The 72,089-nt window shown below is 40.1% G+C and overlaps 2 protein-coding genes across 5 annotated transcripts; one reads left to right on the top strand and one right to left on the bottom strand.

The window, feature by feature from the left end:
• The first annotated feature begins 22,327 nt into the window (after positions 1–22,327).
• On the top strand, positions 22,328–28,632 carry LOC107808267 (LRR receptor-like serine/threonine-protein kinase ERL1). Of its 2 annotated transcripts, none has more exons than XM_016632775.2 (27): positions 22,328–22,729; positions 23,102–23,240; positions 23,385–23,456; positions 23,556–23,627; positions 23,727–23,798; positions 23,905–23,976; positions 24,060–24,131; positions 24,211–24,282; positions 24,381–24,452; positions 24,547–24,615; positions 24,722–24,793; positions 24,894–24,965; positions 25,042–25,113; positions 25,187–25,258; positions 25,339–25,410; positions 25,491–25,562; positions 25,650–25,721; positions 25,794–25,865; positions 25,948–26,019; positions 26,118–26,189; positions 26,298–26,369; positions 26,451–26,522; positions 26,604–26,677; positions 26,767–26,886; positions 26,989–27,324; positions 27,488–27,858; positions 27,950–28,632. In XM_016632775.2, the coding sequence occupies exons 1-27, from the start codon at positions 22,654–22,656 to the stop codon at positions 28,289–28,291; spliced, it is 2,895 nt and encodes a 964-aa protein (XP_016488261.1). In that variant the 5' UTR covers positions 22,328–22,653; the 3' UTR covers positions 28,292–28,632. The 2 variants fall into 2 exon arrangements, with proteins under 2 accessions (XP_016488261.1, XP_016488260.1); XM_016632774.2 differs by having other exon boundaries at positions 22,331–22,729; positions 26,767–26,895.
• Positions 28,633–29,163: 531 nt separating this feature from the next.
• Positions 29,164–47,024, bottom strand: LOC107808268 (uncharacterized). Of its 3 annotated transcripts, XM_075255263.1 has the most exons (17): positions 46,876–47,024; positions 46,587–46,763; positions 45,975–46,124; positions 39,387–39,507; positions 38,992–39,100; positions 38,091–38,141; positions 37,887–37,984; positions 37,506–37,590; positions 37,343–37,405; positions 36,687–36,745; positions 36,334–36,409; positions 36,178–36,243; positions 36,004–36,066; positions 35,779–35,844; positions 35,655–35,699; positions 35,501–35,577; positions 29,164–29,570 (listed from the first exon to the last, which is right to left on the bottom strand). In XM_075255263.1, the coding sequence occupies exons 2-17, from the start codon at positions 46,756–46,758 to the stop codon at positions 29,552–29,554; spliced, it is 1,320 nt and encodes a 439-aa protein (XP_075111364.1). In that variant the 5' UTR covers positions 46,759–46,763; positions 46,876–47,024; the 3' UTR covers positions 29,164–29,551. The 3 variants fall into 3 exon arrangements, with proteins under 3 accessions (XP_075111364.1, XP_016488262.1, XP_016488263.1); XM_016632776.2 differs by having other exon boundaries at positions 46,587–47,024; XM_016632777.2 differs by having other exon boundaries at positions 37,506–37,584; positions 46,587–47,024.
• Between the last annotated feature and the right edge of the window lie 25,065 nt (positions 47,025–72,089).

The following is a 72,089-nucleotide window of genomic DNA, read 5'->3' as shown; positions in this document are numbered from 1 at the left end:
GAAACTAAACCCCAAAAAATGTGCCTTCGGCGTAAACTTGAGCAAATTTCTCAGTTTCATGGTATCACAAAGAGGCATCGAAGTCAATCCCGATCAAATCAAAGCCATTGAAAGGATACCCGAGGTGTTAACCAGCAAGAAACAGTTGCAAAAATTGACCGACCGTATAGCCATCCTGTCAAGATTCATCTCGCGATCATTCGATAGATGCCACAAATTCTTCAATGTGCTGAAAAAAGACAACGGGCTCCAGTGGAACTCAGAATGCATCGATGCCTTAAGGGAACTAAAGGCGTACTTATCCTCGCCCCCATTACTTTCCAAAGCAAAGCCCGACGAACGCCTCCTAGTGTATTTGGCCGTCTCAAAAGTCACAGTAAGTGTAGTGCTGGTCCGCGGGAACAAAGGTACGCAATCTCCAATTTACTATATTAGCAAAACCCTGGTCGACGCCGAAACGAGGTACCCCCACCTCGAGAAATTGGCCTTAGTGTTGGTTATAGCTTCACGAAAGCTTAGACCCTATTTTCAGTGCCACCCCATATAGGTGGTGACGACCTTCCCTCTATGGAGCATCCTACATAAATCCGAATTGTCGGGAAGACTGACTAAATGCGCCATAGAACTAAGCGAGCATGATATAACATATCAGAACAGCGATAAAATCACTAGTACTCGCCGACTTCATCGTTGATTTCAGTGCCAAAATAATGCCCGAGGTCGAGTAGGAAGCTTCTCATGCCTCCCCTAGGCAACCCGACCTCTGGGTCCTTTACACCGACGGCGCATCCAACGCATCGGGATCTGGAATAGGACTCGTACTTGAGGTCCCAATAGGGGAAGTTATCCGCCAGCCCATACGGTGCCCCGATATGACTAATAATGAGGTCGAGTATGAGGCCGTGATTGCAAAGTTAAAGCTAGCTCTCAGATATGGAGCACTAGGAGTCGTCCTCATATGCGACTCATAACTCGTCATCAACCAAGTTACAGGGACTTTCCAAATCAAATAGCAAAGGCTGCAAAAGTACCAGGTAGAAATTTACAAACTACTGCCAGAATTTGATGAATACCGACTCGACCAGATACCTCGAGCTCAAAACATCTAGGCGGATGGTCTTGCCAAACTAGCAGCAGCTACCAAAAATATCACTAAAGAAAATGTGGTCACCCTCCTCCACTCATCAATAGACCAACTCAAGGTACATTCCATAAATTTGACTTGGGACTGGCGCAACCCTATCGTGACATACTTGTAGGAGGGAATACTCCCACAAGACAAAAAAGGAAGCGAAAAAGCTTCAAATGCAGGCGACCAGATACAACATCATAAATCACGACCTGTACAAGAGAATATTCGGGGGGCCCTTGGCGAAATGCCTAGGGCTGAGCCAAACAAGACGTGTGCTCAAAGAAGTAGACGAATGTCATTGTGGTGCCCATAAAGGCAACTGAGCCCCTCGCCCGATGTCTCATTCGGGCAAAATATTACTGGCCCACTATGAAAAAGAAAACCGTAGATTATGTTAAGAGATGCGAGCAATGCCAAAAGTATGTGCCAATGTTACACCAAGCGGGTGAACACATCCACTCTGTCACTTCGCCATGGTCGTTCATCAAATGGGGAATAGACATCGTCGGACCCCTCCTAGCGGGGCGAGGTAAGATACGTTTTCTGTTGGTTTTAACTGACTACTTTTCCAAATGGGTGAAAGCAGGTGCGTTTACCCAAATACGCGAACAGGAAGTCATCACATTCATATGGAGGAACATCATATGCCGCTTCGGCATCCCCAAAGAAATTACCTGCGATAATGGGCCCCAATTCACAGGGAAAAAGACAACCGAGTTCTTCAAAAAATGGCACAACAAGCAAATACTCTCCACGCCATATCATCCCTTCGGCAACGGTCAAGTCGAATCCTCCAACAAAACAATATTGAATATCTTAAAGAAAAAACTCGAGGACGCCAAAGGGCTATGGCCGGAGTTGCTACCAAAGGTACTATGGGCCTACCGCACCATGCCAAAAATGAGTACAGGCAAAATGCCATATTCACTAGTCTACGGGACTGACACCATGATACCCGTCGAGGTCGGAGAGCCTAGCCTGAGATACTCCAATGAAAGCGGACAAAACAATGACGAGAACAGAAAACAAGACCTCAACGAGGTAGAAGAACGAAGAGATATGGCTTATGTAAGGATGGTAGCCCAAAAACAACAAGCAGAAAGGTACTACGACAAAAAAGGCCAAAATACGGCCACTCAAATTCGGAGACTATGTTCTCAAGGACAAAACACAAGCGAGCAAATACCCGAAAGAAGGCAAACTAGGAATCAATTGGGACGGGCCATACAAAATCACAGTGGCAGCAAGCAAAGGAGCATTCCAACTAGAGACAATGGAAGGAAAACTACTACAAAACAATTGGAACGTCACCTACCTCAAATATTTCAACTTCTAAAAAAGGATGCCCCTCATGTCGTACTCTTTTTCCCTCACCCGGGTTTTGTCCCAAGTGGGTTTTCTTGGGGAGGTTTTTAACGAGGCGACGGAGGGGACTTCTCGAAGTTCAAAGTATAATTTATCGCCCCGCATGCCGATTACCTTCCAGGCCGAACGATGAAGAGACTAGATACATGGAAACTTCTCCAATATATGTATGAAATAGGCATTTATAGTACTCCAGTGAATAAATAAAGCAACATTTTGTACTCTCCACCAAGATATTCTCCAATGAGTAAAATAAAGTAACATTTTACTCTCCAATCATTTTTTACATCTAATGTTCGACCTCACTCGAATTACAACGGGTTAGCATTTCGACCCTAGCTCGAAATAACACCCCTATGGCCAAAGGCCATCGCCAAAAGAAAATTTTCGACCTCGCTCGAATCACTTAACATTCGACCTTGCTCGAATTACAAGGGGTTAACATTTCAACCCCAGTTCGAAATAACACCCCTACGGCAAAAGGCCATCGCTAAAAGAAAAAATTCCACCTCGCTTGAATCACTTAACATTCGACCCCGCTCGAATAACAATGGGTTAGCATTTCAACCTTAGCTCGAAATAACACCCCTACGGCCAAAGGCCATTGCCAAAAGAAAAAATTCGACCTAGCTCGAATCACTTAACTTTCGAACCCGCTCGAATTACTTAACATTTGACCTCGCTAGAATTACTCAACATTCGACCTTGCTCGAATCACTCAACATTCAACCTCGCTCGAATCACTCAGCATTTGACCTCGCTCGAATCACTTAACATTCGACCTCGCTCGAATTACTTAACATTCTACCTCGCTCGAATCACTTAACATTCGACCTCGCTCGAATTACTTAACATTCAACCTCGCTCGAATCACTCAACATTCGACCTCGCTCGAATCACTTAACATTTGACCTCGCTCGAATCACTCAACATTCAACCTTGCTCGAATCACTTAACACTCGATCTTGCTGGTGTTACTAAGATCTACGATTGACTACGCCAAAAACATTACATATAGGTGATCGAAAATCCAGGAACCCCCTCACAGCAAACAAAAATAACAATTCGTAGGTACACAACAAAAGGTAATCAATCCATTACAACTATTATATTACAAAAAAATTTACAAAGGGCCCGAATACGCCTAGCAAGGCAAAAAAAATACAACGACCCTACGCCGTGTCATCTCCCACAACATACTCCTCGTTATACCAAGAATCTTAGGCGAGCCTGTCTTCATCATCATCGACATCGTCCCCGTCAGGCGTACCGAGATCATAACTACAGGCTTCACGGGCTGCACGCGCTTTGACACGAACACCCTCGAGTTCTGCCTCAGAAACCTTCCCGTTAGCCTTCAGAGACTTCTACACATCAAGTTGAGACTCGGCATGAACCCACATCTCATACAACTGCCACAGCACGATGGTATCAACATAAGTATGAGACGTGGATAGCTATGACTGTCGTCGCTCTTCCTCTGCCTTCAAAGCAACAACCTATTCGTTCAATCCGGACAACTCCGTTTCTAGATCTTGGATCCTATCCTCTAACCTTGCTACCTGAAGCGCCAACGTCTCCACCTCATTATACCTCTCAGACCTACAAACACGGAGGGCATCATCCAGGGTTGCTACATCAGTTACGGTGGTCATCTTGCCCTTTTCAGCACTAGCCAGTTCATCAACCTTAACGATCAACTCACCCCTCAGATCGACAACCTCTGCTTCCCTTCACCCAAGCTCAACAGTTAAGGTGGCCATCTGTGCCTGAAGATCGGCGTTCTCGGCCATCACCCCCTTGTCACCTTGAGCTCATCATCCTTGTCCTTAAAAGCTGCCTCAAGTTCACTGCATCGACCTATGGCCTTCATCAGCTCATCATCCCGCTCTTTCAGCTCTTCGACTTTCTACACCAACTCTTCCTCCTTCTACTTAAGCCCGTCATGAAATAGCTGAAAATTGCTATCTTGAGTGAAGACATCGGTCAATGCACGATGCTTGATGCAATACTTCTTGTACTTGGAGGCTACTTTCTTAAAAGCAATCGTCTTTCGTTTCGTTCATCCCTCCGATCGCGCTCGATCTCCATTATGAGAGTCTGACATGCAAAGGAAAGAAAGTCAGCATAAGTAGATTACGCATGCAAAACAAATCCTAAACAGGAAAAGAAATGCTCACTCGCAAAGCCATACTGGAAATACTCCGCGATAGTTCTGTGTCACTCATCTCCTGAAGCACCGCATTCTTAGTAGCGACGCACAAGGGGACGAAGGCCGGCGTTGCCTGCTCAGAGTTTGCCAAAAGATAGTAACCCACAGGAATGACTACGTGTCAGTTAGGACCTTCCATCCTCACCTCCACGCGGGTGTTTCTCTCCAAAAAGGCCCGCACCTCTTCGGGATCGACGTCCGAACCTGAACCATCACCCTTTGAGAGCACAGATCCATCCCCTCCGGCGGCCGAAGACGCTCCACCTTTAGCAGTACGCATAGGTTCCCCACCTTGGTATATCCCCTCGACCCTGGGGGATCTCCCCGCTATGATAGCATCCTCCATAAAAACGGCCCCTGCGTCTAACATAAGCGAGGACGCCCTTCTCGAAGCAACGACCGTCTTCTTTTCAACACTGGTGGCAACGACTTTCCCAAGCTCCACCCTCATCCTCTTCCTCGACGACGACTCTTCCCCGTTAGAGGACTCATCTACGAGGTGGTAGACAGGCCGGGAAAAAATCTCGTCCCGTACAGCGACATCCTGATGAGGAGGGTCTCTTTTTGATAAAGCTTGAGTACGACCCACGCGGGCGGACTCAACCAAAGTAAATTGCATCCCTACTGATGCAATGACCTGGCGAAACGCCAGCGCTGGAGCTTTTTTCTTAGAAGCCTGTCGACCTATCACCACAAAGAGGTCGTATAAATAAATGACGGCAGACAGTTGAAGATCAAAACAAAAGTAACACTTACTAGATAGAACTTTCGGTCCAAAGCGTTTGTAGAAAACCACCCAATCTCGGATCCCCACCATATGAGGTAATACGCAAGCAACCAGTCCTCAATACTGACAACGGGAAAGGGTGCACGCCTCTCAGCTACACAGAAAAATCACAGATAAATAAAAATCATAAAGGATGAAAGAACATAACAAGCGTATGTCATCGGCACCTACGATTATGATTCCACTACTCAGGAAATCTAGCAGGGTCCGACGCTAAGCGCTCCATTTTGATAAAAAAGTACTTGTGCCAAAACTTCCAGCTCGCCCTGTTGTCCATTCCAACTATCAGCCTTTTGGTCCCGTAATGTCGCAGCTATATCATGGTGCCTCTATGAATGCTTGGTGAAAACAAATGTAATAAGTGGCGGATGTTGACATCACAAACAGCCAACTTCGCATACTTTGTCAACATCAGAAAAGCTTTATACAAGTACAGAAACAACTATGCCGGGCAGACATTGTAAAACCGATAGAATTCCTCCGCCAATGGAAGAAGAGGAAGAAGAGTATAACAAATTACGAAAGGATAAACATAAAAAGCACAGTATCCAGGTCTATGGACCTCCACGATGTCGGCCCCAGCTGGAACCATCTCAACATGGGATGGGATATGGTATGTGGATCGGAGTTCATTTATATAAGATGGCCCGGGTTTAGAGATCACCGGAACGGGAGAAGAAGCGGGTTCTTTGTGGAAATTGTTTCTCGATAGGGGGTTCCTGGGAAGTATCTCCTCTACGGTAGGAAAACTCTCACCCTCCTCAGCCACGAAATCCTCACCACCGTAAGGAGGGGCCACCGACAACGGAGTGGCGTTCGTGAACTTCGTCATGTAAGGGAAGGGTTCGGGACATCTCGGCAACAAAAGGTGTGCTACTAAACCTAAAGAAAGAGGTGACGACTAAACTGGAAGGCGAGAAACGAAATCGCAGAAACAAAACAGAAAATAAGAACTGATGAAGAAGATCGGAGGAAGATGATACACATGCAAGTAGAGAAATGGCAGAAATTTCTGAAAAAATGAAACCCTCATCTACTTATAGGCTGGATGGCGTGAGAATCGAAGCGAAAGATCGTCAATGGCACTAAAACCAAAGCGACAAGCACACAAACGCCGTCTCGGGAAGATGCGTAATGATGACGCGCGTGCAGTGACATCACATCATGGTAACCAAGTCAATCGTGACTTCTTGCTTTTCTACGTCGACGTTAGAGGGAAAAGAACATCCCAATCATATAATCATTGGGTGATAATTCCCTTTCCATTACGTTTCTTGTCATTTCTTGCATTTATTATACATTTATGATATTACATGTTTTACCAATTATAGCATATTAAGCTCATCATTTAATGTTCCTAAACTCTACTCGTCATACAAGAGTCTTGTTTTATTCTGTCTAGAAGTTATTAAGTTCAATTGAGATTTACCCTGTTAACTTATCATAAATTGGCTCAGCATTTATTTGCTCAAACAGATCTGATATTATCTTTTTGAGTTAAGCACTCAATATTTTTGTAAATGAGTGGTGGGAAAGACTCGAAAAGGGTAATTTTACTGTTCTGACCCCAAGTAAAAATTTGTGAATCCATGTACACGCATCATATTGTCATATATTTGTTTATTTCTAGCAGGTCTGTCCGCATTCGATCGACGATCAGTCTAAGGTTTAAGGTTTACGCACGTATAGCAAAATTATGTATCATGGTGATGAGTTACGAATAATTGATTAAACAATATTTTTCCGTATCACGTGACAATGTACATGGCTAAAGAAGAGGACAAGTTCGAAATCTCATACGGATTACGGTCAAGAGCAATCCCAAGAGGATTACAAATGTACTACTCCTTTTACTTATGCATCCAATGCAATCTGCTTTTAGACCATAATTGGAAACCGTGATTAACTTAAAATAGGTTATAATTAGTGGAACATGGTACGGTCTTTTCCAAGCTAGCTGAAGAAAGCAAAAGCTTTAGCTTTGAAAGCGATATTACATTGTCACTATCTTTTTCAAGCACACAAAATCATCTCGTAACTCGTATTAATCACGAAAAAAAGTGATAAGTATTTTTTAATCCTTAATCAAAAATTTTAAATTCGAATTCTTGGTAATAGTTTTTGTTAATAAGCATTTTTCTCTTAATGTAAATTTTTTCGGCACGAACGCAAATTTAATTAGAGAATTGAATATCGAATACCATATAAAACTCATATTTAATTGGTTGTCTCCCCATCCCCTCTTTGAACCGGGGTCCCGCCTATACCTCTATCGGGTACGGGCCACTTTAATTGAGTCCGAAACTTTTTTGATGCTTTTTTGGACAAAAAATACGTTTCTAATGCTAAAAAAAATTACATAACTAGGTAAAACGCATTACTATATTGCGTTTTACTTTAACGGAAAGTTAGCCGTTAAAGTAAAACGTAGTATAGTACTGCGTATTATTTAAAAATTATTTTTTTAACTAATTCGCAGTACTATACTGCGTTTTACTTAAACGCGGTACAATACTGCGTTTCACTTATTAATTTGGGCCCAGCTATATTTTATTAAAGCAATTCGCAGTACTATACTGCGTTTAACTAAAACGCAGTATAGTACTGCGAATTGCTTTAATAAAATAAAGCCCCTTCTTTCTTGGACAACGACAGAATCGAGACTCCCCCATTAAAAAAATTTCGAGCACTGCTGGTCCCCCCCCTCCCCGCGTCAAAGTTAAAAAAAGAAAATTTTGGGCCCCACCCGTCACCTAAAGAGCAAGGAGTGTAGGTCTCACACACAAGACAAACTTTGGATTCCTTCTTTCGGGTGCAAAAATTCGATTTCAATCAAATTCAAAAAACTTAAATCGAGGTATTTCGATGTTGTTTATGTCGAAACTCGTATAGTACATGCATATTTGTATTGTTTAATATGTTTCCATGTTAATTTGTGTTTAAATTTGTATCTTATTTATACCCGGATTGATTTATTAGCTTTAGTGCAAACAATTGTTAAAATTTGATAAATTATTTGTTGTATTGTTAATGTTATGTTTTTATTTGGTTAAATAAAAAATTAATATTATTTATTTTGTTTGTTGTTCATATTTGTATTTTATGTTAGTTGTTTTTATATGTAATAGTGACCTTTTAGCGTAGTAAAATAAATAGCCTTTTAGCGTAGTAAAATATAGAGCCTTTTAGCATAGTAAAATATAGAGCCTTTTAGCGTAGTAAAATATAGAGTTTTTTAGCGTAGTAAAATGTAGAACCTTTTAGCGTAGAGTCTATGTAGTTTAAGTATGTAGTAGCTGCAAACTCTATCCAATTACACTTTACAAAATTAATTATTTAATTTATAACAATAAACTTACAAAATTAACAAATTAATATATGTTGTAAAATTAACTCCAATATCGAGCCTGGAACTCATACATAATTATTCAGTCCAATTCAATAATTTTTAATTTAATTCCTTAAACTAACAAAATTCTAAAAATGTTAAAATTGAAACACATAATAATTAAGGATAACTCGGTGCTACTGGGCATCAAAAATCAAGCCTGGAACCCATACATAATTATTTAGTCCAATTTTAAACATAATTAATTATTTAATTTATTAAGCTAACAAAATTCTAAAAATGGTGAAATTGACAAGCATAATAATTAAGGATAACTTGGTGCCACCGGGCCTCAAATATCGAGCCTGGAACCCATACATAATTATTCAGTCCAATATTAAACATAATTAATTATTTAATCTATTAAGCTAACAAAATTCTAAAAATGTTGAAATTGACACACATAATAATTAAGGATAACTTGGTGCTACCGGGCCTCAAATATCGAGTATAGAACCCATACATAATTATTCAGTCCAATTCAATAATTTTTAATTTAATTCCTTAAACTAACAAAACTCTAAAAATGTTGCAATTGACACGCATAATAATTAAAGATAACTCGGTCCTACCGGGCCTCAAAATCAAGCCTGGAACCCATACATAATTATTCAGTCCAATTTTAAACATAATTAATTATTTAATTTATTAAGCTAACAAAATTCTAAAAATGTTGAAATTGACACGCAAAATAATTAAGGATAACTTGATACCACCGGGCCTCAAATATCAAGCCTGAAACCCATACATAATTATTCGGTCCAATATTAAACATAATTAATTATTTAATTCCTTAAACTAACACACACAATTAATTTTGTTTAAATTATAGTAGACGACATGGACTTTCCTCCGCCTGCGCATCCTGGACCTGCTGAGGATCAGTTACTAGTGTTGCAGGGCGACCATAGGTCCTCCTTTGTATGGGAGGGACATCTATCGATGTAGGCTCTCCGCCCTAGGAGACCTGACGATTTTTGGTAGTTCATCGTGGAGCATCTTTTCCATGCCCGCGTAGTCGCGCACCTACAGGCTACGGGCTTCTATACGATTTTTGAGCTTGGATGGATGTAACTTGATTGGTCTCTCATCACGGCCTTGGTAGAGCGGTGGCGACCGGAGACGCACACTTTTCACTTGCCCACTGGAGAGGCCACCATCATGCTAGAGGATGTTCAGGTTTTGTACGGATTGCGCGTAGATAGACGGGCCGTGGCACTGCCCTAGTACATTAGATCCATGACACGTGCACAGTTTTTGTATATGATGGGAAAGTTTACTGGTTATAGACCTCAGGGTGACGCCGGGGGCAGTCGCGTTGCTTTGTCAGCCATCAGCGATCATATGGCTGTTTTGCACCCAGACATTACCGGTGAGACGGAAGATCTCCATATTGAGAGGTACACGCGGTTGGCGCTGATCCTATTTTTCAGGTGTGTCTTGTTCCCGAACACTTCGGGGAGTCTCGTGAGTATGCGCTTTCTCCATCATCTTCAGCAGCTGGATGATTTACCCCAGTACAGTTGGGGTGCTGCTGTTCTCGCATACCTGTATAGGAGCATGTGCCGGTCGAGCATGGGCCCATCGGTGGACATATGTGATTTTCTGCCCCTCCTACAGGTGACAACATTTTCGAATACTCTGTTCATTACTCCGAATTCTCTATGGTCGAAATGACTCATAAATTTTACATCAACCTTTTATCTTAGGTTTGGGCCTGGCAGCGGATCATGCCGTTGCAGCCACCTCTACCACCACTTGCACCGGTGAGGCTTATCCGTATCTCCCTCTAGCTTCTAGGTGGATTCTCCGGCGTGGGAACTACCGAGGGACCGATGCTCATCATAATCTCCCCCTTGTTAGGGATGTGCTAGATATGCTGGTGGACGGACAGGTAAATATGTACCTACACTTACTTGTTTTAAAATGAGTTGTATTGCGCATACTCACTTTTATGTTATACAGCGACGCTAGCTCAGCTGCCCGCTTATTACTCAGTCGATCGACTGCTTTGGAGCTCCTCCATCCCGATGATCTTCTTCGATATGGTTGAGTATCATGCCACAGAGCGTGTGCTTCGCTAGTTTCACCATCCCCAGCCTATACCGGGGGAGCCTGGATGGGTGGCTACACACTATCAGTGGGATGACCATGCTAGGCTAGACGATATATATATGGGATGGCTAGAGCAGCAAGTCCATATTTGGGAGGAGCGATCTGACCGTATTTCGCCAGCACCTACATTTACCCAGGAGGCCACTATTCATCTGTATGCATCATGGTACCGCCATCACACCCAACTTATTATCGGGAACCCCATTCATGTACTTGGCAAGCGCTACAGACCATACGCCGGGAGGCACGAGGCACTGGTATGTTTTTGGCTTATTAATATCGTATAATTGTGATATAGCATTATTTAATTAATATTTTAAATGTTTCACAGGCTATTGGGAATCATCACCTCTGACAGTGGGACAGGAGATGCAGCAGCATACCGACATCCCTGCAGTCGTTGACTATGGTCGGCGGGTGGCACAATTGGCTCGTTGGACCCTGTTTCAGGCGAGAGATGCTGCGAGGTTGGACCACGAGGCTCAGTATAGGGGTAGGGGTATCCCATGAGGCAGGGGTGCCCCACGGGGACGCGGGGGACGGCGAGGAGGGGGTCCCCAGCAAGGGGGCGTTGAGGCACCTGTCGACCCGCCTGTCGAGGGACATGATGAGGACTTTGGAGTTGAGGCGCTTGGAGTTGATCAGCCGGGTTATATACCTCGGGTAGATGAGCCTTCCAGCAGCATGCCTTTGTATAACCTTCAGCTATCTCTGTCAGCATCGCAGGTCACCCCGTCAGGAGCATTGTCGATCCCAGGTACATTCAACGGGTATGTAGACCAGTACTTTGCATGCCCATCTACCGCAGCTGAGGATCGGCCCACCCGGGACGTGGATGGCGGGCGCAGGTTGAGTTATGCCTCATCCCCGGTGGTTGATGCGGATCTACCACTGGCGCAGGTATGTTTGTATTACTTTAAAATTTCAATTTGTTTTCTTTTCCTTAATGAGCTGACATTAATTAATTTTTAACTTTCTTATGTAGGTTTTGTCCCAGCCCATCTTTGAGGCCACTACATGCTCTGATGAAGACACCACATATGCATATACTCAGGCGGCCGACGAGACCACGGTGAGAAAATGTTTTTTGACTCAACACGTACAATACAAATATACTTTTTCACATGCTAAGATTACTACTTGTTTTGTAGGTTGCTGACGGCCCGACGACATATTCTTCCGATCCTGCCAGCTGTGGTGTCGATGCTGCTGCACATCCTCACATAAAGAGGCGGCTTGATGACAATGATCCAGATAGTGTACCCGGGCGGCAGAGGATGCGACTTAGGCCAGCAGCAGCACTGAAGCACACAGGCTGCGGGACTCACTCATTTACTTATGTTTTTACTTTTTGTAAATAGTGCATTATATAAATAATGGTAACAATTATCTTTTAACAACATTTTTATTTTAATTGCGTTTGAACAGTAATTTTACTTAAACAGTACACAAGAAACACAAACATTACAAACCTAACACAAAAACAAACAGTAGAACTAAAACCATCTAAGAGTTTCATCATCCTCGATGTTAAACTCAGAATAATAAGCAAACCCCTGCGGAGTCACTGAATACGGAAATCTACCGGTTACTTTAAGGTTAACCGAACGCCTCCTATCACTCATTTTGTTTACGTAACAACGACACCAATTTATCGTACTCCATAGTAAGCGGCAATTTATCATGACATTGTGGAGGTGAGCTATACCGCAAGAGTTATTCGCCAGCACAACCTCACCCTCCCTCCCATATAGTGAAAGCCTTATTTTTGGCACTTCAGACATTGTAAAAAAATGATTGATAAGAAAAAGAGAGAAGTATGAACGTATGTTTGAAGTAAAGTATTGAATGGATTTTCATAAAATTGAAACGCCTTTAAATAAGGCAAGTCCGAGCTTGGGGTGTAGAATTTTTCTATGTAAAACGCAGTACAATATTACGTTTTATGTATTTAAATTATTGTTATGTCAGTTAATTATTGGTGGGGCCAAAAATCATAGTAAAACGCAGTATAATAGTACGTTTCAGTGTAAAACGCAGTATTATACTGCGTTTTACAAAAAAAAAACAAATGTTCTCTGCATTCCTTCAGAACTGGGCATTAATAAGTGAAACGCAGTACTGTACTACGTTTAAGTAAAACGCAGTATAGTACTGTGAATTAGTTAAAAAAAATAATTTTTAAATAATACTCCCTCTGTTCCAGTTTATGTGAACCTATTTCCTTTTTTGTCTGTTTTAAAAATAATGAACTCTTTCTAAATTTGATAACAATTTAGCTTAAAGTTACAACTCTACCCTTGATGAGAAGCTTTTATAACCACACAAATACTCTGAGCCCCATTTGGACTTGTTTAGGATCATAAATTCCAAAAGTCTTCATTTTTTTCTTAAACTCCGTGCCCAATCAAACAGGTTCACATAAATTGAAATGGAGGGAGTATGCAGTACTATACTGCATTTTACTTTAACGACTAATGGAGGGAGTATGCAGTACTATACTGCGTTTTACCTGATTATATAACCTTTTTTTTGTATCATTAAAATCGTGCTTTTTGCCAAAAGCATCAAAAAAGTTTCGACACCACTTTAATTTCTATCACGCCTACAAAGGCTGACGACGGCGGAGGGTTAGCGGCGGATATGCCGCTGCGACGGTCCTTATTGGCTGCTTAAAAGCTGCCAATGGTACTGCCTAAGCAGGTCAGCTGTACATTGGTCTTAGTTTAGGGGTTGGGTTCTTTTTCCTGTTGAAGGGTACGGTTTTTTTGGGATAACGATACGTGTGCGGAGACTTATTTATGAATCTGTCCTGATTATTTTCATGCAAATGGCTGGGGCAAATCTCTGTAAAAGTGGATTCTTCCTTTCATATTTGGGTTGTTTCAAAAGTACTTCCAAAAGTTTGATTTAAAGATTTTGTTGATTTCCAAAGAGTAGGAAGGTAAAAATTTGAAGAGGGTGGAATTTAAATGCTTCTGTTTTTTTAGCTTTTGACCTACGTGAATTCAGCCTTACTGCTCACTGCTTTAATTACGACTATACAAATATTTATGTAAAAGGTAAAGAACTTTGCAGTTAACATAAAGTTTTGCATACATAAATGATGCAAGTGATTAGAGGAAAAAAGATTAAAACATCATCATTTCGTTGAAAAAAAATTTTTAGAAACACATTGGCGAATTTTAATTTGCAATGACTTGTTTGGTCATGAAATACTGTAAATAGTAAAAGTCTTACTAATATTTAAACTTCAAATGAAATATTGATTTGAATATGTATATCAAATGAAATACTCCATTAGTTTTCGACTTGTAACGCTTCAATTTCCTTTTTTGAAATGAAATTTAATTTTAAACACAAGTTTGAGTATTTGTTTTTCAACTTCAACTTAGACATTGTGTAAAATTCTTACCTAGTCATCCTACAACCGTCTGATCCCGCGATTCAAACATGCGCCTATGTTTATTTAAAGGTCATGCTATACCATGTCATGGGCTGCTTTCCAGACATGCCCCATGACCCCTTGGCCGCGCCCCATGGCGGCCTAGCAAGCCTCACAATGCCTAGCGTCATGGTCGGCCCCGTGGTCTTGGCTGCGCCAAGTGACAAGCGCGCATGTGCCTCTGTCGCCCCACCGATGCCTCTCGCCAGCGCCCAAGGGCTGGCCAATGACAACAGCGCCGCGCGCCCTGACAATGCCGCGCGCGCAGATCCTGATGCCTCGCCAGCGCCCAGCTGCAGGCCCATTCCAGCAGTGCCTCGCGCACAGACCCTGATGCCAAGCACCAGTGCCCAGCCTCAGGCCAGCACATCAAGTGTCGCGCGCGCCCACAGCAACGCGCGCGCAGACCCGCAAGACAAAGATGCTGCCATCGGACTTAGTTTTTCCTTGTAATAATCTAAGTCCTTTTCATTGTAATCATAGACTAGTTTTCATCATTTTCATTTCAGTGTGCTTCTACAGCTTTATTAGGACTAGTCTTGTCATGTTGGTTTATTTTTTTTAAGCATTATTAAGGGGGACCAAACAATCAAACATTTCAATCAGCATTTTCTGGTGTCTCTCCCCCTCGACACCACATCATTGTAATCATCATTTTCAGTCATCAATAAAATCATCATCAGCATTCAAAACTCAATTCTCTCTCAAGCTTCCGCAATTGCCCACGACATTGGTTTTCCCGCACGGCACTGACAATCTAGTCTAGCGTGCGGCGAGGACCTCATTGGCGGATAGCAACCGCACTGACATCGGTTGCTTAGCCTTACGTTGCCCTTCCAAAGATCATCAGGAAGGCGTTGCGTAACAGTTGGTATCAGAGCCTAGGCTCGACATCGGACGAGGGAAAACATTTGCCATCATCACCATTTCTGACCATGGTGAATCATGGGGAGCGTCTAGCATCCCTAGAAGAGACGGTTGACCGATTACGACCCATCGTAGAAACGGTGCCTGATCAAAGCAACAACCTAGTGCAAAGGTTGGACGACCTGGACCGCCGAATGCGGCAGGCCGAAAATGACATTGCAAACATCAGTCGTGACTCCGACGAGGACCGACAAACGGCAGCCATCGAAACTGCCAATATTCATGGCAAATTTGAGGACCTCCAACAGGAGCGTGCCGACGATTTAGCCCATCAGCAACATGAGGCAGACAGACTAACTGCCATGCAGCAAACCATAAACGACTTGACTGACAAGCTCAACGTTGTCAATGCTGCCTTACAGAGCCTACTTCGAGAAGGCGACCATCACATCAGGGGTGCAGCAAATCTCACCCCCATTCCACAAAAGCTTAAGATACCGGAGCCAAAGCCATACGACGGATCCCGGGATGCTAAAGAAGTGGAAAACTTCATCTTCGACATCGAACAATACTTCGATGCCGTGGGCCATTTGGAGGAATCCAAAAAGGTAGCGACTGCTGCCATGTATCTTCAGGGCGATGCCAAACTTTGGTGGCGGGTCAAACACGAAGCCATCAAGGCCGGTGAAGATACTCTTCAGACATGGGACGAATTGAAGGTAGCCATACGCCTGCAGTTCTTTCCCGAAAATGTGGAATACAATTCCAGGAGAAAGCTACGGGACCTCCGCCACACCAGATCAGTGAGGGAGTACGTGCGCGAATTCTCCGCACTCATGCTAAACATACGCGACATGGGGGACAAAGACAAACTCTTCGCATTCATAGAAGGTTTGAAACCTCATGCTCGTATGGAACTACAGCGACAACGGGTAGACACCCTGCCCAAGGCCATTCAAGCTGCAGAATGCCTTGGCGATTATCATTTGGGAACTCAGAACGACAGGCCCCAGCCGTCTGTCCGAGGGGGATTCAACGGGCACCATCCCAGCAATGGTGGCCCAAGCAAAAGTGGGGGAGATCGGAGTGCATCCAAAACTAAGACTCCTCCCTCCAACAGCAACAGTGCTGCATCCATCAACAACAATCAGGGGAGAAAGCCTCCCTCAGAATGCCGTCATTGCGGCGGGGCACATTGGAACAATGAATGCCCAAACATCAAGGTCAATGCTCATCAGACGGTCGAGGATGAGTTAGACACATCAGACTCATCAGACGACGACCAGGTAGGCGCCTTCAATGCAATTGTTGGCTCTATCCCTCATGCCTTAGCGGGGACCAGTGCATGTCCTCCTAAGAAAACATCAGTCCCGATCACCAGGAAAGGGAAAGAAAAGATGGACGAAGGACCTCCTAAGCAAGCGAGGACCCTAATGTTCGTCGAATTGAAAGTGAACGGCAAGCCCCTTCACGCATTGATAGACACGGGTGCCACCCATAACTACTTGTCATCAACGCAAGTAGAGCGCCTAGGTCTTGTGGTACAAAAGAGCAAAGGCCGCGTCAAGGCTATCAACTCACCACCTCAGACATTGGGTGGAACAGCTACAAATGTCCCAGTGAAACTTGGCCCATACAAAGGAAGCATCGACCTGCGCATCGCAATCATAGATGACTTCGACATCATAGTGGGTTTGGAGTTCATGAGGCAAACCAACACCATTCCAGTACCATTTGCCAACATGCTCCTGATGATGGGAGAAAACGGGGCCAAGCCCTGCACCATACCATGCTTTCCCATAAAGATGGCCGCTGAAAACATCTCGGCCATGCAGTTGGAGAAGGTAGTCAACAAACATGAACCCCAGGTTCAGGCTACCCTTCGCAGCAACAATCAGTCATCATGTCATCGGCCTCAAAAGACTGGTGACGCTCATCATCGTGTGAAGACTTGTCAGCCATGCCACAAGGACAAGTCGGATCACTCATCACAGCCGGGACCCTCGCAGCCATCACATGTCCCTCATAGACCATGGGAAAGTGTTTCCCTCAGATTCATCACGGAATTGCCCCAAGTCGGCAATCTTGCATCCATCATGGTTGTCATAGATCAATTCTCAGACTATGCAACTTTCATAGCAGCCCCGCAAAACATCTCAGCAGAAGATACAGCTCGACTCTTCTTCTCGCACATTGTCAAACATTGGGGCCTGCCCAAAAACATTGTTAGTAGGCGCGACTCACGCTTTACTAGCAACTTCTGGACCCATCTCTTCAGGTGCTTTGGGTCAACATTGAGTCACAACACAGACATCCATCCACCATCGGATGGCCAGACAGACCGGTTCGATGACATGCTGGAGGAATATCTCCGCAACTTCGCAACCGGATCACAGAAACATTGGGTGAAGCTCCTGGATGCTGCTCAACTGTGTTTCAATTCTCAAAAGAGCCATCATACAAACAAGAGCCCTTTTGAAATTGTTACCGGACAGCAACCGCTTCTCCCGCAGACGGTGAATACATCAACCATGCCGAAATCTCCTCGAGCTGCCAACTTCTCGAGCGAATGGGAGCGCAACATGGAGATAGTGCGGAGCTATCTCATCAGGGCCCAAGAGCGGGCAAAAAGGTTCACCGAACAAAAGCGTTGCTTTTCCCAACATCAACCAGGGGATAAAGTAATGCTACGCATCCCAAAGCAGTACTTGTTTGCAGAAAGGACCCATGACCCTCGGCTGCAACAAAAATACATCGGGCCCCTGCCCATTGAAAAACGCATTGGGAAGTCCACATATCAGGTCAAAACTCCATCCTGGTGGAAGATCCATCCAGTCTTCCATGTCAGCCGCATGAAATCATTGCTTCGCTACAACAGCAAGCTCACAGAACAGAGGGGCGCAGACCTCCCATCCAACAACCATCAGAAACATCATCATCATCATCATCATCATCCTAAGGCTCCGAGGACGGCGCCAACTCAGGTGGGGGAGAATGTCATGGGCTGCTTTCCAGACATGCCCCATGACCCCTTGGCCGCGCCCCATGGCGGCCTAGCAAGCCTCACAATGCCTAGCGCCATGGTCGGCCCCGTGGTCTTGGCTGCGCCAAGTGACAAGCGCGCATGTGCCTCTGTCGCCCCACCGATGCCTCTCGCCAGCGCCCAAGGGCTGGCCAATGACAACAGCGCCGCGCGCCCTGACAATGCCGCGCGCGCAGATCCTGATGCCTCGCCAGCGCCCAGCTGCAGGCCCATTCCAGCAGTGCCTCGCGCACAGACCCTGATGCCAAGCACCAGTGCCCAGCCTCAGGCCAGCACATCAAGTGTCGCGCGCGCCCACAGCAACGCGCGCGCAGACCCGCAAGACAAAGATGCTGCCATCGGACTTAGTTTTTCCTTGTAATAATCTAAGTCCTTTTCATTGTAATCATAGACTAGTTTTCATCATTTTCATTTCAGTGTGCTTCTACAGCTTTATTAGGACTAGTCTTGTCATGTTGGTTTATTTTTTTAAGCATTATTAAGGGGGACCAAACAATCAAACATTTCAATCAGCATTTTCTGGTGTCTCTCCCCCTCGACACCACATCATTGTAATCATCATTTTCAGTCATCAATAAAATCATCATCAGCATTCAAAACTCAATTCTCTCTCAAGCTTCCGCAATTGCCCACGACATTGGTTTTCCCGCACGGCACTGACAATCTAGTCTAGCGTGCGGCGAGGACCTCATTGGCGGATAGCAACCGCACTGACATCGGTTGCTTAGCCTTACGTTGCCCTTCCAAAGATCATCAGGAAGGCGTTGCGTAACATATACCATGGTCCATAACTTTTGTTGAGCGTCAGAATTTGTTACTGTTGGGAGAGCATATTTGTACAGGAAACAAGTTTGGGAGGTTGAAATTTACTATTCGTCCTCCCCAAATCAAGGTCGTAGCCTGCTTACATTTTGGTCCCGGCTCAGGGGATGTTCCCCTTCTAAGTGGGTCGGTCCCCGATATGTCAAACGGCAAGCTATATAGTTGGCCGATTGGTCTAAAATAGTTACATTCGCTAGACAAATATACATAAAATAATAGTATATATTATATATAAAATACAAAAATAGATATTTTTTTTTATCATTTTGGGGAGCGCCTATACTATGTAGTTTTTTCTGTATTTATTTGGTTTAAATTTCTTTTAGGTAGAAAGAAGCAGGATGGACCATTAGTCCTTGCCCCTTAGGTAGAAATAAATTAAAAAATTCAATCATATATTTTATAAATTAACGTCCAATTTAGACTTGTTTGATGACAAGTAGTTAACCTTAGAAACACCGTCAATTTTAGCCGTTAGAGAGAGAGGGAAAGGGACTTTTTGGTAATAAACTAATCAGTGATACATGGAGGTTAATGTAGTTGATACCATTATATCTCAATTTAATGTCTTTCACTTATCAAGTTTCAATAACAGAAAAGGAACGGACAGCAGCTTTATACAAGGACTTCTGTTATTAAGTTAATTACTACTGCAAAAGTCTCGATCCATTATTGTAGCCAGCAGGTTGCTGTCTCAATTAGTAAAAAACACCCGTTTATTTTTACTTGGTAGATACATTAAAAATAGATTTTTATTTAATTTTTTTTTATATTAGAATAATTGGGCTCTCTACTTTTTAATTTTATAGCCCATATTTTAATTTACAACCAACTAGTCAAAAATAATAAGCTAAGATTCAACATCCAACTCCAATATGTTTTCAAAATTACTATTTAATTTTTAAAAAAGATTCCGCAAGCTTTTAAATTAATTTTCGAATCCGTAATTGTGACTCAAATATTACTTCAACAAACCAAATTCATTTGAGTGGTGAAAATTAGATTTTTAACAAACTTAAATATGTGGGTTTAAATTTCGAATTTGATTATGTGAGAAATTTGGAGTGAGTGTTATTTAAACTTGTTAGAAATAGTTATAAGAGGTTGTATATAAAATTTGAAGTCATTAAATGGAGATTTGGATTGGTTTTGAACAAGAATTGTAACTGAAAATCGTGGAAGAAGTTTGTCTACAAACGCTTGTATAAAGGTGTATAAAAGTGTATAAGGTGCGTTTCTACACTCATATACACTATTATACATAATTATACAAAAAATTGACTTCGTCTTCTTCCTTACGTCTTTTTTGAAATTTAACTCAAATGTTGATCAAGTTTACTCCAAATCACTTCAAACTTAGATTTTGTACTACTTTTGATATTTTCAATCAATTGGAACAACACCCAATCCAAACAACTAACAAATTCAAAAAAAAATCCATTTTCAAAAGCAAAGTTTTGAATGGTCTTCAATGGTGGACTTCTACTCTTCAATTTTCTTACATTGCAAGCAGATGATACAAGAGGAGAAACAGAAAATACACGGCCCCTTGAAACATATGTAGAAGATGTGAGAAGAAGAGAAAGTGAAATCAATGGTTGTGAGAACAAAGATTTAACTCCATAGCTTTTACAAACAATGGTTGTAAGAATACAAAATTTGAATTTGCTAGTGCTTTCAAAATATGTATGGGCTATGTTGGGTAAAACTTAAAAATATGGGTCATTTTTTGTTATGGTGTGAAGTTATGTGTATTTTCTTATAATTCTTTCTTTTTATTTTTACTTGTCATTTTACGCATATCAAGAGAAGATACATTTTTTTCCTATTATACCCACATTATTTATTAGTCATTTCAAATCATTTTCTCAAATTCAATAAAATATGAATCAATTAATATGAGTATCATAGTAAATTATACACTTTATTTATTATTTTTTAAGGGACGTGAAAAGTCAAAACGTACCAAGTAAAAGTGAACGGAGGGAGTAATTTTTTTCTAATATTCTACAATCTTTTAACTACTTATTATCAATGTTAGCACTAATATTTTTCTTTTTTCTTTTTCTTTTGACGGAATAAGAAAATATAGCATTTGGTGAAATTTGAATTAGTGCATAGGTACAAATTCAAGTTTGGTAAATTACAAGCTCGTTCCAATTTTGTGGAATATCCCCGAATGGACTGCACAAAATTCAAGTTGCAATAGATAGATTTCTTACAAAGGAATCATTGAACAACACACCAGAGAAGTTGAATGGAAGCTTGCTAGATTGATTCTCATTCCAAGTTGCAATCACTAGATTGTGTAACACCGGTAACTCATCAAAGATAATTATGCAACAAGTCTTTATTATTGTTTCATTATTGTTTACTAGTTATTATTCAATTATTGCAGCAAAAGTAGTCATAGAAGAGGTCAAACATTACATTATTACACACATATCTTCACATGCTCGATACGCATGATCTTTTCAGTCTGAAGGCAAAGTAAAAAAGAGGGAAAACTGTGTAGTCAAAATGACAGGGCGAAAAAAAATGCTAATTTACCAATTCCATGTAAAAACACAACACTCAAAATGTAAATTCAGTGCGTTTCTATACAAACTGGTGTAAATTTGGATTAATATCAGTAAGAATTTGATTCCATTCATTTATATTTCCTTGCTAAGAAAGCAAGCAATTGCCAATTTTCTCTTTCCTTGAGAAAACAAAAACATGATGATCTCTTTCTTGAAAATAGTTTCTCTAATGTTATTCATTGGAATGTCTCTCATATCCACTTCTCTTGTTTTATTCCAATGCGATCCTACTTCTTTTGGAAATTATAATTTTTTGAGTAACTTTTACTCCCTATTTCCCAAACCAATCACTTTCTGTCCCCTGCCTTATCAACTTCAGATTTTAAGCACTCCCTTTTTAATACCCATTTTCCCTACTCAAACACGCGCTGTAATGGAACAGAGAAACATTCTTACGCGCTACTAAAGAGCGTGGATAGGAGATGAAAAATCCCGAACTTTAGCTGTCAAAATAATAAGTAACCACTTTGGGAAATGGTAGTACGGGTGACGGCCGCTGCGACTGCTTTTTTATTTTCTACAGTAATTAACTAACGTCGTTTCACTGCCGTTTACTATACTCGTAGTACTATAGCTTTTCTTTCTCTCTCTTTATACGAGACTGGTTTCTGATACTGCAACCACCATTAGCAACTTTCTCTGTCTTCATGAAAACACACACACACACACACTCTACTGGGTTTGGGTTTGGGTGAGTGACTGGTGACATTAAAAACACAGACACACACTTCGCATTTCAATATTCACTCTCTCACTTCACGCCAAATGCCTGCTTCTGCTACTCTTCTGCATTTGCTCTTCTCTCTCACATAACACACATTCTTATTACTCTAGCAAGCTAGCTAGCTCATCTTCTTCTCCGGTCATATTTGTTTTGAATTTCGCTGTGCTGAAGATGAAATTCCGGTCGCGCGCAGTACTCTGGTCTATATTGCTTCTTTTTCCGATCGTTTCATCTCTGAACGAAGAAGGTAACTCTCACTACTTTTTCACACATTGAGAATACTGCAGTGTTGCCTCGGGGTCATTTTGTAATACTGTTTCTATCGCGTTGGATTCTCAAACTTACTAGTGTTTCCTTTTGTATTTTCTTCGTTTTTTCCCTTTTCAACATCTGGAGTTTTTTTTTCTAGCTCCTCTGCTTCGCTCTGTTGTAGTGTTGGGAAATACCAAGGTTATCATCGAAATTTTATTTCTATTTTACGTTTCTTATGTAACATTCCTTGTTGTTTAGCTCTGATAAAAAAAAGTTCCGAGTTATTTAACTTTACAGACGCCAGCTTTTAGTATCTACCTACTAATTTGATAAATGCTAAATATACTTTCTCTAACTATTTGGGTAGGCAAAGCTCTGATGTCGATCAAGGAATCGTTTAGCAACGTAGCAAACGTGTTGCTAGATTGGGATGATGTTCATAATGAGGATTTTTGCTCGTGGCGAGGCGTGTTGTGTGGCAATTTCTCCATGTCAGTTGTTGCGCTGTATGCTCTCCATCCTTGTCTCCTAACCGGAGCAACAGTAGCTGGAATCTGATGAGCTCCTAGCTGTAGTATTACAACTTTATTATTATAGTAGTTTGAAAATATATGATTCTTAGCTGAATTTGCTTTCTTTGTTGGCTGGAGGAATCTGTCAAATCTGAACTTAGGCGGGGAAATTTCACCAGCCATTGGAGATTTGAAAAATCTGCAATCTATGTATGGTTCATTTTCTCTTTTTAGTATTTAATTGTTCTATGTCAATTGCTGGATATTCATCGTCCATGCTGATGTGTAATATTTCAATGATATTGACAGAGACCTCCAGGGAAATAAATTAACTGGTCAAATCCCTGATGAGATTGGCAGCTGCATTTCTCTCATCTTTCTGTAAACAATTTTCACCCTGTTGCTTTTGATTTTTTTTTTATCAGTATGTTTTGTAATGCTCACACTGGGTTTTCATGAAATGGTTGCTATGTTCTGCAGTGATTTGTCTGATAACTTGCTCTTTGGAGATATACCTTTCTCAATTTCTAAGCTAAAACAGCTAGAGTTATTGTGAGTTGTACAACCTCATTATCTTGATGTTTTCTGATAACTAGTTAAAATTTTGTCATGATGAATAAATTAAATTCACACCTGATGAACTCTCCGTGGTGTGCAGGACCTTGAAAAACAACCAGTTGACTGGTCCAATCCCATCCACGCTAACCCAAATCCCTAACCTAAAGACACTGTGAGATCACTTGATATAGTTGTCTCTTTTGAAATATTTTGACAATAGCAATGATTAAAAGATGGTTTTTTTAATTGATAAAGTGATCTAGCTCGAAACCAGCTCATTGGTGAGATACCAAGGTTGATCTATTGGAATGAAGTTCTGCAATATCTGTGAGTACATTCTTTTGGTGTTTGAAGATCCTTTTTAAGTTGTGAAATTTACAATGTTTCTGTTCCTTCTGTTTTGCAGTGGATTAAGAGGCAACTTGTTGACAGGAACACTGTCCCCTGATATGTGCCAGTTGACCGGCTTGTGGTATTTGTATGTGCTCTGCTATATTTTCTACATAATGTTTTGTCGTCCGCCTGGTGTTATATCTCTATTATAATTCTGACTTCACAAGTTTCATATTATTTCAGTGATGTGCGGGGCAATAACCTCAGCGGAACAATTCCAGATAATATTGGAAATTGTACAAGCTTTGAGATACTGTCAGTCTCCTTCCCTTGCCCTTATTATGTGATACTATAAATTTTCTGCTACTGCTGCTCAATGCTAACAAAATTGTTTTTTTCTCAATTTCAGGGATATCTCTTACAATCAAATTACTGGAGAGATTCCCTACAATATTGGGTTTTTACAAGTGGCCACCTTGTTAGTGAACTTTGCTTTAAGTGATTTTTAGCTGTTGTTTCTACCTTGTCTATTCTGTTTTCGGGTTCATTTCTGTGAATAAATAAGATTGTGGTCTTTTCAACAGGTCTTTGCAAGGAAATAGGCTGACTGGTAAGATTCCGGAAGTGATTGGTCTAATGCAAGCCCTTGCTGTTTTGTGAGTATTCATTCTACTACATAAATTCTTTTTTATCAACTCCAATCTCAGTAGTTACCGCTTATAAGTCAAAATCTTGCATGACATCACTCTTTTGTAGGGACTTGAGTGAAAATGAGTTAGTAGGACCGATTCCTCCAATCTTTGGCAATTTATCCTACACTGGGAAGCTGTAAGTTCACCTCCATTTGAATGCATATATTTTTGCGTTTGACTAGATTTGTTTGATTCACTTTTACATTCAACAGCTACCTGCATGGGAACAAACTTACAGGGCCGATACCAGCAGAGCTGGGAAATATGTCTAAACTTAGTTACTTGTAAGTGGTTTTGTTAGCATACACCGTGCAGACGCTATATGTTGCTTTATGCATTAATCTATCTTATTTACAGGCAATTAAATGACAATCAGCTAGTTGGTCAAATTCCTCCCGAACTTGGCAAACTGGATCAGTTATTTGAATTGTGAGCCTTTTATACTAGTTGCAGTATAATTCATATTCTGCTTTTCTTTGAATATCAGCTTCTTAGCTTTCTTTTACCAGGAATCTTGCAAATAACAAGTTGGAGGGACCAATTCCTGAAAATATCAGCTCTTGCACAGCATTGAATCAATTGTAAGGCTTTGCTTATATTTTTGAATGTTTTCTCCTTCGCCATTCTCTTCATAGTGATTCTAATAATAATTCTTTTTCAGTAATGTTCATGGTAACAATTTAAACGGGTCCATTCCTTCCGGGTTCAAGAATCTAGAGAGCCTGACATACCTGTATGTTGTAGTTATGTTTCAACCTTTTGGTTGGTATTGGTTTGAATTCTGTTCATATGATAACACACATGTTGATGTACCTTGCAGAAATCTCTCATTAAATAAATTTAAAGGTCGCATACCTTCTGCGCTTGGGCGAATCATCAACCTTGATACATTGTGAGTTCTTGACCGTCTGTCTTAATTTCGTAATTCAAGTGACTCCTCATACTAACACTGGTATGTCTTTAGGGATCTGTCTAACAATGAGTTCTCTGGGTCTGTCCCGGGTTCTATTGGAGATTTGGAGCATCTTCTAACATTGTGAGATATTAGCCATTTAGATGTTCCAGAAGTTTATATTATCTTGTGACTTGAATATAATCAATGTCATTGCACCTTGTAGGAATCTTAGCAGCAATCATCTTAACGGACAGATTCCTGTAGAATTTGGCAATCTGAAAAGTATACAGACCCTGTGAGTTTCTGCAGAGAGCTTTGGTTACAGTGCCTACAATACATAGATCTTTTAGTATACTGATCTTCTTGTGCTGAGACTGGTTTTTATACTTGCAGTGATTTGTCATGCAACAAGATATCTGGTGGCATCCCAAAAGAACTAGGGCAGTTGCAGACCTTGATCACTCTGTAAGCACATTCAGTTTTTCTCAAGTGCATTGATGTAGAGTTTAATTAGCTTGTCTTCAATATCAGGACCAGTTCTAACACACTTATTGTTTCGGTTGCATTTTCTAGTACATTGACTGCTAACGATCTTAGTGGAGTAATCCCGGACCAATTGACCAATTGTTTCAGCCTAACTAGTCTGTGAGTTCATCTCTTTTTTCCTTTCCTTCATACACATTCTGAATCTTGTTGGAGTTACTTATCCATGCCTTTCTCCATCAGGAATATTTCCTACAACAATTTCAGTGGTGTTGTTCCTCTGTCACGAAATTTCTCGCGGTTCACGCCTGACAGGTATTCTTTTGTACATAAATTAGTTTGTTTCATTACTCACTCATTTGCACTAGTGAACGACCCCCTTATTGCAACCATCAGCTTTGTGGGGAACCCATTACTTTGTGGCGACTGGAGAGGTTCAATATGTGACCCCTATGCACCAAAGTCCAAAGGTATGCTTCATTTTTGAGCATTAGAGTCCAAATCTTTTGGTATTGTACTATCATGTGCTTCGAAATGACTTGTGATCTTTTCATTGCAGCTTTGTTCTCCAGAACAGCTGTTGTTTGTACAGCATTGGGTTTAATAGCTCTTTTATCAATGGTTATAGTTGCTGTGTACAAGTCCAATCAACCACATCAGTTTCTGAAGGGATCTAAAAGTAATCAAGGTTGAAATTATTTGATGGCTTTTCTATTCTTTTGTACTTCAAAAATTTCAAGTTTTAATGTTACCCTTTTCCCTTTTCCTTCTAATAACGTAGGTTCTCCCAAACTTGTGGTTCTCCACATGGATATGGCAATCCATACATATGATGACATTATGCGGATTACAGAGAACTTGAGTGAGAAATTCATAATAGGATATGGTGCTTCCAGCACTGTATATAAATGTGTGTTGAAAAATTCCCGACCAATTGCTGTCAAGCGACTGTACACTCATCCGCACAGCTTGCGTGAGTTTGAGACTGAACTGGAGACAATTGGAAGCATCAGGCACAGAAACCTTGTTAGCTTGCATGGTTACTCACTTTCTCCTCATGGTAATCTCCTTTTTTATGACTACATGGAGAATGGTTCACTCTGGGATCTTCTGCATGGTTAGTAGCCTCTTTATTCTTATCTTTTATGAAACATATTCATGTTATACTGATGATTAATTAGTTAATGTTTATTACTGTTGTTTCTTCCCTGTCAGAGAATGACGCTCTAGATCTGTATAGATTTGGAAATGGCTAATCATTAACTGAATCTATGTCATAGGGCCATCCAAAAAGGTGAAGCTTGATTGGGAAACGCGTTTGAAAATTGCTGTTGGAGCTGCTCAAGGTCTTGCTTATCTTCACCATGATTGCAACCAAAGAATCATCCACAGAGATGTGAAATCTTCAAACATTCTACTGGATGAAAATTTCGAGGCTCATCTCTCTGATTTTGGGATTGCAAAATGCATCCCTACTGCAAAAACTCATGCATCAACTTTTGTCTTGGGCACCATAGGCTACATTGACCCTGAGTATGCCAGAACATCCAGGTTAACTGAAAAGTCAGATGTCTACAGCTTTGGCATTGTTCTCCTAGAGCTTTTGACAGGAAAAAAACCTGTTCATAATGACTTAAACTTACATCAGCTGGTATTATTCTCCACTAATTGCTCTACCATTTTACTTGTATATGATTTCACTCCTATTACATTAGATTTGGCTAATTTAATTTGTGTTGCAGATATTGTCAAAGGCGGATAATAACACCGTGATGGAGGCTGTAGATCCTGAAGTATCTGTTACATGCATGGATTTAACGCATGTGAGGAAGACTTTTCAGCTTGCGTTGCTGTGCACAAAGAGATTCCCGTGTGAGAGGCCAACGATGCATGAGGTTGCTAGGGTACTTGTTTCCTTGCTTCCTCCCCCACCAACCAAACCTTGTTTAGACCCTCCCAAATCCATTGATTATACAAAGTTTGTGCTTGGGAAAGGGCTACCGCAAGCCCAGCAGAATGACAATTCCTCCGATGCACAGTGGCTCGTTAGATTTCGAGAAGCTATATCCAAAAACACCTTTTGACATGGGTTGACTGATATAACTTAATATCCACCAAAGATCATGAATCTTGAAAAGATGCTGCCAAAGTTCTTTTGCTGCTAGAGATTTCACATATTAGATGTTTAGGCACACGGTATGGTTAAGGTTATTTCACATTTATAGATTTAATGTTTTATGGTGGGCGAGATACAGAATAGGTCAGATCTATACCCAGTAAAGTTGTTAATTCTGTACAATCTATGTTGAGATCTATTTCCATCTAGGACTTGTGTTTTTGTCCATGTAAAGGAGTGCAAAGAGTGCTATTTAATCACATTAAATTTAGCAGTCTACTTTTGCATCTGACGTCATATTTTAGTTTCACTGCCTCTTTACATCTTTGCTTTCATGAATGGTAAACCGAAAAAAGTTGGTAGTAAAGTAGGTTCTATTAAGTGGTATTATTCGTTAGATCTGCCTATTTCAAATGAAGACAAATAGAACTTTTTTCCTTCCGAGTGGAAGTATTTTTAAGGAGAAGTCAAACAGTAGATAAGAAGCGTAAGTGCACCAAGTGATCACTAATGCGGAGGAAGGTAACAGGCAAAACAGACCACTGCCTTGCCATACCTAGCCACTTTCTGCTGTCATTCCAACACTATCTCATTCCTTTACAACTTGAACCTTCAGCTGCAGAAAGCCAAGAGTTTGTGAAGCCAACTCATGGTGCACAATCTCATGTATGCTGCCTGTTATGTATAGCCTTCAAAGACACGACGAAGTCCAAGTGGACTTTGCATATCTTGAAGGGCTTTGTGGAATGAAACTTGGATGCACTCCCTGTAATTAACAAATAGACGGAGAAAAGGATGTTGACACCACAAAATTGTTCCTGGGTAATGGAAGCTGCAAAGTAAAGGAGGATTTGGGCAACAGACAGAAGCAGTCTTTCCCTCTGTGTAACTTCATTTGAACTGTTAGAGTTGTATACATTTATATATTGGGTAGTTAAAAGACTGCAATCCCCATCCTAGCACATGTACCTTGTAGATGTACATAACATACCAAAAGGAATACACTACATTTGACTTGCTGTACAGTGCTTGCCACAAAATTTTGGTGTTGCAAGTGTGGAGGACAGTCTTATTTCCTATAACTAAAGACAAATATTTCCAAATAACTCCCGGAATTAGGAGGATCTACCTTCCATGAAACAGAGGTCTCTGCAAGTGGGGGACCCATCCTAGATCCAAGCAACAACTTGCAGTAATTCAACAACCGCAAATGTTAACCGCTAGATTGTCATCGAATTCCCAAGCTCCTGAGAGATCAATGTGCAAGTTAGACGCAAAGATTAACACAAAAAATAAGACAAACACTAAGGTAGCAAGTTAGTGTTGCGGAAGCCAAATGTATATAGTGTGAATAAGTCACAACTACTATACCAAAAATTATGACAGCCACCAAATAATAAATAAGACAATAAAACAACAATAAAGGGAACACCAGAATTTACGAGGTTCGGCTAATTTTGCCTACTCCTCGGACACAACCAATATTTTATTTCACTCCAAAAATACAAGTGAAATAATACTAAAGAGAGAAGATACAAATGCCTTAAACAGATGAGAAGGCAAATGAGAGGTGTATTTCAATCCTAAACATTAGGCCTTCTTTTATAGGGGAAAAATCCCCCCAAACTTAACTCCCAACCAATGTGGGACTTTGGCATTTTGCCAAACTTCAACAAATCTCCACCTTGGCAAAATTCCACATTTTCAATTCTCTCTCAATAACAAATTTTGGTTGTGTCTTCATCTTCAATCTTCAGTGTTCAACAATGTTGATCAAATCCAAACAATGTTGAAACTTGACCGCAGTCACCACCTTTGTCAGCATATCAGCAGGATTCTCTGTAGTATGAATTTTCTTCACCGTGACTCCACCTTCTTCTATGATTTCTCGTACGAAATGATACCGAACATCAATGTGCTTCGTCCTTGCATGATAAACTTGGTTCTTCGCTAATTGAATAGCACTTTGACTATCACAAAAAATTGTGATACCTTTTTGTTCAACACCAAGCTCCTTTAGCAATCCTTGAAGCCAAATTGCCTCTTTCACAGCATCTGTAATAGCCATGTACTCTGCCTCTGTTGTAGACAAAGCAACTGTTGACTGCAAAGTAGACTTCCAACTAACTGGTGCCTTTGCAAAAGTAAACACATAACCAGTAGTTGATCTTCGTTTGTCCATATCACCCGCAAAATCTGAGTCACAATATCCAACTACAAACTGATTGTCTTCCTGCTCAAAAACTAACCCGACATCTACAGTATTATGAATATACCGTAGAATCCACTTCACAGCTTGCCAATGCTCCTGCCCTGGATTGTGCATATATCTGCTAATAACTCCAACAGCTTGTGAAATGTCAGGCCTTGTGCAAACCATTGCATACATCAAGCTACCAACAACATTTGCGTATGGTACCTTTGACATATACTCTCGTTCAGCTTCATCCATTGGCGACATAGTAGTACTTAGCTTAAAATGGGAAGCAAGTGGAGTACTAACTGGCTTAGTCTTGTCATCTATGCCAAAACGTTGAAGTACTCTCTTCAAATATTCCTTTTGAGATAAACAGAGTTTTTTTGAACGTCTATCTCTAATTATCTCCATGCCAAGAATTTTCTTTGCCTCACCCAAATCCTTCATCTCGAACTCCTTCTTCAGTTGAATCTTCAACTTATCAATTTCTTCCGAATTCTTGGAAGCTATCAACATATCATCAACATATAGGAGAAGATATACAAAGGAACCATCTTTAAGCTTGTGCAAATACACACAATGATCGTATTTGCTTCTCTTGTACCCTTGCCGCAACATAAACTCGTCAAATCGCTTGTACCATTGTCTAGAAGATTGTTTCAATCCGTACAACGATTTTTCAAGTTTGCACACCATATTTTCTTTTCCAGCAACTTTGAATCCTTCTGGCTGAGTCATGTAGATTTCCTCCTCCAAGTTTCCATGTAAAAACGCAGTTTTTACATCCATCTGAACTAGTTCCAAATCCAATTGTGCTACCAAAGCCAACATAATTCTAATGGAGGAATGTTTTACAACTGGAGAAAACACTTCATTGTAATCAGTTCCCTCCTTTTGAGCATATCCTTTGGCCACCAATCTTGCTTTGTAGCGAACATCTACTTGGTTAGGAAATCCTTCATTCTTTGCAAATACCCATTTGCACCCAATTGCTTTCTTTCCCTTCGGGAGATTGGCCAATCTCCATGTATGATTCTGATGAAGGGACTGTATTTCATCATTCATGGCAATCCTCCACTTATCTTCTTCTGAACTTTGGACAGCGTCTTTATAAGTAGTAGGAACATCATCAGCTACAATTGAGGTTGCACAAGCAACCGTCTCTATGAGACGAACAGGTTTCGTTATTGTTCTTTTTGGCCTGCTGGTTGCTATTGATTCAAGTTGTTGTTGAGATTCCTGAGTTGGAATCTCCTCTACTGGCTCTCCTTCCAGAGGGTAATCTTCATTTGTTTCCTCCTCTGCTTCTTGTGTAGGAAAAATAAATTTTCCCTCAAACTCCACCTGCTTGGAAGCACCTTCATTTTGTTTGGTATCTTCTGTTACCTTATTTACCATAGCAAATTCATCAAAGGTAACATCTCTGCTGAATATTACTTTCTTTGTCATAGGGCACCATAAGCGATATCCTTTGACTCCAGAAGTAATTCCCATAAAAATAGCCTTCTTTGCCCTTGGATCCAATTTTGACTCCGTCACATGATAATATGCAGTTGAGCCAAACACGTGCAAAGAGTTATAATCTACAGCAGGTTTTCCGTACCATTTTTCAAATGGTGTTTTGCCATCAATAGCAGCAGATGGTAGACGATTAATGAGGTGACATGCATATGTAATTGCCTCAGCCCAAAATTCTTTGCCCAAGCCAGCATTGGACAACATACACCGTACCTTCTCCAGCAAGGTCCGGTTCATACGTTCTGCCACTCCATTCTGTTGTGGTGTATGTCTAACAGTGAAGTGTCGGACGATGCCATCATTTTCACAGACCTTATTGAAATGATCATTTTTGTATTCACCTCCATTGTCTGTGCGAATACACTTGATCCTCCTGCCTGTTTGATTCTCCACCATCGTCTTCCATTTGAGAAAAATTCCCAGCACTTCATCCTTGTTTTTCATTGTATACACCCACACTCTTCGAGAAAAATCATCAACAAAGGTTACAAAATAGTGCTTCCCACCCAATGAAGGTGTTTTGGAAGGACCCCAAACATCAGAGTGTACATAATCCAAAATGCCTTTAGTATTATGGATCGCTGTACCAAATTTAACCCTTGTCTGTTTCCCTTTGACACAATGCTCACAAAACTCCAAGTTGCAAGCCTTTACTCCTTTTAACAATCCTTGATCTGATAGAGTTTTCAAGGATTTTCCTCCAGCATGTCCCAAGCGCATGTGCCATAGCTTGGTTGCTTCTGCCTCTTTGTCGTCACTGGATGTTACTGTCGCTGTCCCAATAACTGTACTGCCACGATAGCGGTACATATTATTATTCTTCCGATTAGCCTTCATTACCACTAGTGCACCGGAGCATACTCTCATCACTCCATTTTCTGCAATGATTTTGAACCCTTTTGATTCTAGGGCTCCCACAGAGATGAGATTCTTCTTCAAATCCGGTACATATCGAACATCTATCAATGTTCTGATCATTCCATCATGGTTCCTTAATCGTATTGAACCAATGCCATATGAGGTAAGAGGGCTGTTATCCGCTGTGTGGATGACTCCATATTCTCCTTCTTGAAATTCCATGAACCAGTCCCTGTTGGGACACATATGATAGCTACAAGCCGAGTCCATCAACCATATGTCTGATGATGTTGATGACTCTGTTGTAACTAATGAGAAGTCTGAATCATCACAATCAGCTACATTTGAATCCATAATAGCCTTTCCATTGTTATGTTTGGCCTTATTCTTCAACTTCGGACAGTCTTTCTTCCAGTGCCCTTTTTCTCGACAAAAGGCACATTCATCTTTACTGGGTCTGGATCTTGACTTGGATCTTCCCTTCTTTGTCCTCGTTTGATTTTGAGGACGACCCCTCACAAACAGTGCTTCTCCTTCTCCGCCCTTCTGTTTTTCTCGCTTTCTTTGTTCATAGCTGTACAAAGCTGAACAAACTTCTCTGAGAGAAATTTCGTCATTTCCATGGAGTAGAGTAGTTTCAAGGTGCTCGTACTCATCAGGAAGTGACGCCAACAACATTAAGGCCAAGTCACCATCATCATAAGTTGTATCCATATTTTGCAAATCTGTGACCAACTTATTGAAACTGGTGATATGTTCATTCATCGTGGTACCAGGAACATAGGTGAAGTGAAACAGTCTCTTCTTCATGTACAATTTATTTTGACTGTTTTTCTTCAAAAATTTATCCTCCAGTGCTTTCCATAATTTACTTGCAGAAGTTTCCTTTGTGTATGGATATTTCTGCTCTCTAGCAAGGTAGGATCGAATGGTACCGCAAGCAACACGGTTGATAATTCTCCAATCTTCTTCTCCAATAACATCTGGTTTCTTTTCTTCAATGGCCAGATCTAGCCCTTGTTGAAAAAGGACATCTAGAACCTCGCCTTGCCACATCCCAAAATGTCCGGACCCGTCAAAAATTTCTACCGCAAATTTCGCATTTGACACAATTCTTGTCATAAGCGAAGATGCCAATGATGACGTATTGTTGACACTTGATGTAGATTCTTCTTGTTTATTGTCCCCCATATTTGACACAAATATTATTTAATAGCTGACGACACAAATCAAGATTATTTCCTTTCTGATGTAGAAGATCAGACTAAGCTGCAACTACAGAGCATACTCAGACAGAACCTTGACTCAGTTACCAAGATAAATCTTTTCTGATGTGGAAGATCAGACTTAGACAGTACCTTGGCTCTGATACCAATTGTTGCGGAAGCCAAATGTATATAGTGTGAATAAGTCACAACTACTATACCAAAAATTATGACAACTACCAAATAATAAATAAGACAATAAAACAACAATAAAGGGAACACCAGAATTTACGAGGTTCGGCTAATTTTGCCTACTCCTCGGACACAACCAATATTTTATTTCACTCCAAAAATACAAGTGAAATAATACTAAAGAGAGAAGATACAAATGCCTTAAACAGATGAGAAGGCAAATGAGAGGTGTATTTCAATCCTAAACATTAGGCCTTCTTTTATAGGGGAAAAATCCCCCCCAAACTTAACTCCCAACCAATGTGGGACTTTGGCATTTTGCCAAACTTCAACAGTTAGCAATAATAATCTCTAGGTTGTCTTTTTCTATTTTTCTTTTGTGATATGTAGAGAACAGGAAGGCAACTTGGGCTCAGGCTAGTTTGGGCCACCAAGTGAAGTCAGTATGGGCCATCAGTAGTAAAGAAGTCAGCCCAATAGTTAGATCCTGCATTAGATACGCTAGCTAATAGTATAATAGTAGTCTCTAGAAGATTGTCACGTGTCACCCATTGAATGTGTTAGTTAGATTATTCCTTTTCTGAGCAGATTAAATAGGGAGTCAGTACATGTAATAGTTGTCGATGATTATGCAATTTTAATTCTCTCCTTGTTATTTTCTTTTCCTTTCTTCATTGTTCTATTGAGCTCAACAGCTCTACCATTACATGATATGACTTATGAGACCTTTTTATTTCTGGTTCAGGCCTCGAATCCCTTATCAGCAAACAAAGGCTAAAAACTGAAACGACAAAGTATGTCGCCATGGAAGTGACAAGGCATGTGTAGATGCAATTGCCAGATTAACGTCAACCTTGTTTTCAAACAAATGGCAAGCTGGGATGCGTTTCAATTTTAAAGGACGGCAAGTCATTATTATAGAATATCATTTGATAAAACAAGAGATAAAAATAGTACTGACTAACACTTCAAGGGTTTCATGAATTTTAACCAAAGGGAATTAAATGGTGTAAAGCAATAGTTTCTAATTCCAAGTCCATAACTTTAAGACTATGGTGGCACAAGGCCTCAAAGGATCCAGCGATATGTTTAAGCATCCTTTTATTAACTCTAAAAGTAAACAAAAGAAGCTCTAGTTCTATCTTGATAAGAAGTGCTTCTGTGGACTTTCTGTTTTCCTATTTATGAAACTCAAGCAATAGGATACCTGTTCATGCTGGACTGGCACCCAATCCTGGTAGTGCCCCTCTCTGCTGCACACTGATTTGGCTTTCCAACACATCTCTGTATAATTGAAATGTCAATTAGAAGAAGTTGCAGCCAACAGTTAAAAGAATCTAGCATCTTTCTATTCTTCATACCCGAGTTTTGAGCTGCAAACAATTTGGAGCGTTCTCTTTTAACTCCTATATAAGAAAAGTGGGTATTAGAAGTAATTCATCTGCATAATAAAAAAAAGTCCTCCCTAAGAAACTTTAGCCTCACCTTTGCTGAGGGATTCTTTTTCGGGTGGGACACTTCACTTGTTTTCTTCTCAGATCTAAGGGATAACTAGGATTAAAAATGAAACAAGATTAGAGTCTTTTGGCTGAGACATGAGTAAGTTGCGAAAATATATAAAAGTCCGATACATTCAGTCTACTGTGTTATTGGTAGTACACACCCTCAGAGGAATTCAATATGGCCTGCATAATCATTTGAAACTAGTACCTTATTAAACAGTTCAATTGATGGATGCACTGAAAGTTTCTCATCAAATATGGATCTAGAGTCCTGTCATATAAGGATACATTAACCTTTAATAAGAGGAAACAAGGAAAAGAACCAAAAGAGGACAAGACACATTTAATGGGAAGTCTATCAAAAGCATATGACATGTGTTACCATTGAGTAGGTACTTTCTTGTCCAATGTCTTCACCTATGACATTATCTTCCTTGCTTGGAAAGATCTGTATAAAGACATGATCTTTAAGCATATACCATGTAGTCAAAAGTCGAAAAGACTAGAAGAGGATAACATAAGTCAGGTAATATGCCACCTTGTTACATTTATGAGATCTTGATTTGAGTGATGTTACAGATTTCCCCTGCTTAACAGCAGTTTGAGTGTTTGGTCTGAGAATCAAGTCAAACAGTATAAGCACAAGCTGGACTTGCTATACACGGAATGATACTTTGTGATGCTTTTAGATTGAATTCTATATGGTGAATCATAAAGTTAACTAGATTCATGAAAAGATTCTACATGCTTCCAAGAGGAAAATATGCATTTTGTCTCATGAGATCTCTGAAAATAGTTAAGAGCAGTTTAAAAAACTAAGAACGTCACAGTTTTAATTTTGTTCTTACGCGTATAGTTACTGGACTGGTGAAGTCAAGAAGCCCATCTCACCTTTTAAAGTCCACTAAAGCATTCTGTGTGGCAGAATCAGCATTTAGAGTGCTTGATAACTGCAGTACCCATAAAACAAAAGAAAGAGTTAGCTGACTTAGTTCCCATCGATTGAAAGCATAGAAACTAAAGTTGCAGAATACATGCAAATGTTGCAATGTTGATTTAATCATAAGCTGCATCAGTTAAGTGCAAGAAAACTTAGAGCATACACAAATTAGTCAGGACACTTAAAAAGAGAAAAGGACTCAATTTACTTTCTTCTAAAGAGCTTAGTTTACTCCCCAAAGCCAAAAGATCACTATGGCCAACAGACAATCTAAAGACACCTATAAATAATGTGTATTGTGCCAATTCATTCCCCCTCACCAATTAGAGCGTTTAGACACAAACACCAATAGTATGGAACACCAATAACTTTTCTAAATACTCCGTGACAGGATAAAATATGAAAAAAATATACACTAGCAGTATCCTACATAAGATGAAGGTTGAGCAGCACTATCCATATCTTCAACTGAAAAAACTGATGAGCAGACTACGAACTAAGGAGACCCAGATTGGGAAGTAATCGTGTTTTCTTTTCCGAGGTAAGCTTAATTGATTAAACATCAATGTGAGAAATAGGAGCAGTGGAAAAAGCAATGATTAATTACATGAAACTCAGGCAACGGTGCTCTAGTCTTTCTGAGAGGAGGTAATGCAGGGGCCTTGAGAATCTGCAAAAAGCACAAACAGACAAGTCTCAGATGAAAGATTAAGTGGAGAAGTCATGTTATTGAAATGTTTTCAAAAGGGAGCACTACTTGGAGTACCAACATTTCTGTTCACGGGCCGTGCTTTAAACATTTGGGTTTTGGCTTTTGTGATTTCACTTGACTCTGAGTCCTTGTTGCACCTGAAACTTTTAATCAGAAAGACCCGAGAGCTGATTACCAACTAGTACCAGAAGCAGTTTTATACTAAGATACAAGACTAAGAGGATGTTTGGATTGGCTTTTAAAAAATAGCTTATAAGCTAAAAGCCAAAAGCCATAAATTGGTAATACCAACTTTTAGCCTAAGAGTATGTGCTTTAAGCACTTTTTATCATTGCCAAACACCACAAAAACTAGAAAAGTGATTAAAAGCCAATAAACACTTAAAATAAACCAATCCAAACATCCTCTAAGAAAGCAAACAATTAAATTAAAAGCATACGTTCGCCTTTGTGCCCTCTGCAGAGTTTCCAGTTCAGGTTCTCTAGGAACAGTAACTTTAGATTTGGGATGTGCCGAGTTAGAGATGGTTGAAGTATCCTGCAAAACAAAGTAATAGCTCACAAGCTGCAAAAAATGATGCTTAAATAGCTTCCAAACATCATCTGTAATGCGAAACCACAATTAAGAAGCCTTCAAACTGTACCTTTTTCAATATCTTGTGAGATAACAGACGTTGATGCTTCAAATGAGCAATCTGGTTTGCAAGATAAAAATGAGGAATTAAAAATATTTCTAGCAGTTCACAACTTTTAGTAATGGGAATATTTTCTTCCTTGACATATCCTAGAGATAGCTAACTAACTCGAGCAGGTTAATTCTGTCATCTGACCATACATGTGAAGGTATATTGTACAGAACAGCATCGTTTAGACAAATAAATCTAATGCCACTAGACCAATATCACTTGGAAGAGTAAATGCTACTCCAAATGTCTTACTACCTATTTGCCACTGTTTTCTCAGCATTAACCTTCTCTCAAGCAACCACTGAAGTAATTTCATCAGGCTAGTACCTATTGCCAAAAAAGATACTGTTTTGCACCTAATTTTTTTTGTTAGGTCTATTTCATGAAACTGAATGACCATATTTGTTACATGGAGATACATCTGTTATTGAATACCTTAATGTTGTCAGTGAAGTAAAAATGATAAAATAATTTTACCTCCATGTTTTTCTAGCTTCTATCTTTGCCTGTAGCTTTCCATAACCACAACTAATCTAAATTAACTACTTTTCCTGAATCGACCAAGTTCCAAAATATCAAATAGCAAATTCCTAGTATTAATTTATGAGAAGACACTGTCCCAAGATCTAGGAAAAAAGTATAACGAGTAAAAATAAGCTGGCATATTTAAACTTGACATACACGAGGGAAACAATCCTATGGAAGGAGTTGGATGGATGAAACATTATACTGAAAGAGGACAGAGAAATGAGGCTCCCTTCTGTTTAAGGAATAAATGTGTGAAGTATACATTTAAAAGCCAACCAGAGTATAACAAAATAATACTATAATCAAAAAGTAATTGAATAACTGCATGCACCTTAAGTAGATAACCGATCTCTAGCTTTTGCCTTTTGGTAGCAAAATTTTCAGATGCCAAAGAATTCTGTGAGCTTGTCACATCAGTCTTGTTAGATGTTTTCTGAAACCTAGCAATTGAAGAATGAGAAAATGCAAGCAAAAAGTTAGTAATACTTGAACTTGTCCAAGAAGTCAAGAGTGCCAATAAACTGAATGACTTGAACTGCAGAAACATACACAAGCCTGAACTGCAGGTTTTAAGTAATGTTGTGATTGACGTAATTATACAGAAAGCAGTTTCTATAGATTTTTGGCATGAAGGAATGTAAGAAAACTAATTTCACTTGGACTTCATCTTATAGTAATTGAAAGTATAGCCTTAAAAAAAAGTTAGAATGTATATCTTTTACATACTTCTGTTTAGCCAAATGACTAGCCGTGGGCTTCATTAATGTTGAACCTCTTGCTTTTGAAGATCTTGGCTCCGGATTTGTCTTACAAATTTCATGAGCCCTTTGACCTTTGGATATTGTTCCTGAGGGGGTTCAAGGAAAACTAGTTAAACACTGTTGAAGTCTTGCAAGACATAAGTTGCAATTATTTTTTCAGAACTCTTGCTAGTTAACCATGAACAAATAGGAGCTAATAAAATTACTGTTTAACCTACTGTTAACAGATTTCTGACACTAAACCTAATAAGTACACTCAGATAGTTAATTTAACGGCAAGAATATAAAGAGAAAAATAAAATAATTTGGGAAAACAAAAAGGAAAAAGAGCAGGCAGCAAAGAAAACAAAGGTCAAAACTATAACCGAACAAGAACAGCTAAGAAATAGCGAAATGTCAACACTCAAGTATGCAAGCATTCCGATACAAAAAAGAAAAGAAGAAGAGAAAGAAGAAAGTCAATGGTGAAGCCATAATTATAATCAGATAATAATTCCGCGAACCATGCAACTACTAACACTTGCAGTGCCCCAAAGAGTGATCTTGAATATGCATGTTTTTAGAACAGCTAAGAAATAGCGAAATGTCAACACTCAAGTATGCAAGCATTCCGATACAAAAAAGAAAAGAAGAAGAGAAAGAAGAAAGTCAATGGTGAAGCCATAATTATAATCAGATAATAATTCCGCGAACCATGCAACTACTAACACTTGCAGTGCCCCAAAGAGTGATCTTGAATATGCATGTTTTTTAGTAACTATTTCTTCTGCAAGTTAGGCCAAATAAGTCCAGCAGATTCCGGAACTCGACAAACTAGTATAATTTGATTAGGTGCCTCTGCAGAGTTTAGAGGATAACCCAAATCAGAATATCAGGTTTTAGCTCAAATCTTGCATTGTGATAGCACACAAGTTTAACTGAAAAACAAGCCTATTGAAGACAAACAAATTGCAATTTAAGAGAACCGGATATCAAAAAACCAAACTTGAGTTAAACTCAACACATGATTCGATTAAGATGTGCTAGTATAACAGAACTTCTCTTCTAATACTTGCAAATAGATCCATCAGCTGAATGTTCTGATGTGAGTTAAAAATGAGATCAGATTTTGTTGAACTGTTATTAAGCAGCTTTGAAGTTCTTGTTGGGAATAAACCCCGTAAAAATAGTATTCACGGTATTAGTGATAAACGCAGAACACTAAGTTATGGTTAAATCAGCAAGAATAGAAATGCAGCAATAATGACACCAAGATTTTACGTGGAAACCCTTCTGAATAAGGGAAAAAACCACGGCCAAGAAGAGCAACTGATATCACTATAGCGAGGAATTTTACACTGTGTAGTAACGAGTAAAAAATACTCCTAAGACCACTACACCCTCAAAAGAAATAAACACTCTTTTGCTTTTTCCACCTCACTACAATATCTCTCACACTCTATTTTTCTTCACAAACTATTTTCTTATAGTTTATGGAATACCTTGCTCTCTCTTTTCTCTCTTTGTTGGTGTGTAGAAATGAGAGTTAAAGCTCTCCTTTTATAGCCAAAACTTCACTCTCTAAAGCCTACAATATTTGACAATTTACACACCCTTTTCACAATTTCAACAAGGTTGGCTACCAAACCAAACCAAGTCAATAAAATTGGCTACCAAATTATATAAATTCAACAAGGTTGGCTACCAAACCAAACCAAGTCAACAAAATTGGCTACCAACTCATTTGAATGAGATGGACACCATATCAATCTCCCCCTCCAGCCTCATTCATCTAGAGGAGGTAGCACTGTCTTCTAGTTTGAGTGCATGCCGACAAATTCTTTGCATAGCTCGAACTTATCTCTTGGTACCACCTTGGTCAACATATCTGCAGGATTTTCACTCGTGTGAATCTTTTTGACTTGAAGTGATTCGTTCTCCACTTGCTCACGAATCCAATGATATCTGACGTCAATGTGTTTTGTTCTCGCATGGTACATGGAGTATTTGCTCAGGTCTATTGCACTCTAACTATCGCAATAGATAACATACTCCATCTGTCGCAATCCAAGTTCTTGAAGAAATCTCTTGAGCCATATCATCTCTTTGCCAGCTTCAGTAACCGCAATATACTCCGCTTCAGTTGTAGATAGTGCGACACACTTCTGCAACTTCGACTGCCATGATATAGCTCCCCCGGAAAAAGTAAACAAATATCCAGTAGTGGATTTTCTGTTATCAAGGTCACCTGCCATATCAGAATCTGTATAGCCCTTCAAAATTGGATTTGATCCTCCAAAACATAAGCATTCACGTGAGCTTCCTCTTAGATACCTGAGTATCCACTTTACAGCTTCCCAATGCTCTTTTCCTGGATTTTCGAGAAATCTGCTAACACCGACTGCATGAGCAATATCTGGTCGAGTGCATACCATTGCATACATCAAACTTCCAACGGCAGAGGAATAAGGAATCTTGGCCATTCTCTCTTTTTCCTCCATTGTTGTTGGACACATCTTCTTGCTCAACTTCAGATGACCAGGAAGAGTTGTGCGAACCAACTTAGCACTTTTCATATTGAAGCGCTCCAGTACACGTTCTATGTACTTCTCCTGTGACAAGTAAAGCTTCCTTTCGTTTCTCGAACGAGTAATTCTCATGCCCAAAATCTGCTTAGCATGACCCAAGTCTTTCATTGCAAAAGACTTATTCAACTGTTTCTTCAACTCGTCAATCTTAGAAGAATTCCTGCCCACAATCAACATATCATCCACATATAGCAAGAGGATGATAAAATCGTCATCAGAAAATCTTTGTACAAACACACAGTGATCTGAAGAAGTCTTCTTGTAGCCTTGCTCCCCCATAACAGACTCAAACTTCTTGTACCACTGTCTGGGAGCTTGCTTCAATCCATATAGACTCTTCTTAAGTTTACATACAAGATTTTCTTTACCTTTTGCCTTGAAGCCTTCAGGTTGTTCCATATAAAATCTCCTCTTCTAAGTCACCGTGAAGAAAAGCAGTCTTCACATCCATCTGCTCAATCTCCAAATCAAGACTGACAGTCAAACCAAGAACTGTCCGAATGGAGGACATTTTTACGACAGGAGAAAATATTTTGTCAAAGTCAATATGTTTCCTTTGACCAAATCCCTTGACAACCAATCTAGCTTTGTATCTGGGCTTCAAACTATGTTCTTCAGCTTTAACTTTGAACACCCACTTGTTCTTCAAAGCTCTCATGCCCTTAGGCAATTTCACCAACTCATAAGTATGGTTCTCATGCAGAGATTTCATCTCATCTTGCATGACTTCAATCCATTGATCCTTGTGCTCATCTTCTATGGCCTCCGCATAACATTCAGGCTCTCCCCCATCAAGTGAGTAATACATATTCATTGGGTGAATAACGGGAGGAAGGAGTACGAGGTCTAGAAGACCTCCTGAGTGGAATATCTAACTCGTTCACAGCTTCGTGAGTAGGAGCATCTACCTCATCAACATTAGCATTGTTATCCCCATCACCATCAATATGTTGATCTGGAATATGGTTCTGGGCATCACCATCATCATTGAGCCCACCAGTGTCATCCCCATTTGTATGAGGAACTTGATCAAGATTAACTAAACCTTCAGAACTTGAAGATTTTAACTTCTCCGCTTTGTTAATATCTTCAATGGTTTGATCCTCCACGAAGATAACATCACGGCTTCTCACAACCTTCTTCTCAATTGGATCATATAGCCTGTAACCAAACTCATCAAGGCCATAACCAATGAAGATGCACTGCCTTGTCTTGGCAGTTAACTTTGACCTCTCATCTTTAGGCACATATACAAAAGCTTTGCAACCAAACACTTTCAAGTGGTCATAGGAGACATCCTTGCTATACCAAACTTTGTTTGGAACATCACTTTGCAAAGCAACCGCAGGGGATAGATTAATAACATGTGCGGCGGTCAACAAAGCCTCACCCCAAAAGGAATTCGGCAACTTTGCTTCAGAAAGCAAACATCTGACTCTTTCCATCAATGTCCTGTTCATCCTTTCTGCTAAACCATTAAGCTGAGGAGTCTTAGGAGGAGTCTTCTGGTGTCTGATACCCTGTTGTTTGCAGTATTCGTCAAACGGTCCACAATATTCACCACCGTTATCAGTACGAATACACTTCAGCTTCTTTCCAGTTTCTCTTTCAACTGAAGCCTGAAACTGCTTAAAGACACCCAACACTTGGTCTTTAGTCTTCAAGATGTAGACCCAAAGTTTCCTTGAACAATCATCAATAAAGGTAGCAAAATAAAGTGCACCACCCAAAGTTTTTGTCTTCATTGGACCACATAAATCTGAATGCACCAACTCAAGCAACTCTGTCTTTCTTGAAGGAGGATGAGACTGGAAAGAAACTCTTTTTTGTTTTCCAGCCAAGCAGTGCTCACATTTTTCTAATTTTGCACTTTCAAAATTTGACAACAATTTCTTCTTGGCCAGAACATTTAGTCCTTTCTCGCTAATGTGGCTAAGCCTCTTATGCCATAACGTTGAAGAGTTATGGCTCTCAACGGCATTCACCATATCAACACAGGTAGAGGCCGTAGTCCAGTATAGACCACAACGCTTTTCCCCACGAGCCACAATCATGGAGCCCTTAGTGAGCTTCCACTTTCCAGCACCATTGGTACTGACATATCCCTCATCATCCAAAACACCAACAGAGATCAAGTGCAAACGAACATCAGGTGCATGCTTTACATTGTTTAAAACTAGTTTAGTTCCAATACTAGTTTCCAAACAAATCGTTCCAACACCAGCCACCCTAGATACAGTCTCATTACCCATACTCAGAGTTCCAAAGTCACCCTGAGTATATGATGAGAAAAATTCCTTCCTTGATGTCACATGAGATGCGGCACCACTGTCCACAACCCAGCTTGACTCATCACAAGCAATATTTATCAGATCCGCATCAAGGACTGTAACAAGATCTTTTGTAGTGACAGTGGCCACACGATTGCCATCTTCTTTCTGTTCTTCCTTGTCTCTATTCTCCTTTTTCAAAATCCGGCAGAACTTCTTTGTGTGCCCTTTCTTCCCGCAATGATAACACTCAATATCTTTAAGTCTGCTTCTGGATTTGCTTCTATTATGTTCTCTATTTTGAGAACCCCGATTCTTGCTTCTCCCCATAGAGTCAGTCACCAAGACATCTGATGAGGAGGAACCCTGAGATTTTCTTCTCATCCCTTCATTTAGAAGACTGCTCTTGGCAAGATCCATAGAGATCACACTATCCGGAGAAGAATTTGATAATGAAGTTCTAAGAATTTCCCAAGAATCTGGTAGGGAACCAAGTAGAAACAAGCCTTGAATTTCTTCGTCAAATTTAATGCCCATAGCAGATAACTGGTTCATGATCCCCTGAAAATTATTCAGATGATCTGTCATCGCGGAACCATCGTGGTATTTTAAACCCAACATCTGCTTTATCAGAAACATCTTGTTGTTTCCAGTTTTCCGAGCATACAAACTTTCAAGGTGCTCCCATAGGGTCCGAGCATGTGTCTCCCCAGAAATATGGTTCAAAACATTATCGTCAACCCACTGTCTAATAAAGCCGCAAACCTGTCTGTGTAACAGATTCCACTCTTCATCTGATTTATTATCAGGCTTTACAGCGGCGAAGACAGGTTGATGAAAATTCTTGACATAGAGTAAATCTTCCATTTTGCCCTTCCAAATGGCATAATTTGTGCCATTCAAGGTAACCATTCTACTATTGTTGGATTCCATCGTTTATCACAAATACAAATACTATTTATTAGGAGACCAAAGTAATTCTTTTCTAATGTGGAAGTTCAGACTGTGCTGCAACCACAAAGCATACTCAGATAGAACCTTGGCTCTGATACCACTTGTTGGGAATAAACCCCGTAAAAATAGTATTCACGGTATTAGTGATAAACGCAGAACACTAAGTTATGGTTAAATCAGCAAGAATAGAAATGCAGCAATAATAACACCAAGATTTTACGTGGAAACCCTTCTGAATAAGGGAAAAACCACGGCCAAGAAGAGCAACTGATATCACTATAGCGAGGAATTTTACACTGTGTAGTAACGAGTAAAAAATACTCCTAAGACCACTACACCCTCAAAAGAAATAAACACTCTTTTGCTTTTTCCACCTCACTACAATATCTCTCACACTCTATTTTTCTTCACAAACTATTTTCTTATAGTTTATGGAATACCTTGCTCTCTCTTTTCTCTCTTTGTTGGTGTGTAGAAATGAGAGTTAAATCTCTCCTTTTATAGCCAAAACTTCACTCTCTAAAGCCTACAATATTTGACAATTTACACACCCTTTTCACAATTTCAACAAGGTTGGCTACCAAACCAAACCAAGTCAATAAAATTGGCTACCAAATTATACAAATTCAACAAGGTTGGCTACCAAACCAAACCAAGTCAACAAAATTGGCTACCGACTCATTTGAATGAGATGGACACCATATCAGTTCTTCGTCCCGGAAATGTAAAAAGTGAACGAGATAATGCCTACACATATAGTACCTTTAATTTTCGATTTGGAGGGCGAACCAACAGGAGAAATGTATGAGCTGTTGCAATTTGATTTTGCCGTTTTCCCTTCTTGTAACCTTGAGCAACCACTTGAGTTTCCTGCTGTAATCTCTTTCCCCAGGTTTAACTTTATAATGAGAGCTAACAAGTTTCCAAATAAACAGTCAAAATAAAAAAAGAAAAAGTGAGTAAAAAACTACGATAGGAAAATCTCCATTACGCGGATTAAAAATAACGCTATCAAAAAGATCAACTTATGACTTGTGCTTCTAACACGCATAGTCTATTAGAAACGATCCATATAATTTCTGTAATTCACAATCAATATTACATGGAACTAAGGTACATTCCATCAGCATTCTCAGATAATTAGTCTAATAAGATAATTTCGAAACTAACAAGCATCAAATCCAGCAGAAGTGCAGAACAACATATTTAATCTAAACAGATAACATTTCTACTGGCTAAACGACCAGACATTAACACAATATTGAATCCAATGATTTGTGTTTCTCAATATGAAACAAAAGCTGCAACGCGAATATCACGACTTTATCATTAAACTAGCCGGAGGACATATAAATTCATTTATATATGACTTACGAGAAGGTGGATAATTGCCGGCAGTTTGAAACCAGCGTTCGGCTTCTTCAGCCTCGGAAGTCGACTCCGGCCGGCAGAAATCGAAGAACTGAGCGGCGTCAAACTCATATTCCGAGTCAATTTCGGATACGTCCGAACATTCTACAATGAATTCCTCCATTTCTTCGTCCATTGATTCTAGATATAAAGAAATAAATGAACACAAAAAACTGTTGATCAAAAAGTAAGTTATCGAACGAAAAAATCAGAGGAAATCATTGATCTCCTGATTTTTGGTATGTATTTTTACATGGTGTTTTGGTCCCTTGAATGAAATGTAGGAATGCGGACGTCGCGAGGGTTTCGAACGTGAAGGCTTTTTTATTAAGTTAGAAATGGTTGGAGCCCGAAATTTTCTCGTTATAGTTTGTTTGCAAAGAAGAGAGAAGGCGCATTCTAAGCCAGGACGTAGTGATCCTCGTTTTCTTTTTATATATACATATACATATATTGCGCCGAGGAGGCTTTAGAGTTTGGACTATCACCGTAATTTCAAATTTTTCTTGTCCCATTTTGGAAATGTCACCGAAATTTCAAATTTTGCTTGTCCCAGTTTGGAAATATCTGATTACAAAAATGGCCAGATTATTATCGCAAAACTTTTGGTATTGATCACTACTTTATGTCATTCATTTTTCATTTGCGTTCTCCTTTTTTTCTTTTTTTGGACGTAACTTCTTGCTTTGGCCAATAAGGGATAATTACAATGGCTTTTGTTTTCAAATATCTATTTGTTTATATATTTTAGTCATTTTTGGCACAAAATCTTCACATCTCAAAAACAACTCTAGAGTAGTTTTTGAAGTTTTTCTACTCACAAAACTTTAAATTCTTTTGGCAAAATACATAAGTAGTCACCCAATCTATACCCCAAATCCCTGCTACACACTTTTTGAGGACGAATATCATATTACACACGTAACCTTTCAAAATTATGTCTAGTACACACTACTTTTTTCTTGACCAATTTTTCAGAATGTGTAATATCACGCACCAATAACATTGTGACACGTGTTAATAATTTTTTAAAAAAAAATAAAATACTTAAATTTCTCTTGACCAGTTTCTCTTTCCTGTTGTCTTTCTCTTTCACAAGAAAACAAGAGGCACCACCATACTTCCGTTCTTCTCTTTCTTTGAAGACCCACTTTCTTCATCATTTTTATTCTTCTTTACCACTATTTCTCCCTACTCTAAAACTTTATCACCATTTTTTGGTTTCTAGGTTTTGTTTGTTATGGAAACACCATTTTTACCGAAGGGTGTTGCCACTGTAATAGTGGCCGGAGAATGGAGGTCGCCATCGTTTGCATTTTTTAACCAAACGAGACCAGACCTGAACGAAGAACCACTAACTTGCTGGAAAGATCTGAGAGCTCTACCTAGCCGGAGAAGATTGACCTTGTCGGTCATGATCTAACAGTGAATGTAACGACCTGGAGGTCTCTGTGTTGCTTGAGGTCATCACCGACATTACAAGTTAAGGACGAGATCTACTTAAAGGAGATAAAAGGGGGAGGAGATGGCCGATGAGAGGCGTGGGAGAGAAAAGGGAGTTGTGGTTGTCGCCGGATTCCCAGGACGGTAAGGGCTCCAAATGGGGAAGAAGGGCCTCAACACTTTTTTCTTATCTTTTAACTAATAATTTAAGAAAATTAAGGAGAAAAAAAATAAGATTTAGACACGTGTGCTTATATAAGTATTTGGACATATAATCAATATGTTTCACGCGCTCAGATTTTTTTGTTAAACACACGCGTGCCATCTGACATAAGTAGTGTGTACTAGACATAATTTTGAAAGGTTACATGTGTAATATGATATTCGTCATCAAAAAGTGTGTAACAGGGATTTGGGGTATAGGTTGGGTGGCTACTTATATATTTTGCCAATTCTTTAGTAAAATGTATGTCCAAACACAATTTCAACTTTCAAAAATTATTTTTTATCTCATATTCAAAAATTTATTTTTATAAATTTCAATCAAATCTATGTTCAAACACTAGCTTAATTTTCCTTCTTTTTGGGGGGTTAAAAATGGTAAATATTTACCCACATCGGGTGTTTACACCAAACTATATTAATTAATCAAAGAGGCCTGCTACCAAAGAATTAGGAGTTATAACATTCATAAAAGAAAGAAAAAACCAATATAGGAACTTCAACTAAGAAAGAATAAGAATAAGAAGAATTGCATAACTCACTATGGTTAACTAATTTAATTAGATGAGAATGCATATAATTTATCATTATACTTAAATGCTTGAAGTCCATATGCAAGACACATATCATGTATCTATAGGTTTGGTGTAAACACCCGGTGTTTTTACGTTAAAAATACTTGCAAATTGAGGAAAAGTATTACGCTTAAGAGAAATAATTTGGTCGATACAAAATTTGGGACTCCTACAATTTATATACAAAATGAACATGCAAAAGTGACAATTATTCTAGAAAGTACCAAGTTTGAGAATAAGGTTGGATTGCTGATGAGTTTCATGGTTTGTGAATTCTTGAAAAAAGAGCATATTAATGACCAATGAATCATTGAGCAAAGGACGATTTTGGGGCTCGTAAGGGAAAAGAGGCATGCTTCTATGATTATTTTTTGCGCTAATCCAACAGATCATCTTCTCTATTCTCCTGTTAGTTCTAGGTTCTAGTTTTTCTTTAAATAAATTAAAAGATAAAAAAGCAGTTGATGTTCTGTCATGATTTGGAGACAGTAATGATTTTACTTAATTAAAATTAGAGGCGACAATGTACGTACTGTACTTATCTATGATTTTACCCATCCATAAGGAAATAGCGTGACTCTAATAGCACGAGCCTTATTTCACTAGTTTTATGTAAATGAATTAATGGACTCGTAATATAAAAGGGGAGTAAATTTTATCCATGGTCATTGAATTTTTGTGTTTGTTATCCAAAAATCACTTTTTTTTTTTTTGTTACGTAAAAATCATTCAACTTTGTGTTCATTACACAAAAGTCACTTTTCTTTCTTTTGTTACACATAAATCATTTTACTTTGCTCTAGTTATCACAAAAATCACATTTTTACTTGAAAAGTCTATTATACCCTTGATATTATATAAACCTTCATATTTATGTAATACCTTCTATATTATATACTATATAATATATTTTTAACTATGTATTTTATTTATAAATAAAATAACTTAATATTATTTTATTTATTATTTTTATAATATATTCGTATATTTAATTTTTTCTTAACGTTAATTTTTAAAATATATTAGTAGCATTATTAAATTTGTCAGTAACTTTAATATATATTAGTAGAGGAATAAAGCGACAAGTACATTTCCGTGAGAAAATTCGCAGGTAAACAAACAAAGAAAATGAGGAAAAAATTATATGTTAACCTGAAGGAAAATCCCTAGGTACTACATGCGAATCTAACCGGGGATATTTTCTTGGGATTTAACTGGGCAATTGGTTATTTGAGAAATTATAGTACTAGAAATTCGGAAAAAATTGTCTAAAATAATCGACTAAATTTGGTTGGTAATGGCGAATAACCGTCCAAAATGCGATCATTAACGTGTAGTCGGTATTTTGAAGGTCGGAAATTACCGACTAGCTTTGGTCGATCAACTAAATTAAAAAAAAAAAGAATTGCTGAAAAAAAGTTATTTTATAACGCTACTAATATATCTTGAAAATTAAAGTTAAGAAAAATTAAGTATACGAATATATTATAAAAATAACAAATAAATAATATTAGGTTATTTTATTTATAAATAAAATACATAGTTAAAAATATATTATATAGTATAGTATAGAAGGTATTACATAAATATGAAGGTTTATATAACATCAAGGGCATAATAGGCTTTTCAAGTAAAAATGCGATTTTTATGATAATTAGAGCAAAGTAAAATGATTTTTGTGTAACAAAAGATAGAAAAGTGACTTTTGTGTAATAAACACAAAGTTGAATAATTTTTACTTTAACAATAAAAAAAAAAGTGACTTTTGGGTAACAAACACAAAAGTTCAATGACCATGGATATAAAAGGGCTTATTCAACAATTAGTATAAACTTAGTACATATGCCATGAAAAATGGCATTCGGATGCTTTTCAAAATTAGTTTGATCCCATTACCTAGAGAGTTGAGATATAGACAAAGGAAGTGCCATTTGACATGATCAATGCAAACATAAATACAAAGGATGGAAATATAAGACAAAATTTGAGGAGTGAACCCAACTGTCAGAAGACGGTTTCCAATAGTTGTCTTTGGGATAGAGTCAAAACTTGACAATTTTGATTACTGGCAACAACCTTGTAAGTTGTAACATTATTCAAATTTTGGTGTCACTTCAGAGAGATAAGTATGATCATTTTAAGCAAATTTGTGAGCTTCCCAAATCACAATAGAATTCGAACACTTTGTTTGGTTGTTTAAAAGATTACTTCATAACAGGATTAGACGACCAATACTTTTTTACAAATAAATTCATAACCAGAATAGTACGGTGTTAGAACCATCTTGTTTTCATTTCGTAAAATATATATGTGTTTGCAATAAAATTTTGATATACGTAAAATTAGGTTGGTAGGCTAGGGGTAGTCGAGAGTTCTTCCCTCTTTCTATCGGATAGTCTGTTAGAGTTTCGTTAGGTTTGTTAACACTCTTTGTGGTATTCACATTGGTGTTTTGCATAGTTTTGTGTTATTGTACTTTCACTTATTTGTGGTGGTTATTTTCTTTCTGGTATCTTTTATTGTTACATGTCTTTTCTCTTATTTCTTTTCTGATATTATTGCCTTTTCTGTTGAGCCGAGAGTCTCCTGGAAACAGCCTCTTTGCCCTTTTCGGGGTAGGGGTAAGGTCTACGTACACTCTAGTCTTCCCAGACCCCACTAGTGGGATTTTACTGGGTATGTTATTGTTGTTGTAAAAAATAAAATGCAATCACAAAATAAGAGAAAAATATTTTTACTAATTAACGATGAATACAATTCTGTTTTTTCCTCCTGATTATCTTCGTGATTTGAGGGCTGAAGCAACGTATTTCTCGAATGTAGGATGATGCAGACCTCTCCTGGGATGTATTTGATCTCCAGCTTCTTGAACTATTTGATTGTCAAGAAGTATCCGGCAATATGATCTCTTTGTGAATATCCCAAGAGTTTATGGGATTTTCGAGACGCCTCTTCAAGGGAATGTATCCCTTTATATATGGGTGAGTTAGGGTTTAGAATAGAGTAACCTCCAAACAACCCTAATAGACTCCTAGGATTTCAAAAGTGTTGTAGTATATTGAATTTAAGATTTAGCTTGATCCGTCAAAATAATTATTTGATGTCTACAAAAACCCCTACTTGTAATGTGTAGGCTTGTCGTATCATGAAAACGAGTCTTGAAATACCAACGAGAGTTACCACTTTTTTTTTCTGGATTGAAGAGTAACTTATAGCAATTGGAATCCTTGATCGTTATCAAGAACATGGAATTCCCATGCCATTCCTTTGCTGGAGATTCTCTTATTGTTTATGCATCAGTATTCAAGGACCACAGTAATAGAATATATTAATGTGCTATTTGGGTGATAACCAGAGAACCATCCACGCAAGGCCTTAGTTCCTTTCTTCTTTCAATTATGGTGATTCTTCGTGCTAAGTAAAACCATTGACCTTGCCATTTCCATAATTTGCTAACACCTTTTATTTTCTTCAGCCTTTTCTTTATTATGAAGTGTATTATGTCTCAGCTAAGGCTTCTTTGCAGCCTTATCTTTATTTATATGACAAAGTAGCCATCGCGTTGAAAGAACCCAATCCTTCATAACTCTCAAGAAGTCCAAAGGTAGAGCATCACTTTTTGCTTTCATTCTCGCGGCTCTGCAGCTTTCAAGAGGAATCACTTGGTGCATTTTTTTTGGTAATTTTGTGGCTTGTTGAGGAACCACTTTGACAGAGGAAAAAAATGTTGCCACCAAAGATTGCAATCATCGCAATATATTGTGGTTGCGATGATGTCCTTGCTTGGAGCATCATTGTTCTTTTTTGAAGGCCATCACAACAGTTAATTTTAAAACTTAGTTTCTCATTTTCAGGAGGAAAAGATGAAGGGCATAATTAGTTTCACTAGACGTGCCAATTTGTTTGTAATAAAATTTCGACATATGTGAAAAATAAACTGCAATCACAAAATAAGAGAAATATATTTTTACTAATCAACAATGAGTACAATTCTGTTTCTCCGTTAATTCTTCTCTTATGATTATCTCTGTGATTCGAGGGCTGAAGCATCGTATTTCTCGAATGTAGGATGATGCAGACCTCCTGGGATGTATTTGATCTCCAGCTTCTTGAACTATTTGATTGTCGAGAAGTATCCGGCCATATTTGATCTCTTTGTGAATATCCCAAGAGTTTACGGGATTTTCGAGACGCCTCTTCAAGGGAATATGTATCCCTTTATATAGGCGTGAGTTAGGATTTAACGTAAAGTAACTTCCAAAAAACCCTAATAAACTTCTAAAATTTCAGAAGTCTTGTGGTATTTTGAATTTAAGATTTAGCTTGATCCGTCAAAATTTCGATGTCTATAGTATGATACGTAATTTATTTGCAATGAAATAAACAATATAAAATTGTGTTGATACAACTAACTCTAATTGGAAATTTCAAATGTTTTACTTAGCCTTTCGAAGTTTGAACATATATATAGCTTGGTCGCAAAGTTTGAACATATATATAGCTTGGCCGCTATACATTACACAAGTACTCCCTCCTTCCGATGTGTGTAAAGGTCTGAGCACGAAGTTTAAGAAACAAATAAAAACTTTTTAGACTTGTTGTCACGTCTTTAGTCGTTAACTAAATATACGTGCGGCACTTGACAACTTGCTCACATTTTTGCTATGTCAAGTCAGCCTTACTACACTCAAGATCGCTAAGAGAATGGAAGAAAGAACACAAGAGAATTGTTAAAGGAAGCTTTGTATTAGAGATAACTTGAATTGTTTGCTTGGCGAATTACAAATGAGTGGCCTCCCCCTTTATATACTAGTCTCTTAGGGGCTAGTGTGTAAATATTAATTATTACACAAGTCCTTAATATTTACAAGATAAGGGCTTTCTTTAGAATTCTCTACAAGCCTAGAAGATTCCAAGGATATTCATAACAAATCCATAAGGATCTAGGTTCTTCCTAAGGAAATGTCCATACTTCTCTAGAATCTTCTCACAAATGCTAGCCTTCTTCTTATGTAAGCTTCCACATGACATTAATATATGCCAAATGGTGCCTATGTGGCATGATGACATGGCAGGTCATCACATTGTGGTCTAAAATAAATCATAAAAATTCGGTTGGCAAGAAATTATCTTATTAAGGGTAAAAAGAAAATTTAAAGTTGAATTGTTACCAAATATAAAAAGATGACATTCTTTGTGGAATGGACTATAAAGGAAAGAGTGTAACATTAGGGGTATTTAAACTGAACCGAAAAATCGCATCAAATCGACTAGTCAAACCAAACCGATTAGGTTTGGCTTTATTTGATTTGGTATTGAGTAAAAAAAAACCCGAACCCAACCGACATATAAATATATAATTTATATATATATTATTAAGACTTTATATAGAATTTTCTTGAAAAAATACTTTAAAATATTTGGGATCCTCTCTTTATGTAATATTTTATAGAACTATGAAGTTCATTCATTTTTATTAACCTTAAATAATAGGTTTTATCACTTTCTTATCAAATGTTAATGAAATGCGCCAATCATCTCTTTGTTTTTTCATATTCATATATCAAGATTTCTTATATCTTTTTCGAATTTGAAATGATATTTCTATAATTTAAAATTAAGTATAAATAACATTATTTAGGTATCATTTTGATTTTTATATTTAATTATTAAATTCGATTAACCTGGAAAACATACATCAATGAAAAATAATTGTTAGACGGCTAAGAAAATAACTATCATGTTGTACTAAAAAATCTCCTATAAGAATATTTTAATAGATCTTATGTTTATCTTCTTTTTTTTTTAAATTTTTACTAAATATATATTCACTTATCATAACTTTATCTATAAATTTAACAACGTAAGATTAAAATAATACTCCCTCTGTTCCAGTTTATGTGAACCTATTTTTTTTGGTCCGTTCCAAAAAGAATGACCCCTTTCTAAATTTGGTAACAATTTAGCTTAAACTTACAATGCTATCCTTAATGAGAAGCTTTTATAATCACACAAATACTCTGCGCCCCCTTTTAACTTGTTTAGGACCACAAATTTCAAAAGTCTTCATTTTTTCTTAACCTCTGTGCCCAGTCAAACAGGTTCACATAAATTGGAACGAAGAGAGTATTTATGTAACAAAAAATTCAAAAAATCCAAAAATTCGATAAAACCGAACCAATCCACACCGATATAATTGGTTTGATTTGATTTTGATGAAAATCGAACAAAACCGGTCAATGCACACCCCTACCTTTAGATTTCCAGTTTCTACAGGTAAAGAGCCGCTCATGTTGTTACACGACAAGTCGAGCTCTAGAAGATCTTTGAGGTTACCTATGCTTGATGGTATAGTGGAAATCAGTCTGTTCGAATTGAGCTTTATCTCCTTAAGGGAAGTAACATTCCCTAAACATTTGGAAACAAGCCCTGAGAGTTGATTGTCACCCAAATATATGCTACCCAAGTTCTGCAATTTATATAGGCTATCTCCAATGGAACCAGTTAGCTTATTGCTGGCCAGACACAGTTGTTGTAGCCTGATTAAGTTGCCAAGTATTATGGCTATTGATCCTGTCAAGCTGTTCCCATATAGAAACAAAAATATTAAGCTGCTTAATTTTCCAATTTCATTTGGAATTCTACCTTTTATTTGGCAATCGAAAATTAAAATCTTCTCAAGAGAAGTTGTGTCACGACTCGGATTTCCCACCTTCGGGAGTCGTGATGGTGCCTACTCGTGAAAGCTAGGCAAGCCGCGTATTGTAGAATTACTAACTCATTTATTAGCCCCTTTTAAAAATTTAAACTAACATGTGGTCAACAGTGAAGCAACAACAACAACAACCCAGTGTAATCCCACAAGTGGGGTCTGGGGAGGGTATTATGTACGCAGACCTTACTTCTACCCCGAGGGGCAGGAGACCCTCGACTAAAGAAGGAAACAAGAGACTATATATTAGTACCATCAATAGAATCATAATAAAATAACAGCAATATAAGAAATATGAAATAAATTCAAAGTACAATAATAACTATCAGATAAAGCCCTACATCAGTAGATAACCACTAGAATCCTAGAACTAAATCCTAACTGACTAGTCTCACTCTGGTGTACCGTAGAAATATTCACAACTTCCCCCTAACCTACAACCTTATATGCTCGACCTCCACAATTCCCTGTCAAGGGCCATGTCCTCCGTAATCCTAAGTCGCACCATGTCCTATCTGATCACCTTTCCCCAATACTTTTTAGGTCGCCCTCTACCTCTCCTCGTGCCCACCACAGCCAGTCGCTCACACCTCCTCACCGGTGCATCAGTGCTCCTCCTCTGAATGTGTCCGAACCATCTGAGTCTTGCTTCCCTCATCTTGTCCTCTATGGGGGCCACACCTACCTTCTCTCGAATATTTTCATTTCTAGTCCTATCCATCCTAGTATGCCCGCACATCCACCTCAACATCCTCATCTCTGCTACTTTCATCTTCTGGATGTATGAGTTCTTAACCGGCCAACACTCCATCCCGTACGACATGGTAGGCCTAACCACTGCTCTATAAAACTTACCTTTTAGTAACGGTGGCACTTTCTTGTCACACAGAACTCCCGATGCTAACCTCCACTTCATCCACCCCACCCCTATACGGTGTGTGATATCTTCGTCGATCTCCCCGATCCCCTGAATAACCGACCCAAGGTACTTGAAACTACCCCTCTTAGGAATGACTTGATAGTCAAGCCTTACGTCCACTCCCGCTTCCATCGGCTCGACCCTAAATTTGCACTTGAGGTATTCCGTTTTCGTCCTGCTCAACTTGAAACCCTTAGACTCAATGGCATGTCTCCAAACCTCCAGCCTCTCATTGACGCCGCCTTGGGTCTCATCAATCAAAACTATGTCGTCAGCAAATAGCATACACCATGGCACCTCCCCTTGAATATGATGAGTCAGTGCGTCCATCACTAGGGAAAACAAGAATGGGCTGAGCGTAAACCCTTGGTGCAACCCCGTAACAATCAAAAAATGCTCGGAGTCGCCTCTTACTGTCCTAACCCGAGTCTTAGCTCCAACATACATGTCTTTAATCACCCTAATGTAGGCAGTCAGAACGCCTTTAGCCTCCAAGCAGCTCCACAGGACTTCCCTAGGAACCCTGTCGTACGCTTTCTCCAGATCAATAAACACCATGTAGAGATCCTTCTTCCTATACCTGTACTGTTCCACCATCCTCCTAATAAGGTGGATAGATTCTGTGGTAGAACGCCCCGTCATGAAGCCGAACTGGTTGTCTGAAATAGACACCGTTCCATGCACTCTCATTTCTACCACTCTCTCCCAAACTTTCATGGTATGATTCAGTAATTTGATACCCCTATAGTTGTTATAGTTTTGGATATCGCCTTTGTTCTTATACAATAGAACCATTGAACTCCACCTCCACTCTTCAGGCATCCTATTCGTCTTGACTATAACATTAAACAACCGAGTAAGCCATTCCAAGCCTGTTCTACCCACACACCTCCAAAGTTCAACTGGAATTTTGTCTGGCCCGATAGCTCTACCCCTTCTCATCTTACGCATCACCTCCATGACCTCCTCGACCTCAATGTCCCTACAGTAACTAAAGTCATGAGGACTGTCGGCATTCCTCAATTTACCTAGTACAATATCCTGATCTCCTTCTTCATTTAGAAGTTTATGAAAGTAGGTCTGCCACCTCCTCTTAATCTGGTCATCTTCCATCAAAAACTTTGCCGTCATCATCTTTTATGCACCTCACTTGATTCAGATCCCGAGCCCTCCTCTCTCTCACCTTAGCCAGCAGGAATAACTTCTTCTCCCTGCCTTTGTTCCCTAGTTCCTCATACAGACGAGCAAAAGCCGCAGTCTTAGCCTTAGTGACTGCCATCTTCGCCTCCTTCTTAGCTACCTTATACTTCCTACTATTCGCTCTCCTTTCGTCCTCGCTAGTGCTCCCTACTAACCGCTAGTAAGCCGCCTTCTTCTCTTCCACTTTACCTTGGACAACTGCATTCCACCACCAGTCTCCTTTGTGGTCACTGGTATGACCCGAAGATATTCCTAACACCTCTCTCGCCGCCTTCCTCATACAGTCCGCAATCGTCGACCACATACTGTTTGCGTTCCCACTACTTCTCCAAGCTCCCATTGCCAATAACCTTCCTTCCAACTCCTGAGCTTTATCCTTAGTCAAGGCGCCCCACCTAATCCTTGGACGGCCTCGTACTGACCTCTTCTTCCTCCTTATCATAATATCAATGTCCATAACCAAAAGCCTATGATGCGTTGCGAGGGTCTCACCTAGGATAACCTTGCAATCCTCGCACAACCTCCTGTCACATCTCCTGAGGAGGAGATAGTCAATCTGAGTCTTCGCCACCGAACTTTGGTAAGTAACCAAATGCTCCTCCCACTTTGGGAAACTAGAGTTCACAATCACTAGCTCGAATGCCTTGGCGAAGTCTAATAACGATGTGCCCCCCCATTCCTCTCCCGAAAATCGAAGCCACCATGCATATCAGTATAACCACCTGCAGACGACTCAATATGGCCATTGAAATCCCCTCCTATAAATAATCTCTCAGCAGGCAGAATACTATGCACGATCTCATCCAACCCCTCCCAAAAACGCCTTTTAATCTCCTCATCCAAGCCTGCATGCGGCGTGTAGGCGCTAACGACATTTAAAATACACTCACCCACCACCAACTTAATAGTCATTAATCTATCATTCACCCGCCTAATCTCTACCACTGCCTCTCTTAGATGATTATCTACCAGGATACCCACTCCATTCTTACCCCTTAGGACTCCAGAGTACCACAACTTATACCCATCCGCGTTTTTCGCTCTCGATCCGACCCACCTAGTCTCTTAGACACACACTATATTAATCTTCCTCTTCTGAAGGATCTTCGCCAACTCTATGGACTTACTCGTTAGTGAACCTATGTTCCATGACCTGATTCTCAACTTATAGGCTCCCTTGCCCCCTCTACCTCCCCTGCTTCCCGTCCCACCCCCAAGCCCCCGTCCCCTACTCTGCCCCACCCGAGGACATGTCCTTACTCTATCATCCCAGACTACAGCCACTACACCTACAACAAGCTAAAGGATACTCGCTGGTGCACAACTGGCAATGAAACAAACTAGAAGGAAACAAGTGACTACTAGCGCACTAGTTGAATGATTGAACTATTGAACTATTGCGAACTAAAGTAACATCAATTTAGCTAACACCAAAAGGGAAATAGTAAAACGGGAGGTACCAACTCCCGAGAACAAAACCTGTGGTTGATTTGCTGTACTTGATGCTGTTGTACGCTCCCGCCCAGCTTCCCACCGCCCTTTGCTAACAGTCACCCAGTCTGCTCTCCTTTGCTAGTGCTCGTGGGTCCAACTTATCTCTAGCAACTCCGAAAATTTCCTTGAAAACCTAGAAAATACCACGAGCCAAAAACCAAAAGGGTTGTCACCACTACCACCGATGTAGCCCCAAGGGAAAAAATAGAGAAAGGGACGAGAAAAGGAGGGACTAACGAAGAGAAACGAGAAAGGAGATATAGGGATAAATAATCGGTAGGGGAAGAGACTAACAGTACCTTTGAAGAAGACTGAAGCTTTAGCAAACAATCAGACTTTGAAAGTAGACTTTATGTTAATTGAATTCACAGATTTCAAGGCAAACACAATTGATTGGATCAATGGATATAAATCAGCAAGAAATGTGATAAACTAAAACCTGTATAATCAAAACACCAATTTTACTTTCTCGGCGACGATTGAACAAGGTATTTACAATGAACTATAGTAAATCCAAAATATACAAAAAATAATAATTAATAATAAAAATACCCAGATGCCAAATTAGCTAAGATAATGCAAATTCATCTATATATTCAAAACAAAGAGAATTAGATTCTTACAAGTATATTATTATACTATTAAAATACTTGAAGAAATGTGTTTACCTTAGAAGTGAAGTAGCTGAAGAAACAGAGAAAGGAGAAAGAGACAGGAGGTGGGGGCAGATCTAAAGAGTTTAGAAGAGAGAGAGGAGAGGATGAAGGAAGAGAGAGAAGAGAAGAAAGAGAAGGAGAAAAGATACAGAGAAAGAGAGGGGGACTTACCTGTATCCGGTGAGAGGTTGCCGGATTTACGCCGACGTGATAGTAGTCTTACGACGGAAGGAGACGATAAAGTGATGGAAGGGGTAACGAGATGTTAGAGAGAAAGAGACATCCCCGATATCATCTAACATTTAATCAAAATCATGGTCAACAGTGAAGCATTAGCGATAAATAAAACAAGCAGAAGACTTAATCTGATAAAATAACCAAAGCCTACATGACAATGCCAACATATGTCTCTACCCGGAATCCGGTGTCACAATATCACGGACTGTTTATGAATACTACAACAAATATCTGAAAGGAAAATACAATCTGTCTAAAAAAAATGAAAACATAATACATAATAGGATAGAAGAGAACGTCGGGCCTGCGAACGCCTACAGAACTACCTCGGGATCTCTAGCTGGACTGAAGGCAGCCGCCCCAAATGCTACTATCCAAAAACTGCTCCGGGATCTGCATATAGTGCAGAGTGTAGCATCAGCACAACCGACCCCATGTGCTAATAAGTGCCTGGCTTAACCTCGGCGAAGTAGTGACGAGGCTAGGACCAGACTACCAAATAAACCTATGCAGTTATATAATATGCAGCGGACAAATAAAACAGGAATAACAAGTAAAGATGGGAGGGGGTACATGCAGTGGGGAAAATATCAGTACCAACAGTAAGTTAAGAGAAAAGCATAAGAACAATTTAGAATTTACAGCAAAACAAAAAGGAACTCGTAACCAACTATAAACACTTCATATTATCAATTGTTGCGGCGCGCAACCCGATCCCAAAACATAATAACTCTGTTGTGGCGTGCAACCCGATTCATATCAACCCGATCCAAATATAGTGTTGTTGCGGCATGCAACCCGATCCAAATATAATATTGTCGCGGCTTGCAACCCGATCCAAATATGATATTATTACGGCGTGCAACCCGATCCAAATATAATATTGTTGCGGCGCGCAACCCGATCCAGATATACGGTTCAACACCAATCACAACAAGAGTCCCGACAAGGGATCAATAAAGAAACAACACTATCTTGGTAAGAGAATCAACAGTATAAGTAACTACGTCCCGGCAAGGGAAATCAGCTATAACCAAACTTGTTCCAACATCTAACTACCTCAATTAGCACCAATACTCAATCATAAGTAATTCCCACGAGAATAATCATAATCCTTGCTCAACACAGAGAATCAACAACTTAGGCATTCGTAGGATTTGTCAAGAACACAACAATTTCAATCTAAGACTCACGATCATGCTTGACACTAACATATAGATACTCGTCACCATGCCTATACGTCGTACTCGACAAATAACATGTAGCAAATAGGACAAAACTCCTAATCCCTCAAGCTAAGGTTAGACCAAACACTTACCTCGAACTTCCATGGCCAACTCAAGCTTCAAACACCGCTTTTCCTTTAGAATTCACCTCCAAACAACTCGTATCTAGTCCAAATTGATTTAACAACATCAATAAATGCTAAACAATCCAATTCCAATTCTCAATTATAGAATTCCCATCATTCTTCCCAAAAAGTCAAAAATTGACCCCAGGTCCACTTGGTCAAAACACGAGGTTCAGACCAAAACCCTATCATCCATTCACCCACGAGCCCGAATATGTATTTAGTTCCCAAATCCAACCCCAAAACAAGGTCTAAATCCCAATTATGCAAAAAGCCCTAACTCTACCCAAATCCCTAATTTTCTACCCTTAAGAACATGATTTAGGCCTAGAAATCTAATGGGTGTTAATGAAAATTGAAGAAAATGAGTCTAAGATTACATACCTATGAATTGGTGGTGAAATTCCCTTTCAAAAATCGCCCAATTTGGAGTTTGGAAGAAGAAGTTATGAAATTTTGGTTAAGTCCCGTTTTGGCTTCTGTTTTAAAATCATTGGACAGGCCTTCATCGCGTTCGCGATAGGCCTGTCGCGTTCGCGATGAGTTAGACCTAGGTGACCTTCGCATTTACGACCTTAGGCTCGCGTTCGCGGAGTTTTGACTCCTCGAGCCTTCACGTTTGCGGGTCAGTGGCTGCGTTCGCATACAATAATTGAGAACCCCTCCCCCAGGCCCATTGCCTTATGCGTTCGCGAGTGCCTCGACGCGTTCGCGAAGGGTACTCCCCTCTCTGCCTCGCGTTCGCGCCTCAGGCTTCGCGTTCGCAAAGAAGAAAACTGGCACCTGGGAGATTTGCCTTACGCGTTCGCGAGTGGGACCACGCGAACGCGACGAACAAAATCACTGTGCATTGAACAACAAAAACCTACAACTTTCATAAGTTCAAAATTTTTCCGAAACCCATCCGAAAATCACCCGAGCCCTCGGGGCTCCAAACCAAACATATGTACTAACTCAAAAACATCGTATGAACTTATCCGTGTGATCAAATCGACAAAATAACCTCTTAAACAACGAATTTAGCATAGAAATCTAAGAAAAATCTAAACACTTTCAAAATATGAATTTTCACAACTACGGGTCCGAATCACCTCAAACAACTTCCGTTTCTTACCAAATTTCATAGACTCATCTTATTTCACATATAAGACATGTACTAGGCTCCAGAACTAGAATACGGGCCCGATACCATCAAATTCTAAATGCATTTCATTTCCAAAACTCATAAAAATTTCCAGAAAACAATTTTCTTTAAAAATTGATTTCTCGGGCTTGGGACCTCGGAATTCGATTCTGGGCATACGCCCAAGTCCCATATTTTTCCACGGATCCTCCGAGACTGTCAAATTATGGGTGAGGGTCCGTTTACCCAAAATATTGACCGAAGTCAACTCAAATGCATTTTAAGTCAAAATTTCAACATTTTCACATATTTTCACATAATAGCTTTCCGGCTACGGGCTCGGACTACGCATACAAACCGAGGTGATGTTGAAAGAGGTTTTTAAAGCCTCGGAATGCAGAATTCATTTTAAAAACAAGTGATGACCTTTTGGGTCATCACATTCTCCACCTCTAAAACAACCATTCGTCCTCGAACAGACATAAGAACAAAGTACCTGCGTCGGGGAAAAGATGGGGATAACGGCTCCGCATATCGGACTCGGACTCCTAGATTGATGCCTCAGCAGGCCGACCTCTCCACTGAACACGAATGGAAGGAAAACTTTTCGATCTCAACTGACGAACCTGCCGGTCTAGAATAGCTACCGGCTCCTCCTCATAAGACAAGTCCTTGTCCAACTGGACAGTGCTAAAATCTAACACGTGGGATGGATCGCCGTGATATTTCCGAAGCATGGACACATGAAACACTGGATGCACGGCTAATAAGCTCGGCGGCAATGCAAGTCTATAAGCCACCTCTCTCACTCGATCAAGAATGTCAAATAGGCCAATGAACCTAGGGCTAAGCTTGCCCTTCTTCCCAAATCTCATCACGCCCTTCATAGGTGACACTCGAAGCAATACCCGCTCACCGACCATGAAAGCCAAATCTCGAACCTTGCGGTCGGCATAACTCTTTTGCTCGGACTGAGCTATACGAAGCCTATCCTAAATAATCCTAACCTTGTCCAAGGCATCCTGAACCAGATCCGTACCGAGCAACCGAGCTCTCCCGGCTCAAACCGTCCAATAGGAGACCGACACCTCCTACCATATAAAGCCTCATAAGGAGCCATTTGGATACTCGATTGGTAGCTTTTATTGTATGCAAACTCCGCTAAAGGCAAAAACTGATCCCACGAGCCTCCAAAGTCAATGACACAAGCTCGGAGCATATCCTCCGAAATCTGAATGGTCTGCTCGGACTGCCCGTCCGTCTGAGGATGAAACGCCGTGCTCAACTCAACCCGTGTGCCCAACTCTCGCTGAACTGCTCTCTAGAAATGGGAGGTAAACTGCGTACCTCAGGCCGAAATGATAGACTCGGGCACATTATGAAGGCGAACTATCTCCCGGATATAGATCTCAGCTAACCTCTCGGAAGAGTAGGAGACTGCCACAGGAATGAAATGTGCTGACTTGGTCAACCCATCAACAATAACCCACACTGCATCGAACTTTGTCTGAGTCCGTAGAAGTCCAACAACAAAGTCCATAGTGATACGCTCCCACTTCCACTCAGGAATCTCAATCTTCTGAAACAAACCACCAGGCCTCTGATGCTCGTACTTAACCTGCTGACAATTCGAACATCGAGCCACATATGCAATGATATCTTTCTTCATTCGCTGCCACCAATAATACTGCCGCAAATCCTGATACATCTTCGCGGGACACGGATGAATAGAGTACTGGGAGCTATGGGCATCCTCTAAAATCAACTCTCGGAGTCCATCCACATTAGGCACACAAATGCGACCCTACAATCTCAAAACTCCATCCTCACCTAAGGTAACCTGCTTGGAACCTCTGTACTGCACCGTGTCTCTAAGGACACACAAATGGGGATCATCATACTGCCAATCACGGATACGCTCCAATAAAGAAGAACGAGCGACCGTGCAAGCTAACACATGACTAGGCTCAGAAACATCCAACCTCATGAACTGATTGGCTAAAGCCTGAACATCCAAAGCAAGCGGTCTCTCACCGACTGGAATATAAGCAAGACTGCCCATATTGGCTGACTTCCTATGCAAAGCATCGGCCACCACATTGGCCTTTCCCGGATGATATAAGATGGTGACATCATAGTCTTTCAATAGCTCCAACCACCTTTTCTGCCTCAAATTCAACTCCTTCTGCTTGAACAAGTACTGCAGACTCTTGTGATCCGTGAACACCTCACAAGTCACACCATACAGATAATGCCTCCAAATCTTCAACGCGTGAATAATGGCTGCCAACTCCAAATCATGAACTGGATAGTTCTTCTCATGAATCTTCAACTGCCGCGAAGCATAGGCAATGACCTTGCCATCTTGCATCAACACCGCACCAAGCCCAATACGATATGCATCACAATAAACTGTATACGGCCCTAAACTTGTGGGCAAAACCAACACCGGTGCCGTAGTCAAAGCTATCTTGAGCTTCTGAAAGTTCGCCTCAAACTCGTTTGACCACCTGAACTGTGCACCCTTATGGGTCAACCGGGTCATCGGGGCTGCAATAGACGAAAATCCCTCCACAAACCGACGATAGTAGCCTGCCAAACCCAAGAAACTCCGGATCTCTGTATCTGATGCTGGTCTAGGACAGTTCTTGACTGCCTCAATCTTCTTCAGATCAACCTGAATACCCTCTGCGGATACAACAAGACCCAGGAATGCAACTGAACTCAACCAGAACTCACACTTCAAAAACTTGGCATACAATTGACTATCCCTCAGAGTCTGAAGAACCACTCTAAGATGCTGCTCGTGCTCCTCCCGACTGCGGGAATATATAAAAATATCATCAATGAAAACTATCACGAACGAATCCAACTAAGGCCTGAATACTCGATTCATCAAATCCATAAAAGCTGCTGGGGCATTTGTCAACCCGAATGACATCACCAAGAACTCATAATGTCGTACCGAGTGCGGAAAGCTATCTTAGGGACATCGGATGCCCTAATCTTCCACTGATGGTAACCAAATCTCAAGTCAATCTTCAAAAATATCTTGGCACCCTAAAGCTGATCAAACAAATCATCAATCCTCGGCAATGGATACTTATTCTTGATTGTAACCTTGTTCAACTGTCGGTAATCAATACACATTCTCAACGATCCATCCTTCTTCTTAACGAACAATGCTGGCGCATCCCAAGGCAAAACACTGGGTCTAATGAAACCCTTCTCAAGCAAGTCTTGCAACTGCTCCTTCAACTCTTTCAACTCAGATGGGGCCATACAATACGGCGGAATAAAAATGGGTTGCGTGCCCGGAGCCAAATCAATGCAGAAGTCAATATCCTTGTTGGGTGGCATACCCGGCAGGTGTGAAGGAAATACCTCAGGGAACTCACGAAAAACCGGCACAGAATCAATAGGAGGAACCTCGACACTAGAATCACGAACATAGGCCAAATAGGCCAAACACCCCTTCTTGACCATACGCTAAGCCTTCACATAAGAGATAACACTAAGGGTAGAATGACTAGAAGTTCCCCTCCACTCTAAACGAGGTAAGCCCGGTAAGGCTAAGGTCACAGTCTTGGCATGACAGTCCAAGATAGCGTGGTAAGGTGATAACCAGGCCGTCCTAATATGACATCAAAATCAACCATGTCCAGGAGTAATAAATCCACACGAGTCTCAAGACCCCCGATCACAACTATACACGAGCGATGGACTCGATCTACCACAATAGAATCACCTACCGGTGTAGACACATATACAGGGACACTCAAGGAATCACTAGGCATGACCAGATATGGTGCAAAATAAGATGACACATAAGAGTATGTAGACCCCGGATCAAATAAAACTGAAGCAACTCTGCCACAAACCCGAACAGTACCTGTGATAACTGCATCGAAAGCCTCAGCCTCGAGCCTAGCTGGTAGAGCATAACATCAGGGCTGAGCCCCACCACCCTGAACGGCATCTCTGGGATAGCCTGCAGCCGGCTGGCCTCCACCTCTAGCGGTCTGATCTCCACCTCTAATACCTCTACCTCCACCTCTAGCACCTCTACCCCCACCCCTAGCTGGCGGAGCGGGCGGTGGAACACCTGGTGCTTGAACCATAGCACGAGAACCCTGCTGTTGCGACTGAGTACCCACCAATCTCGGACAAGCCCTACGGATATGACCATACTCACCACACTCATAGCATCCACCTGAATGTTGTGGCTGAGGAAACTGAGACTGACCCTAGCGACCTGAATGACCACCCCAAAAACTCTAGAGCGGCGATGCACTGATAGGAGCTGGTGGTGCACTGTAGGGCTGCTAATCAGAATACTGCATGTGAGAACCACAACCACCTGAAACACCATGAGAAACCTGAAGGGCTGACTGAAAAGGCCTAAGAAGATGGCCTCTACCATATGAATCTCTGCCTCCAGACGAGGTACCACTGAATCGGCCGGAATGGCGAGGCCTCTTGTCAGACCCCTGACCATCCCCCTACGATAGCACCATCTCAACACTCCTGGCCGCATTGGCCGCCTCCTAGAAAGAAATCTCACTCCTAGTCTCCTTGGCCATCGGAAGTCGAATAGACTGGATAAGGCCCTCAATGAACCTCCCCACCCTCTCTCTCTCGTTGGGAAGTATGATAAGAGCATGACGGGCCAAGTCGATGAATCTGGTGTCATACTGAGTAACAGTCATAGAACCCTACTGGAGATGCTCAAACTGCCTCCGATAGATCTCTCTCTGAGTAATAGGGAGAAACTTCTCCAGAAATAGTTGGGTAAACTGCTTCTAAGTCAAGGCTAGTGATCCAGCTGGTCTAGCCAAGCAATAATCTCTCCACCAAGTCTTGGCAGATCCAGATAAGAGAAAAGTAGCAAAATCGACCCCATTGGTCTCTACTATCCCCAAGTTCCTGAGAACGTCATGACAGCTGTCTAGAAAATCCTAGGGATCCTCAGAAGATGCACCGCTGAAAGTAGTAGGGAAGAGCTTGGTGAACCTGTCCAATCTCCACAAAGCATCGACAAATATAGCTGCTCCATTACCGGTCTGCGCTACCACACTCGGCTGAACTGCTCCAACTGGCTGAGCTGCTGGAGTCTAAAACTGGGGATCCATCTGCTCCGGAGTGCGAGTAGCTGGAGTTTGGGCTCCTCCTCTAGCCTGAGAGACGTCTGGTTTTACAGGAAGCAAGCCTGCCCAGGTGACACTCTCCATAAGGCCCACTAGACGGACGAGAGCATCCTGGAGTGCTGGGGTAACAATAAACTCCTCTAGACCTAAGTTGGGCCCACCGGAACTGTCTGGGTCGGAACCTCATCATCAAAGTCAACCGGAGGCTCCGCCATTGGTGCTGCTGCTCTTGGCTGAGCTCTGCCCCTACCTCAGCCTCTAGCATGGTTTCGGCCTCACCCTCAGCCCCTCGTGGGATCTGCTGCTGGGGGCTCGGGCTACTAATCGCTGGATAAGGAAGTGCGTGTTCTCTCCATCTGCGAAAGAACATAGTAGAAATTTAATTAGCATTGAGAAACCAAACCGCACGACGGGAAAGAATAAATGTGAAGTTTTTCCTAACTTTGTAGCCTCTGGGGGATAAATACAGATGTCTTTGTATCGATCCCTCAGACTCTACTAAGTTTGTCTATGAATTGTGATACCTATGTAACCTAGAGCTCTGATACCAACTTGTCACGACCCGGATTTTCCACCCTCGGGAGTCGTGATGGCACCTACTCATGAAAGCTAGGCAAGCCACGTATTGTAGAATTACAACCTCATTTATTAGCCCCTTTTAACAATTTAAACTAACATGTGGTCAACAGTGAAGCATTAACGATAAATAAAACAAGCTGAAGACTTAATCTGATAAAATAACCAAAGCCTACATGACAATGCCAACATATGTCTCTACCCGAAATCCGGTGTCATAATATCAAGGACTGTCTATGAAATACTACAACAAATATCTGAAAGGAAAGTACAATCTGTCTCGGAAACAAATGAAAACAGAATACATAATAGGATAGAAGAGAATGCCGGGCCTGCGGACACCTGCAGGACTACCTCGGAATCTCTAACTAGACTGAAGGTAGCCACCCCAAATGCTACTGTCCAAAAGCTGCTCCGAGATCTGCACATAGTGCAGAGTGTAGCATCAGCACAACCGACCTCATGTGCTGGTAATTGCCTGGCCTAACCTAGGCGAAGTAGTGATGAGGCTAGGACCAGACTACCAAATAAACTTGTGCAGGTATATAATATGCAGCAGACAAATAAAACAGGAACAACAAGTAAAGATGGGAGGGGGTACATGCTGTGGGGGAAATATCAGTACCAACAGTAAGTTAAGATAAAAGCATAAGAACAATTTAGAATTTACAGTAAAACAAAAAGGAACTCGTAACCAATCTATAAACACTTCGTATTATCAATTGTTGCGGCGCGCAACCCGATCCCAAAACATAATAACTTTGTTGCGGCATGCAACCCGATCCAAATATAGTATTGTTACGGCGTGCAACTCAATCCAAATATAATATTGTTGCGGTGTGCAACCTGATCCAAATATAATATTGTTGCAGCGTGCAACCCGATCCAAATATAATATTATTACGGCGTGCAACCCGATCCACTTATACGGTTCAACACCAATCACAACAAGAGTCCCGACAAGGGTCAATAAAGAAACTACACTATCCTGGCAAGGGAATCGACAGTATAAGTCACTACGTCCCTGCAAGGGAAATCAGCTATAACCAAACTTGTTCCAACATCTAACTACCTCAATTAGCACCAATACTCAATCATAAGTAATTCCCACGAGAATAATCATAATCCTTGCTCAACACAGAGAATCAACAACTTAGGCATTCGTAGGATTTATCAAGAACACAACAATTTCAATTTAAGACTCACGGTCATGCTTGAAATTAACGTATTGATACTCGTCACCATGCCTATACATCATACTCAACAAATAACATGTAGCAAATAGGACATAACTCCTAATCTCTCAAGCTAAGGTTAGACCAAACACTTACCTCGAACTTCCACGACCAACTCAAGCCTCAAACACCGCTTTTCCTTTAGAATTAGCCTCCAAACAACTCGTATCTAGTCCAAATTGATTTAACAACATCAATAAACGCTAAAAAATCCAATTCCAATTCTCAATTATAGAATTCCCATCATTCTTCCCAAAAAGTCAAAAATCGACCCCGGGCCCGCTTGGTCAAAATATGAGGTTCAGACCAAAACTTGATCACCCATTCACCCACGAGCCGAAATATGTATTTAGTTCCAAAAACCGACCCCAAAACGAGGTCTAAATCCCAATTATGCAAAAAGCCCTAACTCTACCCAAATCCCTAATTTCTACCCTTAAAAACATGATTTAGGCCTAGAAATTTAATGGGTGTTAATGGAAATTGAAGAAAATGATCTAAGATTACATACCTATTAATTGGTGGCGAAATTCCCTTTCCAAAATCACCCAATTTGGAGTTTGGAAGAAGAAGTTATGAAATTTTGGTTAAGTCCCGTTTTGGCTTCTGTTTTAAAATCACTGGACAGGCCTTCATCGCGTTTGCGATAGGCCTGTCGTGTTCATGATGAGTTAGGCCTAGGTGACCTTCGCGTTCACAACCTTAGGCTCGCGTTCGCGGAGCTTTGACTCCTTGATCCTTCGCGTTCGCGGGCCAATGGCCGTGTTCGCGTAGAACAAGTGAGAACCCCCTCCCCTAGGCCCATTGCCTTGCGCGTTCGCGAGTGCTTTGATGCGTTTGTGAAGGGTACTCCTCCCTTAGCCTTGCGTTCACGAAGAATAAAACTGTCACCTAGGAGATTTGCCTTACGCGTTCGCAAGTGGGACCACGCGAACGCGAAAAACAAAATCCCTGTGCATTGAACATCAAAAACATGCAACTTTCATAAGTTCAAAAACTTTCTGAAACCCATCCGAAACTCACCCGAGCCCTCGGGGCTCCAAACCAAACATACGTACTAACTCAAAAACATCATATGAACTTATCCGTATGATCAAATCGCCAAAATAACCTCTTAAATAACGAATTTAGCATAGAAATATAAGAAAAATCTCAACATTTTCAAAATATGAATTTTCACAACTACGGGTTCGAATCACCGCAAACGACTTCCGTTTCTTACCAAATTTCACAGACTCATCTTATTATAAGACCCGTACCGGACTCCGAAACCAGAATACGGGCCTGATACCATCAAATTCTAAATGCATTTCATTTCCAAAACTCATAAAAATTTCCAAAAAATGTTTTTCTTTAAAAATTTATTTTTCGGGCTTGGGACCTCAAAATTTGATTCCGGGCATACACCCAAGTCCAATATTTTTCTACGGACCCTCCGGGACCGTCAAATTACGGGTCCGGGTCCGTTTACCCAAAATATTGACTGAAGTCAACTCAAATGCATTTTAAATTAAAATTTTAACATTTTTCATAGATTTTCACATAATAGCTTTTCGGCTACGCTCCTGGACTGCGCATGCAAATCGAGGTGATGCTGAAAGAGGGTTTTAAAGCCTCAGAATGCAGAATTAATTTTAAAAATAAGTGATGACCTTTTGGGTCATCCCAAGTTGAAAAGTTCCTAGCTGAGGCTGGAATCATACCATTTAGAGAGTTAAAGGAAAGACTAAGTTCTTTCAGATTTCTGAAATTCGTCAATGAAGTTAAGAAGCTGAGTTCCTGAGACGACTGGTCACTGCTTAAATTGTTCTCCATAGTTTACAGTCTCTAGGAGTGTCAAATCTCCAAGAGAGTTGGGAATCGAGCTGTAAAATTTGTTCAGAGAAAGATCTAGAACAAAAGTTTTGAACAATTTGAGAGGGAATGTGGTATAGTCCTAGCAAGGTTAGTTAGGCCACCTAGATAAATAAGTTCAATGTTGGGAAGCGTAGAACCTATATTAAATGGGATGGTTCCCAATAGATTACTATCTGTAAGATCAATTAATCTCAATCCCCAGATGTTGAAAATCGCCTCTGGAATGAACCACTGGATCTGTTGCTCTCCAAATCGAGTCCTCCAACTCAAACTGCTTACTTCTTTTGGTATTTCACCTGTCAAATTTATATAAATTAATGATCTTCAGAAAGGTAGTTCAGTATAGCAAATTTTTAACTTCTTTGGCTGCACACATGTTAGCATGTTTCTACCAAAATACAAATGTCGAAGCATAGTTAAATTTCCAATCTCCCTTGGTAATGATCCAGTTAGATTGTTGTCCTACAATGACATAAGTTGTAGTCAGGAAATATTGAATATGGACATGGTTATCTATAGCTGGTTTTCTCTATAGCTATCATTATCTAATTAACAAGATCCCCAATTTTTGTGGTATTTCCCCTGCAATCATGTGACAACACCCTGTGTAAGTAGCTAAAAAAGGAAAAAGAAAAAGAAAGACCTCATAACTTATTATAATTAAAAAAGTAAGAACTTGTATCATACATGTGAAACAGTTAAATCCAAGATATAAAGTCC

Source organism: Nicotiana tabacum, chromosome 6 (genome assembly GCF_000715075.1).
Source record: "Nicotiana tabacum cultivar K326 chromosome 6, ASM71507v2, whole genome shotgun sequence".
Classification (NCBI taxonomy): Eukaryota; Viridiplantae; Streptophyta; class Magnoliopsida; order Solanales; family Solanaceae; genus Nicotiana; species Nicotiana tabacum.
The sequence above is the reverse complement of the archived record's forward strand: the minus strand, read 5'-3'. Positions and strand labels throughout refer to the sequence as shown.

Excerpts from the sequence above, each read along its gene's own strand:
- LOC107808267 (XM_016632774.2), top strand. The coding sequence starts at position 22,654 with ATGAAATTCCGGTCGCGCGCAGTACTCTGGTCTATATTGCTTCTTTTT. Across the intron at positions 23,457-23,555 it reads TTGAAAAATCTGCAATCTAT|AGACCTCCAGGGAAATAAAT; the intron begins GTATGGTTCATT and ends TGATATTGACAG. Across the intron at positions 25,114-25,186 it reads ATGTCTAAACTTAGTTACTT|GCAATTAAATGACAATCAGC; the intron begins GTAAGTGGTTTT and ends TCTTATTTACAG.
- LOC107808268 (XM_016632776.2), bottom strand. The coding sequence starts at position 46,758 with ATGGACGAAGAAATGGAGGAATTCATTGTAGAATGTTCGGACGTATCC. Across the intron at positions 38,142-38,991 it reads AGATCGGTTATCTACTTAAG|ATTGCTCATTTGAAGCATCA; the intron begins GTGCATGCAGTT and ends CTTGCAAACCAG. Across the intron at positions 36,067-36,177 it reads AAGAAAGTACCTACTCAATG|GACTCTAGATCCATATTTGA; the intron begins GTAACACATGTC and ends CTTATATGACAG.